The sequence below is a fragment of the Streptopelia decaocto genome (assembly GCF_964273445.1).
Source record: "Streptopelia decaocto genome assembly, chromosome: 14".
NCBI lineage: Eukaryota > Metazoa > Chordata > Aves > Columbiformes > Columbidae > Streptopelia > Streptopelia decaocto.
The window spans coordinates 6,784,970-6,854,579 of record NC_138669.1 but is presented as its reverse complement, the minus strand read 5'-3'; the positions used below and the strand labels follow the sequence as shown (position 1 = coordinate 6,854,579).

Sequence of the window (69,610 nt, the reverse complement as noted above, 5' to 3'; positions counted from 1 at the left end):
TGGCAAAGGAGCAAATACCTTTTATTCTTTTTTTTTCATTCTCCCAGATGCACTTTTAGTTTCTCTAAGGATGTCACATTTTTGGCTCAATATTGTAAATTCACCGTGACTTCGGAGGCATGGTGCTGAGCGCTGGGGCAGCAGAGGTTTGGATTCCAGTTTCTCAAGAGTCGAACGTTTTCAGTCTTTTAATTCATAAAGTGGATTAATGACCTTGGAATCCTTAAGGGGAGAGATGGGTCCCTGAGGTGCTGGGGTGCTGGGGAGGGCAACAGCACCTTAGGGATGGCAGAGAGGTGAGAGCAGCACAGCAACCCCCAGGCCCAAATCCAGGGAGGTTTCTCCCTGCAGAAAAGTCATAATTTCCCCAAATTCATGCTTGCAGTGGACAATCATGCAGAGGCATTTCCCGCTACAGAAAATCTTCAAAAAAATCAGCCTCGTTTGGGGAGGGACCGTCCCCGCATTCCCATGGCCGCAGCAGCCCCCAGAGCCAGTGGTTGTTGCTTTCAGCAGCTCTGCCCGGGAATTGCTGGAAATCACCCCCATGTGTCAAAACACAGGCAGGGAAGAGGGTAATTCAGAGGTTGTTTTTGTGACTTTTGTCCTGTTATTTTTTACAGTGGCCGTGCTCCAAGTATTAAACAATTGGCCGGCCGAGGGATGCTGCTGGGTCAGGAGTTATACTGATGTTTCGGCTTTGCCAGCGGGGCTGGGACTGACTGAGGAAGAGGGATGGATTAGACACCTCTTTCCCAGAGAAGTCCATAAAGGAGCAGAGATATTCCCTATTGCATGGCCAGACCGAATACCCCCTAACGAAGCAGCATCATCTACATGGAAATTAATGCACTGCCCAGATGCTGCAGGAGGGTTTTTCTGATGCTTTATGAATGGTCACAATGGACAGAGAAAGCCAGAAAATCAGCTTGGACTGCAAATTCAGGTGGCCATGCACTAGAAAAAGGTTATTTTTAGCCAAAGAATAGAAGACATTTCCTTCTGCTAAATTGCCCTCTGGTCGGTATTGAAAGCGCTGTGGCCCCTGCAAGCAGAACAGAAGTAGGAGAGCGAAGTCTTTGTCCTGTGACTCGTTGTTACGCTGGACTCAGTAGGAGCCTTCCCTCGGCACCGTGTGGGCTTGGGGGAGCTCTTTTCACACCCACGCAAGAAAAAGTGTATTTTCTAGCACAGGAAAGTCTGTCAGGCCATTGATTTCTTGAGCAACTGCACTGCAGAGTAGACAGAGCTAAACTCAGCAATGCATTCGGCTGTTGGCTGCAAACTCAACACCTAGCAAAAAGTGCTTAAAAAACAATTTTTTTTTTGTTGTTTTCCTGGTGCATTTGGAGAGTAACCTGCCTGCTCTCAGGTCTCCCCTTTTGTCCTGGGCTACCCCGTACCAAATAGAAGGGACGGTGTCACTTGGGCTCTCTTGGCATCACAGAGGGATGCTTCCATTGTAAATCAGGCAAATTGGAGAGAAAAGGCAAAATTATATGACCTGTTGGGAAGAGGTGTTTGCGTCTGGTGGGAAATGAGAAATTATCCCCAGAGGTACAGCCTGGCCTGCCCAACATCCGGCATCGCTGCCGGGGAGACATCAGCATCCCACCTGCACAGAGCCGGAGGGAGCTGGTGCACTGGGACATGTCCTCCTTGCCATGTACCATCACCAGCGGCCCCGTGACTGTCCACGGGCTGACGAGCAACAGCCTGTGCCAAGGAGCTGAGCACAGGAGCAGCCGAAAAGGCTGAGGAAGACAGCAGACAGCTGCTGACACCTTTGTCTGGAAGGATTTCCACACCGGCTCTAAGCAGCCACGCTATGAATATCCAAAGAGGATAACGTCAGCCCTGGGAAGGAGCAGAGGATCGATAGAGAAGCACCGCACTTAATCACCTGCCTTAATCGCTTTGCAGCTGGCAGCAGCGTGCAAGGAAAAGAGCAGCCCTGAACATGGGCAGTTGCTACAAGCCACCAAGCAAACAGGCAGGCCCCATTTCAGGAGCAGCAGAGTCCTGCAACACAGCGGGGACAGCAGTTCACCCTCCACAGGGACTGACGAGGGCTGAACAACACCCTGTCTTTTGTTTTACACAGAATTACTTGGTAAGTGTTCACTGTGTAGCCTCTGACAGTTGCTTTCCTCGCAGGAGCACCAGGCTCAGCAAATATCTGAAGCCACCCCCAGATTTTCCCCCCTTGTGAAGCTCACGATGTCCTGGGATTTTGGATGCTTTTGCTATAAGCATGGCGAGCTTCTCCTTCTGGCCTCCAATCCCTTTCAGTAGGTTTGGCCAGATGGAGACAGACGATGGCAAGAGCAACGGTTGGCACCGTGTCTCCATCCGCTCCGCTTTGGTTTGCAAATGCGGAATAACAAGAAGCAATTGGCTGGCAAGACTTGGCCACCACGGGCTCCATCTGCAAACAGCGGCACCTCAAATGCACCCATCCATCAAAGGAAGGTGGGGGCAGCCCCACCTGCACCCCAACACTTGGCTCTGATGCTCCGTGTACTCAACCAAACTGCACCAAGCAGATTTATGTTGGTCCAGAGATGCGGAGGCTGAAGTCAGACTGGTTTCACCGGGCAAATTTTACAAATCCAACTGAATTCCCTTGGAAATGTTTGTCTATAGGCAAGGTTTGCCTTAGAAATCTCTGCGAAGTGGCCTAGACAGAGATATCAACCCAGACATACGTGCATCTAGCAGGTGCTGGAGGATTTGCCCAACGCCAAACTGGATCCCTGCACGTTGCATGTCAGTCAGATGATGGAAGGATAGATGGATGGATGGATGGATGGATGGATGGGTGGATGGATGGATGGACGGACCACGCACCTTGCCCACACCATCACTGCCCACCCTGAGCTCATGATTCTCGTGGGCTCCTCTCCCAAAATCCCAGCGCATCCCAGCACCACGGGTTTGCTCACACACAGAGAGAAACCCACATAACTGGAAAGGCAAAAGGATGGTTCTCCAGCACCCACAGGCACCACTGGTATAGAGGTTTGAAGACAGTCATCATTTCTTTGGAGAACATTTCCAGGCATGCCTGGATAAATTATTCACAAGGAATAAGAGATGAACCCATCTGGAAAAAAAAAAAAATAAAGGAGAAAAGGCCGTTGGGATCAGGCCAGCAGCTTTTTCCGGTAATGCTATTGCCAGCTCGCAATGTCCGTGTCTACTCGGTGAAAGAATATAGCAATTATTTATATTGGTTTAATGGAAATAAAACATGAGTAGATCGTGAAGCGGAGAGCAATGCCACACTCCGGGATAGGCAGGGCAGTAGGAAGGGGGAACCCATTTCACCCTTACAATAATAAAGAAAAATAATCTCAGAACCAACCCGGCTAATTTTTATGCCATTTCCATGTTAGCACTAAGAACACTAAAATTCTGTTGCCATTTTTAGAGAAGCAAACATATTTTGGTAATGTTTGTTGGAAGTATCATTAGGATAACAGTCACCCCCGCAATGTTTTATTGCAAGCATTTACTTCCACGCTGCCATTCGCAGCGATTACTCCCCAAATTGCTTCTAAACATCCAAACTACAAAGGGAAGGAGTTAGTCTAGCGCTGGGATTGATTGCTGCGGTTTCTCTTGCATGACTAATAACACAATATCTATCACTTTTGCAGCATTTTGCTTATAAAAGAGGTTCTGGATCACTTGGGGAAGCAAAGTAAATGCTTCCCCAAAACAGCAGAGCTGAGAGCAAAGATACGACCTGCCACCCCTTCAATGAAGCCAAGCAAATCAGAAACAAACCCAAAGGTTAACCCACAAATCCCCTGTTAAAAAGACATTTCTCTGGCATGAAAGTACTTAGAATTGGGGGGAAAACCCCTAAAAACTAAAAATTACACAAAGCAGTTGAAGAGTGCATCTCACCATGGTGTTTGACAACAAACAACTGGGATTTCTGCTTCTTTAATCAACATTTAGTGCGGGTTTAATAAAGTGTATGAAGAGCAGACAGGCAAAAGGAATTTGGGAAACAATGGGAAAATAAAGTAGATAAATGCACTAATTGCAGCTTATCTGACAGCTCCACTTTCTCCTCTACAGCTGAGACTCCAGATCTAATATTTATACATTAGGCAGGATTGATTCCTGGGGATAAAGCCCAACTCTGCGCAGGGCAACAGCAGCTGATGGATGGGCATCATATCTCACCGAATCCCAGCAGATCACTTTGGCCAAGTACCACAAACCCAAAGAGAGAGTAACTTGCAGGAGACACCGGCTGCTTACAGCAGGGATGACTTGATCGACCTGATTTCATGACACATTGGAGCAGGGTTGCTTTACACTTGGAAGAAGCAACAGTTTTTTCATGGATTTGTGTGTTTAGGAGGGGGGAGGTTGGCTCCATCCTCTGGGAAGGATAATCTGTGTATAAATAAGAGACTCTAAACTGGAAATCTGTTTCTTGCCCACATCCCACAAAGAAGAAAAGAGCTAAAAATGATGGAGAAGGCAGATAGGGATGGATCCAGAGGTCGGGAAGCTCTGCCTTGCCTCGAGCAAATGGCAAAGTCCTCCCAGCTCAGCCCAGCAAAACCACTGTGTCCCCAAGGGCTGGGGGGGACATCCCGAGGCTTTAATCTGGCAGCTTCATCTTTTCATTCATCCGGAGCTCCCCTTGCCAAGGGTCCAGAGATCACCACCTCTGCAGCTTGGTCTTTTCAATGGCTCCATCAATTCAGACACTATCAAGCCAGGAGAGGTCTGACCCAAGCCCATCTCCCTGCATTAGACACCCAACGTGTATTTTGGCTTTGCTACCCAGTTTCTCACTGAGCAGTGTGTCCAAAGGGTTTGCTAAAATGCTTGCTTCCATTTTGTGCTTCTGCAAAGAAACAGCCAAACCTGGGGTGGCCTCAGCTGGTTGTGCAACATGAAGGGGAGGCCTTGGGGGGGCTTCATCTGAGGCAAATCCCAGGCAGAGCATCTTCCCGGACCGCAGAAACCAGCTCCCTGTTGTTCTGTGTAACCACAGCATCTGCAGAGCCTTTCGCACAATAATCAATCACAGGGAGACCCGGTGGCAGGGCCCTGGCAGGGACCGAGGGTGCCAAAGTCCCTGAGCTCACAAATTTCCGCAGAGGGCAGGATTTAACGAGGAGAAAAGCACAGTCGAAATAACCAGCAGCAGCCAAAGCACTGACCCAGCAAATACAAAGAGAAGTACCTTTTTTTTTTTCATAAAAATATGCAGAAATTATTGTTCCCAGAGCCCACCACTGACAAGTTCATTGTAGGTGCTCCCAGTCCATCACTGATAGAAAGGATATGTAAATGCAGGAATGAAATCACTTTGCTCCTCTGGGCTTTGGGCTGTGCTTGACAGTGGATTTTTTTCCCCTTGAGAAGCCCCATGGAGGACACACACTGGTTAATTCTCCATGCTCCGCTCCTTGTTGTGATGAACACACTCTCCTGAGCAGCCGCCAATAAACAGGAGCTACCTAAACCCAGCAGAAATCTAGAAATAAGCCAGCCTCTCCTCTTGGAGTGATTTCCCCTGCAACTTGTGCCAACATTTCAGAAAGAAATCCTCCTGCCAGCTCCTGAGCCAGCTCCGGAGAGCTCAGCATCCTTCCCACCCTCCTGCATCCCTTCCCCTGCTCGCAGTGCAGTCACACCCAGCTGTACAGCCTGTTCGGTTCGTCCTTCCTAAAGTCTAACCCCTCCTTGCTGCTTCCACCAAAACCAGGAGAAGAGGCAGGTTCTGCCAGGCGGAGATTCAGCTCTTCTCCAGTGCAACCAGCCTTCATTTTCAGGAGCATTAATTTCACAGTGTGTGCAAAACAATTTGAAATGTAATTACAGCCCTGTGTCCACCCACACCTGCAGTGCCACAGGGCAGGGATGCTCCTGATGGAGCTGCCCAAATGGACAGCATGGACACAGTGAGGATGGATGGATGGATGGATGGATGGATGGATGGATGGACGGACGGAGGATTCTCGTGGTTTTCCAGCCAATAAATCACCTCCTTAGTGAACCTGCTCTCACAGTCACGCCGGTGCAAGCTGTGGCTGGGGATGTGGGGATGCAGGGGTGCAGGGATGCAGGGATGGGTAATTAGCAGGCTGGTACCCGTGTTTTGGAGGACCAACAGGCAGCATGTGTGGCACTCATTGATGAAGGCTCTCCAGGAATGTCCCAAGTTCTCCCTAAAATCCTGCAGGTACCTGAGATGCACTAGGACCCCCCATCCATGCTCCACACCATGGTTTGTCCTAGGCAGAGATTTCACTAGAGCATTTCTGGAGGTGGTTGCAGCCTGCTCTGGTGCAAAGGGGATTTCAAGCACTGAGACGCCTGGCATATCCCCTAGCCCATGCTCACGGTTTGCAGGACAGAAAACCTCAGGCTTTGCAGGGGATCTCCTTGTCCCAAAGCTCAGCACCCAGCCCTGCTCCCCATCTCCGCCCGGTGCCCAAAACCAGTTTCCTCCGCTCAAGCTGCCTGGGCTTTCCAGCCAGGTTCCTGGTGAGAAGAGGAGAAACCCAGTCTCCCAGGCTGTGATTTTTCAACCCAGAATGATTTTCATTATATCTGTCCCAAAGGCACAGAGGGGGACAGGCCACACAGGCGCTGAGCAGCCTGGAGGTTGTTGGAATCAGAAGAAAATGAGACAGAACATCGTTTGCAAAGTTAATTTGAACCAATCGGCGCCTGGCGGAGCAGGCAGGAGAGCCTGTCCCACGGCCACAAGCAGCATTTTCCAGGGATACCGCTGAGCTGGGATGCTAGCAGGGAGGGGAGAGCAAAGGACTTAGAGTCGCAACATTTGAGCACAATTATTTAAAGAGTGCTCCAGGCACGGGGAGATGGGCTCTGGCACACACGCCGGGGATGTGCCATGGGCCCTGTGTGGAGCAAAACGCCAGGCAGAGGCACAGGGGGGCTGGGGGACATCGGGAGAGCCCCTCGGGTGGTTTGCAGAAAGATGAGCCTTCACCCCTCCTGAGACCAGCGGCATCTTACCCAGGATGTTGCAGTTGTTCAATGTGCATCCTCTTTCCAGCCTTTGCTGCTCTCATTTTGTGCCTAATTAATGGAGTTTTATTATTTTGCATAATACAATAGCTGCACTAAAGAAGCAATTACTCTGAATAGAACTCGCGCTTAGGGAAAAAATGCATTTCGGGACTAGTGAGACACACCTCACCGTGAGTGAGGAGCATTGAGAGGTGCCAAGAAAGCAGGTAAGTACCAGCAGCATGTTCCATCACCTGCCAACATCCCCCTTCACACCCTGTCCTCCCAGCGCGGCCAGCAACAGAGCAGAGCTTCCCGGTGTTCATTTGCTCCCAAGAAAGGTCTGATGAATTTGTATACAGCACATGCTGTGGCATCTCTCTTGAGCCTGCTTGGTGGAAGGACCCGTCCCCCTGTCCCTGCACCCAGGGCCATGATCCTTCTTAACTGTGGTGGGTCAGCAGAATTCATGAAACTCAGCTCATTCAGCATTTTAATGGCAGCTGGCCTCAATCTCTCCCCTTCTCCTCTCAGGCTTTGTTGGGTTTAATTAAAATTCCTACACACGACTAGTTCTTTCACTCAGGTTATTACCTCCCATGTGCTCTGTTGCCCACCTTGTCCAGCTCATTTCATTAGGAATCCATCTCTTGGTGAATGGACCCATATTTAGAAGGCAATACCAGGCCTGGGTTTGTGTCTGAATGGGTCTATTCATGTGTGCCCACGACATAACAGATGTCGCAAGGACACATTCTCGGTGCTTACAAGGATAAATCAGGTTTCAGATTAGAGATGCACCTGTCATGCATGTATTTCCATCGAAGCAAGGGTTTCCTTTGCTGCAGGAAATTAGAGCTGGGACGGAGGAGGAGATGGAGGTGAGTCTGATCTGCCCTGCATTCAGCACTGTCGGAGCTGCGAGTGACGCTGCTCAGCTCACTGCTGGGACCCCATGTCCCCACCCCAAGGACACCCAGTGCGTGGAGCTCTGTTTTACCCACTCCAGAGCCACCAAACACCTGCAGAGCTTCTCTCATCCTCCCTCCCTGGGAAACCAGACCTCACATAGAAATGGCATTTGATGCTGCCTTCTCTGCTCTCAAACCCCGTGGTGTCTCTGATCTGGCAGGTTGAAAGCAGGACCATGGGATGGAGGATGAACCCTCCAGAAGAGGGGGAGATGGAGAAGAGCAACAACCAGCTTGCAGAGGAACAACCTCTAGAAGAAAAAGCAACAGAGAGGCTGAGCCATGGGCAGCGCTCCCATCAGTCAGGCAGGAGCTGGTGATAGGCACAAGGTCACCCAGCCTTGCAGGCCACCAGCCACGGGCTCCTGGAGGTGTTTAGCTGGTTCATGAAGCTCTTCAGCACACCCAAAGGGAACCCGACCATCGTGTGCTCCTCATCCTTCCAAAGGAGAGCCAAGACATAGCAGTTGACTCCAAGTTTACACAGCAGGAGGTTGTTGCCTCCTGCAGCCTCCCCGATACACTGCAGAAGCCTGGGCTGATGTCCCCAGCCTGGGCTGATGTCCCCAGCCAGCATGGACACCACCAGAGTCTCCAGCTTCCTTTCCAAAATGGCAAAATCCTCTTGTCACTCACGAGGCCACACACCGGGCAGAAACACAGGATCAGAGAATCATTTGGATTGGAAAAGACCTTTAAGATCATTGAGTCCAACCACTAACCCAACAGTGACAAGACCACCTCTAAACTATGTCCCTAAGAACCTCATCTCTGCCGAGACACCCCCAGGCCCCAGTAGCACCCTCCATCCCTGTTCCTCCCTCCACACACTCTCTGCTCACTCCCTTTGGCCATTCGCTGCTGGTTCCCATCCCATACATTCCCTTCCATTTACAGATATTGTCAGTTGAAAATCAGAGCTCAGATGTTTGTTATTTCTAATGTCATTCCGAGCCAAAATTTGAGGCAGCACTGTTTAGTCTTTCTCTCATCGCTGCGGCACGGCAGCTGAGTCAGCGTTCTGCACAGCCCAGCGTGGTGCATTCCCCACGGACAGATGGCAAACTCTTAACTCTTCCAGCAGCTCCTAGATATTTTTACTGCCTATGGCTTTTTCGCCCCTGTTTATTTGTCGAGTTGAAATAAGCAGAGCAATGGGAAAAAGAAATCTCCTGCAGAGCGTTGCATCAGAAAGCAGATTCCCATAAGGATTAATTTCAGTGGAAACAGCAAGAACTTTGTTTTTTTGGCAGGGTGAACTCAGCAAGGGCTGAGCCCTGGATCCCTGGGCACAGCAGAGCTTGTTTCCTGTGCTGAGCACCCCCAGACCCTTCTTTGTTCTGTCCTCCCAGCACCTCTGCCCAAGCCCTATCCCAGTCTTCATGCCTGGTGCAGCTCCTGGCTTTGGAAGATCCTCCTTGTTTCCTCATGAGCCCCAAAACACAAAGACAAGGAGAAGTTCTCCACATCCATTCTCCACATCCTTCCATAGGGACAGGGTCTGGCCAAAACAAATGGTCCTTCAAGCAGCACAGCACAGCTCCAGTTCTGCAGCAAGATGGTTTGTTTCTTTGTGTTGCTTTGCCTTTGTATAAAGCATAAGAGAGCCTGCAGACTGCAGGGCACTTTCCTGGATGATGATGTAATGATTAACCTTGCTTTTATTATTATTATTATATGTGTGATGTGTCAGAAGAGTCAGGTCATCTTTGGCTCACCCTAATACCCAGAGCAGAACAACTGGCTCTTGTGACTGATGAATATTTCTTACTTAGTGCTCAAATCTGTGAACGAGGTGCTAATGCCAAGTAATATCCTGCAGCAAATTGTGCATTAGGAAGTGGGAGAACATTAGCAGAAATTTCCCTACTGTTTTCTCAGGAAAGGGAAGAGCTTTGACAGTCTGGGACAGAGCCCATTAAGCCTATTTCTCCTTTGCCTAAGAGAGCAAAGAGAGATCTGGGGCCCTTTTAGTACAAAAGAGGTAAATGAGTCAAGAAACAATCAGAAGACTTTGTTGGTTCAGATAATCAGTAATGATGCTTCAGGCACCGACCATTAGAAAGCCATGAAAGCCCCATCCAACCTTGAGTTGTCCTGTCCTGGCGGTGTCACCCACAGCATCACCCCAGCCCAGCGCTGTGGGGACATTACGGGGATCTGGGAACATCCAGGGGTTTCCCTGACTTCTGGGGTGGCGTTAACACGGCCCAAAGTCAGGTCTTCTGACACAGGGATTGCGTCACCCAACCGTGTCTCCCAGCAACTGTGTTATGAGCTGCAAAGCAAACTGCCCAGGGCCCAGCAGCTATTTTTAACCCCACAGCCATGGGACCAATTCCCAGGAAAAACAAACACCTGACGCTGCTTTTGCTGTGCCAGAGCTGAAACCCACTGAAAACAAAGCAAAAGTGGAGAAATCCCAGCTGGGAGGATCTGGGGAATGAAGAAAGAGCCCAAATTTGCAGCAGTAAGGCTGTGTTACTGTTTCCGCCCTTAAATCTCAGAGAAATCAATAAGACCTTTCTGAATGGAACCTTTTGCCAGGACAAAACAGGAAGGATCAGAGCAAGAGGCGCAGGCGTGACTCTTCTGCAGCCACATTAAAACCAGATTTTGTCCGGAGAGCTGCCAGGAACGTCGGCACACGGGATGCACATCAGCACTTGCATGGGGGAGCCAGGGATGAGCTGCTTTAGAAATAAGCTCTTCACATCTCACCACAAAAGTCCTGTTGATGCACACCGGCCTCACTCCTGTCAGAAGAGAAAAAAAGGAGCCACTTTCATCCTTCTGTGTGAGTAGAGATGAGGCTGGAGCCCAGCATCAATAAATTAATGGAGAGAGAACTCCCTTTGTCTTTGAACAGAGGCACTGCGGATCTCAGCAGGCCCATCGCAGCTTTCTGTTATTGCCTAAGCGAACACATTCAGCTGGCAGGGAAATGGCAAAGCCAGGCTCTGCCGACACCTTTCTGGGACACGACGGCAGCTCTGCGCCCATTCTGCCGTGTCCCCTTTGCCACAAGCTGCCTTGCGTCTGATCCCGAGCCGTTCTGCAGCACATCACGTTGGTAGAAACAACCACAGGAGCCCAGCCAGCTCCAAGCCCTCCATCATTTCATTAATGCCCATCATTAGTGCAGCAAGCCCCTGCAGACAGCACAGACCCCGGGGCAGAACCCATCTTCCCAGTCCTGCTGCCTTCACAGGAGCTGCTTCCCATTGCCAGGCCTCATTTAGTGGCTTATTTACCCTCTGGGTTGCTTATTCGCACTCAAAATCACATCCCTTTGCAGGTCCACCCCACGCCTGGGCTGGCAGGGATGCAGCAGCAGCCCCTGACAGCCTCACATCTCCCAGTCTGGTGACCAGGTACCACTGGGCAGAGCTGGGCATCCTTTGAGCCAAGTCCCAGACACAGATCTGGGGAAATACTTTGCCTTGTCTTTCCCAGCCCACAAGCAAGATGTTCTTCCATTTGTGTGAGTTAATAGGACCTTAGCTCAAATGCCAGCAGCATGATCATCCAGGGATGGTGAGAAAGAGGAACAAAGAAAGCTGCCTCCATCCCCAGAAGCTTGAAATTAAGAAATAAAATGAGCAATGAACAGAAGGATACACCTGAGTGGCACCAAGACGCAAGCAGGAGAGGTGGGAAAGGGAAGCCTGAAGCAGTATCCGAGTGGATGCAAGCTGGCCCACAGTGAGACTGTTGAGGCAAAAAAATAAAGGGATATTGCAGCAAGTGTAGTGGGATGTGATGAAAGAGCGGGTGGGAGGTTTAGCTTTAGGAAAGGCTGTGTCTTAGCAGGGTTACACAAGCCCTTGAGGTGGCAGGGATATGAAGACATGGGAGGAGGCAAGAGCCAGCGCTCAGAGTCTCGCAGAGGAGCAGCGTCCCAGCCTCACTGAGCTCTGGGAAATGCTGAGCTGAGAAGGAGAGGTTAAAAACACTGGTTTTGTCATGCTGTGCTGGAGCGGGTGGCGAGACATTCATGGGATGTCAGAGAGCTCCTCTGAGATGTGAATTTGGACAGGGAGAGGAGAGCCCGGAGCAGGGACACATGCCTCTGAATCATCACCATAGAGATGGTATTTGAGTGTCGCTGCAACGAGATTACCCAGAGACAGAGCAAAGGAGAAAGGACACGGCTCCATGAACTCCTGTGGCAAATGAGCCCCTGACAACAGCGTGGCCATTAGCCACCGAGGGGGAAAATGGGCCCAAACCAGGGGACACTGTGGGCAAGGCTTGGAGCCAGACCACAGCCACCAGAGCACAACCTGGGCCATCTTCAGATGGTGTCCATCTCTTCTCCGTTGGCCACACGGGAAATTTAGGTCCCCAAACCAGTAGACACGGAACTCAAGCGCTTCAAAGGGGACAGAGCTGAGCTTCAGTCCTCCCTCTGCAGACCAGGGGGAACCTCAGGCTCACACCCCACAAGGGAGACACAGGGACAAGTCTCAGGACAGTGATGTGCCCAGTGAACAGTGTGGGGACAGGCTGAGGGGACAAAAGGGACCTCAGAGCAGTGAGGTGACACAGCAGCTCCATCACCACTTGGTTGGGACCAGAAACCCCCCATGGAGCAGAGCTGGTGGAGAGACCAAGAGCTCTTGGTCTCCTCCTCTACCACATCCTCCCAGGGGTAGAAAGAAGGGTGCCCATGGCACCCTGGGCATAGCACCCAAGCATTTTGCCCCCAGGCTTCGTGCCCCAAGCTGTGGTGAGTCCTGGGGAGCCTGACCAGAAGGTGGCAGGCTCAACTCATCCACAGGCTCTTCTGCAGGAGGGTCTGGCCTTGGGACAAAATTGCTGGCATCACCTCAAAAGGAAGCCAGAGCATCGAAGTGCTGGCGGAAGAGGAAGAAAAGAGACTGTTTGAGCTTCTCTGAAAAGCAACCGTAACCTGGGACAGACACTTCTGCAATCAAGGGCGATGTGTCTCAGGGACACAGTCGCACTCAACAGTGGGGCTGGTGTGGGGACAACGGCCAGGCTGGTGTCGTCAGAATCGCAGGAGACTGTTTCTCTCTGCTTCCGTTTCAGATAAATAACATGAATCAATGGAGAGGAGGAATATGTCTGCGTTTCCAGTCGCCCCTCCCCACCCCCGGCATTCTGGTCCCTGGGAGAGCGTTTGAAAAATCACAATCGCTATAATTAGAAGTAACACTCACTTTCCAAGAGGAAACCGTGCAAAAGGTTGACTTCCTCTTTAATGCCATTTCAACTCGTTAACAGCTACATGTCTGCAGCTCCAATGGTGAGGGGATGTGCTGAGCAGCTGCCTGGATTACTAAAAAGAAATTAAGAGTTTCCTCCCACTTTGATGGGGACAACTCACTCCAGGAGAAAGACGCCAGGTACTAAGATGCAGAGGAGGTTGTGATATTCTGTTCTCTTCCCTTGCAAAGAGCAGAATTCCTTCATTTGCAGTTATCTTGTCATTATTATGCATTGCTCCCCCAAGGCTAATTAACACACAGCAGTGCCTTGGGACCGCCAAAGACATGGGGAACTTCATTGCTGGCGCTTCCAACACAGCCACAAGTCACAAGCGAGCTCCTTGTGATTCCATACAAGGAAATATTCACAACATACAATAAAAATAGCCTCCATCACTACACATTATAATCGCATCAGGGAGTTTCCAATCTCTGCAGTAATAGATGATGCCCTCCTTCCTCGCCAAGGCGTTCACCCCGAGCACTCTGCAAACACCGATTAACCCTCCTGACACCCATGGGTGGGCACAGAGCATGGGCAGCAAAAAAAGCACTGCAGGGAGGCAGCAACAAAGCCTGGACAGTAATGACCATTTTCTCCAGTAATCTCAGCAACAACAGGCATGTTTACAGTGTATCTCACCCTTTCCAACCTTACTGAGACCTTAAGGACAAAAGAAACCACTACATTTTCTCCATGGGTTCCCCCTTCAGTTATTTTTGTGCTGAGTCCAGGAATTTGTGATGGATAAACCACCTCCAGAAAATCAGTCAGCCTTAACTCAGAATTAACAAGAGGTGAAGAAATTCCCCATTCCCCTTGGCAAAGTGCTCCACTGGTTACATCTCTCACTATTCAAAAATTTGCCTTATTTCTTATTTGAACTCATTTGTATTTTGCATCCAGATGTTGGTCCTTACTAACCCCTACACCTTACAGAGCTACTTAACTCCTGCAAAACATTATTCAGGGACCACAATCAAATCTTTTTGATGAGCTAAAGGCAAAGGGCACTTTCATCTCTCCTTGCAGAAAAGACCCCAGAGCAGTCACGGGAAATGCTCCTCTGATCGCAGCGGCTCGCGATGATGGAGTCTTGGAAATTTCTGCATGAAATTTCTCACTCAGACCCCCCAAACCCTCATCAAATTCACCAAAAACCCCTCACGCTCTCCTTCAAACCACCACTGATACAAAGGGCATTTCAGCTGTTTGCCCCAAGCTGGTTTGGTGAAGAAAGAACTGGGCACAGCTTATTCATCTACAAAAATCCCCCAAAAATATTTTTCCCAAACCTTTTCAAACAAGTAAATCCAGCCTCAGAAGTCAGATGTGTCATTCCCGTGTCACTTATTGCCTTTGACCCCCACTGTAATGCCAGAATTAGATGTCTGTGTGTCAGCCCAAGCCACCGATTCCTCCTGCCTCCCCAAAAAAACATCTGCAATGGCACAAGCGGGTTTCTGTGGAAGCTGTGGCTCCCATACAAGGCCAGCAAAGGACAGCTGGAAAGGCTTGACCAAGTAAGAGATTTACTTGGCTGAGCATCACTTAATTCTCTACAACTAGGGGAAGACAAAATGCAATCGGGTCACCTAAAAAAAGCAAAATATCGTCTTGTGTTGCTTGTTTCCAAAGGGCATGTGAGTTTCTGCAAATGTCACACTCACCCCCAGACAAGTAGGGAAGAAACTTTGTCCGGGGGGTAAGTTAAACGTCTTCCCTTCTCCCACTCAGCTGGGAGGGAAGAATGCGTTGGAGGGAGAAGTTCCTGCACCAAACCTGCAGGTGATTCTGGTCCCCAGGGAAGCTCAGGTCACTCCGCACGCGCCTGCACAGACCTGGCCTTGTAGTGTTTGGAAAGAGAAAAGGCAATTGCACATGTCAGGCAGATTAGGAGGTGATAGATAGGCAGGCAGGCGGGCGGGCAGGCTGCCTTTTAAATAGTCTTCATATTTTTCCCATGACATCTGTCTGCAAGAGTTTAAATCATGATTCTTACTTACAGCTTTGAAAGGATTTAAAATGCTTAAATCCCTGTTAAAAACTAAACTACTAAAGCTTGGCTGGATACTGCATTTTTTAATTCACAATGAAAGCAGCGTGCTGGATTTTAAGGGCTGCCGAGCTCTCATGGAAATAGCCTGCAAACACTGAGCTCCTCCTTATGCTCAACCTGCTATAAAAGTGGTTTGATGCCACGTTCGGATCCTGGCTCCATCAGAGAGCTGTGCTGAGGTGAGTCCAACAAAACTCCCCCCTCCTTCCGTTTGCCCCTGAGGGTGGTGAGAGCCTGGCCCAGGTTTCCCAGAGAGGTGGTGGATGTCCCATCCCTGGAGACATCCCAGGCCAGGCTGGACGGGCCTCTGAGCAACCTGAGCTGGTGAAGGATGTCCCTGCTCATGGCAGGGGGGGCACTGGGGGATCTGGGAAGGTCCCCTCAACCCAAACTGTTCAATGATTCTGGGTGAGGGACCTGAGTTTGGATGTGCAGTTTGTCCTGTTTCAAGCCACTACACTAGCATTTAACTTTGGTGGGAAGAGCCCAGACGCCAGCAGGGACACGGGAAAAATCATTTAGCTGCCTCTCAGCCCAGCGGGTGCAGGGAGAGACAAGTCCCAGAGCTAAATGCTTTCAGCAGGACAAGCTCCTGCCCCCCCAAGTGAAACAGCCGTATATCCTGGGTCCAGAGGGTCTCGATCTGGAGGGGCTGGAGAGGGACCCTCAGGCACCCAGACATGAGGGGACATCGCAGGCAAGGTGGGTTCCCAAGAGCATTGCCAGCCCAAGCCTTTGGAAAAGCCCATTTGTAGCATAAACCACAGACGATAAAGTCCCAGGGGAGACCTTCAGTTCCTATTACCCTTTATTTATCCTCCTCATTAAGACAGACTTCCACCTTCTCATTCTGTCTGCAGGAACCACCCTGCTGGCTGGCAAGCCCCAAACTTCTCTGTTTCTGCCCAAAACCTGAAGCATGGCCAGAGCACGAGCAGGCACATCACCCTAGCAGCTCCGAGACCATCACCCACGGTCTGCGCTCCTGCCCTACATGGGCTGCACCCTGCGGGAGGCAGCTCCATTCCGCTTTATGTAAAACCAGGCAATTACAGAGATGGATCTGCCAAGGACGGTGACAAAAGGGACAGGGGTCCACCCTCAGCAGCAGCAGAGCCCTGGGTGACACACGGGGACACCCTTGCCATGGGGACATCACACCATCACTGCCAGATGCGGTGCCTGTTCCCATGCAGCCTGCAGCTGGATCTCATCGCCTGTAAAAAGCTCCTGACTATTCTGTTTATTCTGCTAAAGCCCATAATCATTCTGCTAATTGTTTGGGTTTGGTTTTAGTTTGTTTTTAGCAAGCTCTTTATTTTTGTGAGCCCATGTGCTGCGCTCCCTCTGCTGGCAGGCTCGCTTGGGCTGGAGGAGCTGCTGCGAAGGGAAAAACCAAATCGCCGCTCCGACCACCTGCAAAAAAGTCACATCATAAACCCTTCCCAGGCCCTGGCTTTGCTAAGCATGAGTGTTAAGACCTGAGAGTGGCATTGATCTGCCAGCTTTATTCTTCATGGTCTGTTCTGCTAAGTCATGTCAAGAAAAAGAAATGGGTGGCTTGGTAAAAATAAAAATCTTCGGTTTAGATGGAGCAATTCTTGCACTTGAAAGTCATGGTCGCAGCAAAGCTTGTGTGGCTGACGATGGACTTGAGCTGTGACTCTCAGCAGGAGTAATTACACCCATGACAAATCATGAGCAAAAACGTGAAAGCAGATCATGAAAATCTTGATTACAGAAAACCTCCTGAAGGGCGGGAAGCATCTCCCAAGGAGAAACAAGGGGACGCTTCAGAAAGCCCTTTCCCAAGCCCCGTGCCAGGAAACACGTTCCACAGCAGAATTTCAATGGCATGCTCCATCTCCTTCGACTTCAGGCTGCATTCTTGTTACGTGTGTGTGACAAGCAAGCATTAAACATGCCACGACGCAGCGCAGACGGCTCATCGCCACTGTGAGCTGCGGCTGCGACACCTTCACCCTTCTCCGTCCCATCATGCGGAAACACATAAGGGAAGTATTAAAAACCTGACTGGGGGACTACCCAATATTTGGGAGGTGGAGCAGGACCTGGAGGTCAAACTCCTCCTCTGGAGTAAATCAGCTTTAGACTCTCCTAAAAATTCACCAAATCATTTTGGTTGGAAAAGATCCTCGAGATGATCAAGTCCAACCGTCCCCCCACCCCTGGCACTACCCCATGTCCCTGAGAACCTCATCTCCATGTCTGCTCAACCCCTCCAGGGATGGTGACTCCACCACTGCCCTGGGCAGCCTGTTCCAATGCCCGAATGCCTTTTGGGGAAGGAATTGTTCCCAAGATCCAACCTCAACCTTCACTGGTGCAACTTTAGGCCATTTCTTTGTGCCTCTGTCTCCCCTCAGCTCCTGTTCTCCAGCGGATCCCCTCAGCTCCCTCAGCCGCTCCCATCAATAACCCCACAATATCCTGTTTCCCCATCAGGTTCTTATTTTCTTTGATAACTTAAGCAAAGCCCAGTGCAAGAAAATCCCTTTTGCTTCAGGGAGCGTTTCCCACACACACATCTGCCACCGAGAGCCGCGCAGCCGCCGCTGCGGTCTGGAAAGGCGGTGATGGGATTAATCCCGGGGTCTTGCCGCATTTACTGAGCTACTTTCATCATCAGAGGAGCAGAGAAATCTTTTGATGGCCATTAGTATAAGCCAGCGGTCATTAACCAAAGCGTCGGGGAGTTTTTCATCAACCCTATTCAGCAGGAAAGTCAGGAAATGGTAAAGGGCGCTCTTAAAATCAGCCAAATAAAAGGAAAGCCATCCCTCCAATATAGATACTTTCTTGCTGAAATTATTAATGAACATTGCACATTGTGTCAGCCTCTGAAGGTCAAAGCAATCTTTTTCCCTACTGGAAGCTCTTAAAGAAGTTTTGTTGGTTTGGGGTTTTTTTGAGCTGCATTTTATGCCTAAATGTGCTTCTTTAATGAGTGCAATTTTACAACTGCTCAGGTAAAACGGGTTGTTGTACATTTGCTTCCTCCATGGTTTTATTATACCTATTCGGCTGACGATGCCCAGCCAAAAGAAATTATAGAAGCTGCGAAATAAAAATTGGAGTTCCTAAAAGTATTTGTCTTCAGAATTATATATATATATACATAAAACAAGTATATGAAGCAGTGTGCTTCAGTACCTTTTTACTGAGACTTCACTGTATGCCTTAATAAAACAAAGCACTTAACTAACATTACAAAAAACTCAATTTTTCTGCTAGATAAGCCATCTGCTTCCAACAGGGAAAACCAGGATGGCTGTGAAGTGCCCAAAGGGACACAAAACCTGCTCCACAGCCTCTGAGTAACATCATCTCGTGGTTGGGACACGGAACAGGGCATCAGGAATAATAAAGACAGCCCAGGCCTGCAAGCAGCAGCCGCCAGTGGAAACCTCTCTAAAAAACTCCAGTGCGCAGTAAATTAAATCACACCAAGTGGCTCATATCTCTGCTGGCAATGAAGGGCAGCCGAGAGAGTGATAGATGAGGAAAATTCAAATGAGTTTGCCCGTGAAAATAACGATAATCATTAAATATTATTGCTGCAAAATGCCGAGAGGCCTGACGCTGAGGCCTGCACAGCATGGAGGGGCGGCCTGCCGTGCCCCGGCCCAAAATGTTCGTTATTGTTATTATCAGGAGCACGATAAAGGCTCCAGGGGAGTTCAAGGGACCAGCCCAGGGGGCGCAGGCACCACAGAGGATGAGAGCCAGGGCACGTCTCGCCCCTGCACTGCCGCCATTTTCCCACCCCGCCAGCAACAGCCCCTAGCAACCGCCCCTTAGCAACGCCGGGGCACGCCCCCTCCCTCGGCCACGCCTCTCCCGGATAACCACGCCCCCTCACCCACGCCCCTCCAGTCAGCGTCGCGGAGTCCGTGGGGCCGGCTGCTGTCACGTGGCCGCGTTGCCTAGCAGCGCCGTAGCCATGACAACGCCCGTACACAACGGCGGGCAGCGGAGGCGTGAAGGGGGGCGGATGGTAAGAGTGGCCGCTGGGGACGGGGGGACACACATCCTCAACCGGCCTTGGGGGGTCCGGCTGTCGGGAGAGAGGCCACAGGCAGTGTGGGGAAGAGAGGAGGGAAAACCCTGACAGAAAATAACCCCCTGGGGCCAGGGACAGCCCCACTTCACCCTGCGGAGGGCTGGCCAGGAAGGTGCTAGAGCTGTCACTCTGTCTAGACCTCAAAGGAAACCCCAAATCTGTGTGTGGGGAGCCACGACGGGCCATGCTGTGCCGGCTGCCATGGAGCTGAGTGAGAGCCGCCACCCTGGGGTGCTGAGGAGGGTGTCACTGTTCTGTGGTCTGGGTATGATGCTAACAGGGTGACAGGTCCCATCCCCACAAACGAGCTCCCTTTTTGTCTCTGTTTACGAAACTGTATTGTCTACATAATAGTGAGCAACAGCCTCTGCAGTTGTGCAGCATTTCAGCCCAATGCTGGCAGCACAGAGAGGTCCCCGGGATGCATTTTCCCAAGACACTGAACTGTGGGATACCAGGGTTTAAAAGGTATTTCCCCAAAGTTTGAGCCAGGCTGTGTTCCTTCAGCTGTGATTTCTCCCAGGGCCTCCTGGGGAAAAAAATAATTAAAACATATATACATATATATCATGCCTGTTTCTTCAGTGTCCATGTTTTTTGAACCCAAACATCTGCTCTTCGGCTTGTTCTCAGGCAGAATTTGCGTTGTCTGAGTCAACAAACAGGCCCATGAGGTTGCCTGCACTTGACTCCAGCAGTGTGTTAGTTACAGAGGTTTTCTAAAGAGCTTTGATGGGTTGCTTTGGGTTTTTTTTGAGTCTTATAATGTTTTATTTAGGAGATGTACTTACTATAACAGATTCTTGAGATAGAAGGGGCTTTGTGCTGTCAAGAGCAACACCACAAAAACTGGATTTCTGCAGCTCTCTTCTCATACCCTATTCCCTTTGTATTATTGTAATTACATAATGTTTAAAAAGATGCAGGAAGACACAATCTCTGCTCCCAAAACCTACTGTTCCATGCAGTGAGTGACAGGTGGCAAATGACAGGCCAGGGGGAAGGCTAAAAGAGATCTCTAATTCTATCAGTTTAATGAGTTCTTTCCTTATCAGCTTCAGCCCTTGTCCAGATCTCCTAAGTGGCTTTTCTTAGAGATCGAATGACTACAAATTACAAATTAGCGTGAAGGCAGCTCCTTTTGTTACACAGCTGACCAGATTTTCGATGGTTCAATCTCTCAAGCGCTGAGCTGTTTTCAAAGCCTGGCTGCCGAGCTTTTCTGAGCATCAGAGCCAGATTGTGAGGCCACGGGGCCTCCACCCACCCGGGCAATGCCCAGGGCCTCACAGGGTCCTTCATTTTCATCCTGAGACTTCCCTGGGGTGGGAAACCAGCTGAGAGAGCCGATCCAGCCACGATGCTCCGCCAGGAGATGGTGTTCAGGTCAAACTCTTGTGGTCCCATCCACAGCGAAGCAGCAGCAGCCCAGACTGTCTTGCGAAGTATTTTGCGCTGGCCTAGGAAATGCGATACAGTGTTTTGGGGAAAATCCATCTTTCCTTCATTTTCTAAAGTGTTTTCCACCTGCTCTGAAACAATTTTTCCTCTCCTCTGCCCAGGGAATGGATCTAGCTCAGGAAAGGCATCTGTGGGGGGAGGTTACCCCAAATCTTCCTGCTCCGGGGCTCTTTGATAACTCAGAACGTGGTGTAGAACAAGGTCCTCACCTGTCTCATCTCTACCAGCTTGAAAACCAATGATGTTTTACCCTGGACCACACGAATATCAGGGGCTGACCTCCTCTTGAGAAACTGGATAAGCATTAAACCTCAACGTGCAAACTAAACCTCAACGCGCAATCTTCTATAGACCTTTAAGCCACATGAAGGCTGCTTCCATCAGCAAAGAGAAACCTCGAAACTAAAAAGCCAAACTGCAGGTGGACCTGGTTTATTAGGTAAGGGTACTTTTTCTTTTTTTTTCAGCAGATTTGAAATGGAGTTGTGTTTTATAAACTGCAAATGTAAATTTTTACTATATTGATTCCTAATTGTCCGTAATAATTTCTTAGTTATGCAAAAGCTTTTCCTCTAGAAGTTCTTAAGATGTTTTTTGCTTTGCTACAGAAGACAGAAAATGGAGCCACATTTTGCACAGAAGACAAAGGCACATGGCACATTTCCCATGGGTGAGGATGGGTTGAGCAGGTGCTGCTGGAGCAAGGTGCCTTTGGAGCCACAGGGCTGAGAGGGTGTTTTACCCTCTGAGACTCATCCTTGTGATGTTTAGGAGACATGCAGCAGGAAAATATATTCTGGTTTTGTAGCGGGAGTTGACAGAATTGATGCATTACTGCATTTGGAGAGTTAAGAGACATGAACAGGCAGCGATATCTGCACTGGCTCTGATTAAATTCAGCGTTGTGGAGTCAGTCTCCTGAATTTCTGCTTGCAAGGCATAAATAGCACGGAGGTGAAAGCCTGTATTTTGTTATAGTCTCAGTAATAAAGTGTTTTAATGAACCTTATGAATAATGAGCCTTATGAATAACTATTTTACTCTGAATTCGGATTTAAGGGCACTGACAATAATTTAAGATGTTTCAATTTTCTGTAGCTACTGACCTGAACTTAACTGCTTAAAACTGAAAATAATCAGAGCTGCATTCCCTATACAGTAAAAGAAGCACAGACATGGGCTCCTTGCAGACACACACAGGCACCTTCACTGAAAGTATGCCAAATATATATATATATATGCACACACGAACGTGTACACAAATTCTGTAGGTGCGACCCTATGCATTATTTGTAGGCACGGTTATTTTTAAGTGTATTCAAAACTGTAGAACTGAAACTCCTTTCGTTTGCAGGTAGAGGCGGCGCACACGCTATCGCAGCGATCACGCCAGGCTGGGCACACACCGCCTTAGAAACCGCCTCGTGCAGCTTGTGTTGAGGCAATTATCGTGCTGGAGCCTTTGAACCTGTACACCACATCAAGAGCGAAAGGAAAATAACGCGCCAAGGACCTCAATAAACATGGATTATCTTGTTTACTGTAACCGCTTAAAAATGGCAAAGGCAGCCTTGAGTTCTGCAGAAGTCAAGCGCTTCGCCCTGTTGCTATAATAAGCCCCTCTCATGCGCTGCCGGCTTCCCACATGATAGTCGTGAGTCAAACGGGCCCCAGAGGAGGTGGAACCTTCACCAAACAGCTCCGTAACTCTTCAAAAAGAGTTTCAGTTCCTGAACCGGTTTTGTAACAACAAGCGCCACGAAGAAAGAGATTACGAGACAGTTTGGCTGCCTTCAGTCACGAGCCACAGCAGCTTCCAACGGAGCTCCCCGGCTTGCTCAGCAAGGTGCGTGCGGCTCCTCAGCCGAGAAAGCAGAACCAGTTCATGGTATATTAAACCATATTAAGGAAGACATACGCTGAGACGCGTCTGACATCCCCTCGCAGAGTCCAATGCCGTCCTTCAAACCGCTTCCTCCTCCTCGGCAGCGCCGTCCTGCGTGATTTCCTGTGCCGGCTTGTGAGAGCAGCACAAACAAATGATTCCTCATGTGTAGAAAGACATTTTCTGTCTGTGGCAGCTTTTCTTTTAAATCTACTTACAAAACCCCTCTTTAAAGCAGTTTTCTAACAGGTTTTCCTTTTTTCTTTCCTTTCTTTTTCCCTGGAATTCAAATTCTCTCTACAGTAAAAATCCTTTTCCTGGCTTTTTGTTGTTGGCGTTGTTTGTTGTTTTAATGTAATTGTTAACAAAGAAGTCCCCAAATTCACTATTTCTGTTACAAAATATATTTTCTGAGATACAGCATAGCACTGTTTTCACCACATGCACAAGATCAATTTTTTCTCTTAAATCACTTAGCAATCTTAATAACTACAACCATCTTGGGCTTAATTTCCAAAAGAAATTAATTTTCTTTCCATCCTCATCCAAAATCCACTGTGAAGAGCAAATGTATTCAGAGTAATTTGCATTCATCATCCCTATTATTGTTAGGATACTGCTTCCTCTCACGAGTAAAGCTGCTTACTCAATGCTTAAGGCCAAACTCTAACACTGCTTCGACTGATCCTAAATTGAGATAAGTTGGCAGCTTCTGGCAGCTCCTAAAACTGAGCTTTGGCAGAAATTTAACCTCCTTTACACTCAATTCGACTTTTTTAGTCTCATTTAAACTGCCACCCACCTCCCATTATGTGTTATAAACGCTCCAAACACCCTAAACTTTCTTCTTTTTTATTAATATGTAAATTAAATCAATTTACCTTCCTGCTAGTCATGTTCATCAGGGTACAAATCAGTCTCAGGAGAGCCCAGCTGAGACAAAGGCAGACTGCTCAGGCTCCACCATATCAACATGTTATTCTCCATGTCTTATTGGCTTGTCTGCTTAGAATCAAACCAATTTACTCAATCTCTTGTGTTATTAAGAACATTGTCAATAAATAAACCCGAGGATCTGTGTGGCATAGACACAGTCGAAGGCTTGTCGGTGCCGTGGGGACCAAAAGCGTTTGTTGCTCCTGACCAACAGCATTTCCTGCAATCAGAATAGTTCTGGGTTACCACAGGCTGCCACATATTTATGCACAAATTCCAGCTTCTGAGAACTAAACGGGTCTGCTTGGGGTTGCCCTTCGTGTGAAACGGGACAAGATTGGTTCAAACAGCTCGGTGAAAAACTCGCTCCTGCAGTTCGCCCGTGGAATCGTACCCATTCTCCTTGGCTCTTTCAGCTCCGGCTCTCGCCACACTTCAGCCATAATATCTACGTTTAATCCACCTTTAGTATAATTTTCACCTGCAGCTATCGGCCACCTTGTGTTAATCTGCACGTTTTACACTGAGGGCTGAAAACAGCAGCTAGACTTCAAGTTTTATTCTCGAATACTGGTATGACTCCAAGGAACCTGTTTCAGTAGCAACGAGCTAAACTCAACAGTAGTTTCGATTTTACACAGGCTGTTTTCAGAACTTGTTGACCTCACCCTGCCTGTCTGGGCTTCTGTGCCGTGACAGCATCCTGAACGCCAGACCCCGGTTGGTGCGGCTGGCCTTTCTTCGAGAGCTGTGGTTTCTCGCCATCGGGTTCTGGCCGGCGCTCCCCGGCTGCAGGGACACGTCAGCAGCAGCAAGGGAGGAGTGCGAGAACTCCCCGAGTCCCCGTTTGCAATATTTAGTCAGCTAATTACACTTTGTGGCCTCAGTAAAATGTGGATTGTGCTACTCGGGATCTTCCCAGGCCTCTTATAAGGATCAGTTGGTTAATGTACGTAGAAGGGCTGTTGGGCATTGGAACAGGCTGACCAGGGCAGTGGTGGAGTCACCATCGCTGGAGGGGTTTAAAAGACACTTAGACAAGGTTCTTAGGGACATGGTTTAGTGCTACAGTTAGGTTAGGTTAGGTTATTGTTGGACTCGATGATCCTGAGATCTCTTCCAACAGAAATGATTCTATAAGGTTAGAAACATAAACAGTGCTTTCTGAACAACAGATGCATTGGGATTTCTTGATTCGATGTCCAGTGGCTTGTGCCTTCTCCATCACTTTCGGCCAGCAGTAACTAGCACGTGCAAGGCAGTATCGAGCATCTTTGCGCTTTTTCTACTTGACAAGGTCATGACAGCCTTTTGTGGCTCTGAGTCACGCTGTCCGCTGCTGCGGCAGCTGGGACACGGCCCGGTGACCTCAGCGTTTGGACTGGGACTGAACCGCCGCTCCAGGAACGCTGCCTGGCCCAGCTTCCCCACCAGCGTCTGACCGCCTGGTTCCTCCCTTACATTTCGGTTTTCACTTTGTAGGAAACAATTACCTTGCCAATATAATAGGCCCAGGCAGGCTTTCTCAGCAAAGCATATTTTAATAACCATTTTGCAAGATCAGATGTTCTACCTAAAGGCAGGCACAGGGAATAGGGCAAAAAGCCCCCCAAATCATGGCCGCAGTTCCCCTCCCCTGTTCCCCACTGGTTGGTACTATAGGGTTTGCAGATTACCCGACCCTGCCTCAGTTTACCTGTCTCATTCATCAAATTCTAACAACCCTTTCCCCTCATGGATTTATTTAAAATATGGATTCCTGGCTCTTTGGTTACCCTTCCACCTAGCTTAACTTTTTAAATACAGTAATCAGTTTGCACTTGGGATTAGTTTGAAAACACATTGTTTTACATTAAGGATCCATAGTCTGATGTCTCTCAGTCCTTCCCCCCTGCTGGGGTCAGGGGCCAGATCAGCTGGAAAAAAACAACGTTCCTTCATTAAATGTTCCTTACCACTTTCCCTTTGATCCCTGAACACCTACAATCTTCCTGTAATTTGTGTTTCTGCTGCAGGTTTCTGCTTCCATCCAGAGATGGCTTTTCTTAGAACTCAAAAACGTCGTTCTTTAATCAACTGAATTGGACTTTGGATCTTATGGAGCGGCAGGGACTGAGCGCACCGTGGCTGTAATGCCCCATCTGTCTCATGAAGCTGCACAGGGCCCGGCCAGGGGACCTTTGGGCTCATCCAAACACGTTACACTCCAGTGAAACCTGAACTAAAAATAGTCCTGCTGGAAAACAAAGGGGACAACCTGACCCCACAGTTGGCAGTCTTAGTACAACAGCAGCGATATGTAATTGTCTGCATATTTCTAAACTACTCTCCAGAGCAGCTTCCAGCAGCTTCCAAGTAGAGATGCACACGCGGCTCTTACAGGAGAAAGGGCTCCTTGAGTTGTCCAGGCCCCATCCCAAATACAGACTACGGTTGGCATGTTGCAGCTCAACCACCTGCAAAAGCTCTCGACTGGACCAGACCCAACTCCTTTCCCTGACCAGAGAGGATTTGAACCAAACAGCAAAGCCCTAAAGAACCCTGATAAAATCCGACTGGGTGATGCCCTGCGCAGTGGTAGAAATCCTGGCGCAAGTCATGGCCCTGCATTGTCAGGCAGTGAACAGATGTCCTACAACCAAGGTGACGAACAGAGAAAGTATGAGAAATGACAAAGATTTGAGTTTGCTAGGGTTAAAAGACATTTCAGCATCAAAGCCACAAGCAAGCTGCGTATCTTCTGAGCCTGAAAGCAATACTTGTATTCACCAGCCAGGCTAAAGAAACTATTGGTACCATAAATTAGTACTAATGTCAGTGAGATCTCTTCTAACCACTGTAGAGCCAGGAAGAGTAGCAAATAAAAGTACATTTCTTTTTTCTCGGTGTGTTCAAGTTTCTCCACTGTTTTTCATGGGGACACCCTCTAATCTGTGTAGTCTGTGCTGTGAAATGGCATTAAAGTGAGGGAAAACATTTCAACAGTTACGATAAGCATTTGCATGTGGCAAAATTCTCTTGCCTTACATCAGAGAAGGCATGAAATTCACCGTGGAAGTTTTTACCACAATTCTGTGGTCCTTTATACCAGGTTTGAGCAGTACTGGGTCATTTAACAGGATAAATTCAGTCCAGATCATGCCTGGGCACACAATTACATTTCTGTTGAGTTAGCCAGAGCACATAATACGGCGTTTATGCTGGCTTTATGCCGGCAGCAGGAAGAAAGACAATATCTAATCTGGCACAAAGCCTACCAATACAGACTTAATGTCATAACTTTTTGAGCAATTTTGAATGGGATCCATGCTTTGGGTTGTGTGGTCTAGCACTGTGTGTCCAGGAGCCCTAGAGCCAGATTTCCTGTATCATCGACCTATGACCATTTTTGCAGCATTTAAAGAGTCTGTTTCTCTATAAAATTTCTTCTTATTATGCTTCCTCACATGAGTCCCTTGTCCTGTTTCAGGTTCTTGTTGCAGTCCATTATAGCGCTGTGCTGTATGTGACTTGCATGCAGGATCTCGCTCACAACAGCCTTCCACTGTTGCTCCCAAGGTCCTGCAGAACTGTATGTGCAGGTAATTGTGTGTAAATTCTGCAATACAAATATCACAGTTATTTGTTCGGGTGCCCGCTCGCTGCCGTTCGCTTGCGCGGTTACTATAACGTTGCCGGTGCAGCCATGGGAACTGTCGGCACCCATCTCTCAATCCATCTTTCTAACGCTCATTAGCAACATCTGATTTCCAAAGGGCCCTGTGCTTCTGCGTGTCTCCATAGCACAGAGCTGGGGTTGGAAGAGGCTCTGCTTGCTCTCGTTCACGGAAGGGGCTGTTTTCTAAGAAAACCCAGAGTGCCAGGCTGTCATTCACTGAGGAGCCCAGAAGAATCTGTCCTCTGAGCTGTTTTACCTGCTGACACTTCTCACCCAGTCCGTTTTACCAAAGTAATCCTTCTCATTTACAGCTCCAGGCCGGAGTTTCTGTGGAGGCTTTGGGAGAAAACCCATTCTGGAAAAGTTGCTTATTTTAGAACCCACAGCTTCAAGGAAGATATTTTTCCCTAATCCTAAACTACATGATATCATACTTGGCTAGCACTGTAACCATGGTACTGAAGTTATTTATGACTCTGAAATTAATGCTATAGTTAGGAACACTGGAACAAGATTTCTTCTATGCTACTGTCCAAGGGCCTCCCTCCCCCAGACCAGGGCTGCACTGGAAAGCAAGACCGAGCGTTTCCAGAGGGTCTTTAATTTGCAATAAACAATGTCAGCCTTTGCTGATCTCCAAAACTTGGCAACACCCAAGTGGAGATGCACAAAGATGCATCTCCTAAGCAAAACAAAGCACTTGGCTATGTTTTTATTGATCTTATTGCTGTCAGGAGATTTGTTTGGGTTTTTTGTTTATTTGAGTTCTTAAAGTACATGTGAATTTCCGTGAAAGGCGGCGGAATTCCATCCATCAGAGCCAGGACTGGCAGGAGGGAGAGCTCGGTTCTGTGCTACAGCAGCAGCTCCAGCATCAGGCTCGTGCCACTGCCAGGCTTCCATTTGATATGACAATCTGACTTCATATCCCTTCCGCTACCTGAATTTTCATTTTTATGCTGCCTTCGAACACCAGTTGACACAGCAGTCTGACTCTGCTCACCCAGGAATACTGAGGAGCCAAATCTTTACCCCTGGTTTAGGGCTTTTCAGATACTCTGGCCTTGAGCCCAGTCGGATTTACTGCTCAAGTTGATGGAAGAAAGTCTCAAGGCCTTCCCTGAGAGGCAGATAAGGCATTCTAGGAAAATTTATTGGGGGAGAATGCAGGATTTATTTGGGGTTTCATTTTTATTTTGCTTTACAGTCTAAACTTCTAATTCCCAGAGCCACGATTCTCCCATTGCCTTCATGGGATTTGTACTGGAGTCACTTGACTGGGTTTTGCTGTGTCTAACATGATTGCCTTCTCTGGTTTTTGCCTTTTAAATTTTTTTTCTGCTTTTGACCACAGGCGAAGGAAATAAATAATCTGATATCCTGCCAGCAAACTGCCAGTGGCGCTTTGAGACTGGAGGCGTTTCTCCTGCCCCAAAAGAGCATTTAAAAAAAAAAGGCTGATAACTTGGCCAGAGTTCAGGTATGTTTGTGCACATACCAGCAGTTAAACTGATTTCTTCTACTATCTTATCTGTCCATTTCTGGATTTAAAGGGGAGGAAGCTTGGCAGGCAAAGTTACTCTTGGAATGCACTCAGTAAACCATGGGCAAGAGAAGCGAAGAGCATAAATAGAAATAACCATAGGTGCAGCAGCTGGCTGCTATTCCTGGCTTTACCCATGGCTTGCTTGGTGACCTCAGAAAACCACTTCACCCCTCAGTGCTCCAGCTTCTCATGGGCAAAAATCACCCATTTCCCAGGTCACCGCAGGCAGAGGGACCCACTGTGTGCTGGCTGGTGGCTCTGGAGGAGAAGCCTGGTCCTGTTCCCCTGCCAGCCCCAGGGCCATTCTGCTGCGCAGGATCAGGGCATCACAGCCCTGGCGCCTCCGGCCCCGAGGGGACCTGGCAACTTTAACCCAGTGCATTTTGTGAAGCTTTTTGGGATCTTTCAAGGAAAGGAAAAGCACTACAACAAAATGTTGCTAATTATAGCGTGACAGCACACAACATATTCCTGCCCTGGACAGAGCTCTGCTATAAGCCAACTTAATTATACTTTACCTTTGCCCAGTTCCCTCCTTAATAATTGTGGCCAAAGCGCTGAGCAAAGCCAATTTGCTGCTTGCTCTCCAGTTCTCCTTATTCAAGACCAATTGCTTGACAGCAACAAGCAGACCGTGAGACTGCTCTGCTGGGCTGTGTCTGCTCCCCCCCAGCAATTATAAACACGTCTCTCCACTTTATTCCTGCCTGCCCGGAGCAGATTCTTGGAATGTTAATGCCAGACACAGCCCTGCCCTTGGCAGTCCCGGTGCTGGAGCAGCATGGAGCTGCACTATGGCACCGGGGACTTGCAAACACCCTGGAACGTGCTACTGGAAAAGCAAATGAAATGTTTTTGCAAGAGGCTTTTTTAGAATAACTCAGGACAGCTGATGAATTGGGATGGGGCACCAGGAATAACCAGATGTCTCAGCTTCTGAGTTCAATAAATAGTTTTCCCAACCTGAAAAACAGCTTCACCTGCAGTAGATGGACCGTCAGTGCTTGCAGTGTCGAGGAGAGAGAGGAACAGGCAGGTTGGTTGCATGAATTTACTGATTTGAGGTGTAAATCCTGCTACTTGACTACGTTTGCTCGGGAACTGCACTCATATAAACCAGGTCCTAATCAAAGCTTTACCCATTTCAGTACCACCTGATCAGTTAGAAATAGGGACTGTATGGTGTTAGACCAAAAACCACATACAAAATTGTTGTTCTGCATATAGAAGTTGTTCTCAGGTTGGTATATAAGTGACAAACCTCTAAGTCATGAGCAGCATTTCCTGACAGTAAGTCCTGCACCTTGCTGCGCTGAAAGAGAAATACCAGAATTATGTTTGTTCAGACAGTCATAACCACCATTTTCTTTGTCTGCTGTGTTGTAGCCAGCAGGTCATGTACGCTTTTGTTGAGATGTGTCCACAGAGGAATCCAACCTGCAAATAAAGAACTGCAGCAGAAGTTGTGGTTTTGTTATTACTGCTCAAGACCGAGATCGTGTGAGAAAAACACTTTCCAGTTCAGATGGAGGAAATGGAAAGCACAAAGATTCATTACTTCGCTATTCAACAGAGCAGATTTCTAATGAACTGTCTACCAAACAATTTAGAGATGCGGAAGTGACGGAGAGATGCTTTTCATGCAAGTAGAATAAAAATCAGGGAATATAATTCTCAGGCTACATTATGCAACTAGAAATATCTTTACCTTCCCCTCTTGTGAAAAGTGTTTTCCTTACAGACACTTGATCCTGACTTCTCAAACCTTCCCCTCAAACACACTCTTCTCTAATCATCTCCATCACCTTCACCCTGCAGCCCAAAAGCAGAGACTTTCCACTGGTTCTCCACCATAGCAGGAGCTGTTCCACCCGCCTGTGGAGTTTTTTACAGAGACCAGACCACACTGTGCCTGTTTTTTACAGGTGGAAGGTCTCCAAGGTGGCTTTCAACTCCTTCTGCCTTTTAAAAAGTCAGAGATGCTTTTGAACTATCACAGCAGACATAGGTTGGAACAGACTGGATTTGGTCCAAATTTTTCACTGTCCATCTTGTGAAGAAGGAAAGGGCACAGCTGTCAGATCTCCTTGGCCTGCCTTGATTTCAGCCAAAAGAGCAAATGGAAGAATCGTACCCCTGGCAGCAGAGTGGATCATTTGCCGTGATTCCTTCAAGAAAAACTTCTCTATGATACTAAAGACGGGGTTTGGGGCTGCGCTGCTCTTGGCCCATCTTCAAATAGCAGCACTAGCCCTTTTGGCTCAGATTTCTGCTGAGCTCCTTCTCCCTGCCCGCACCCCCCAGCTTGGCACTGAAAAGCAAACAAACAGCTCTGGGAGCTGCAGAATTTGCAGAGTCCAGTTTTCAACAGGCCGGAGTCTCCTGGGAGAGCGACCTGGGTGCTTGAAGGGGCACAAACTCTGACTGAAGCTTTTCCCACGCTTTCGGCATCCATCAAAAGTCAGATCCATGTGGCTTCTCCAGCGTCTAATAAGGTCCGACAGCATGTGTTGGGTTTTCTCACAGCTGCAGCCCTGGCAGGGTCCTTCTTGACACAGTCATTTGTAAATGCAGGGACTGAGCTCTATACCTCTGCCAGTTTGGGATAAAGGGTTGTGTTGTTCCTGGTAGTGCAAAATCCCCTTTAAACTTTACTCTACAACCTGTGGAGAGCCGCGCTCCAGAACTTCACGTTGTTGCTTTATCTTCAAGCTTGAGTAGAGGAGAGGCAATCTTTGCTGACTCTTGAGTGGGCATGTAAGCAGTCACAGGAGCCAGGGAGACACGCAGGCTTGTGCACACCTGATAGCTGAGGCAGAGATCAGTATGGGAAACATGGCTCTCACGTTCCCTGGGGAGCTCTGGGTCCTTAGGGAAAAAAAAAAGCCTACCCAAGTATTTCTCAAATGGGAATAAATTGGCTGTGCTGGGACTGCACAGCCCAAACCGGGTATTCTGCAGAGACAGCTCTGTGATGGAGGCACACGGGGTGGATTTTGCCCCGGAGCAGCGCTGGTGACCAGGGCAGCTCTGTGAGCATTACCTCACCATGTCACCTCGCTGTGTCCCCGGCAGGCAGGAGGTGCACATTGAGGGACAGGACAAGCATGACTTTTACAATCCCAGCTATGACAAGCAGCTCCTGCGGGGTGACAGCCAAGTTGCTTCTCCCGTAACTCCCACTTGGGCTGGAGTAGCACAAGTACTGTTTCTTCCTCAGAGCTCCAGGTCCCAGTGCATCTTTTTTGGTCAATCCAGTCCATTGCCACTCTGCTGCTTGGGAAGCCTTAAAAGGCCCAGGTGGCTGGTGGGAGAAAAAGGCTTTTTTAAAGCAAAACATCTCAACAGCCTCCATACATCCTGTTTCATGACATCCAGGCTCCCCAGGAGCACACAAACTGGGAACACCCTGGGAGGGATCGCCCCACTGTGCCGCTCCAGTGAGGCTGATGCTGCAGAGCACTTTGGAGGTTGGTTTCAGCAACTGTTGACAGGATTTCTCCATCAAATGGTGCTTTGCAGACCCAGCAGGAGCCTCACTGTATCTCAGCCCTGGCACAGGCTGACTCCTCTCAGATATGCATCAAAAGAGGCTTCCTGCTCCCTGCCATCCTGCCTGGAGTTCTTGGGGAGGAAAACAAGGTTTGCAGGTGCTTTATGCTGTACTCACAGCTCCCCGCTGCCCATGCTCTCCAGGCGGAGGTCACCTCTGCTCACCCAACAACACCATCAGAGAATTAAGAGAAAGTGCCCATGGAAGCCTCTGCTTTCAGGGCAGGTGCTCTCCCTTTGGAAATACCTACTGGGTACCGAACTGACACGGTACCAGCACCCAGCAGGATGGTGCCACAGCTGCCCCAGTGCTCTCTGGCTCAGGCACTCAAACGGGGTTACTTTAACTCTTTAAAAACCTCTTCTTTGCCACTGTCTACAGGAGGAGGAAAAGCAGAGTAAGTCTGCTTTAACGCTAATGCCAGAGGTTTTCCGCATTGATTGGTCTTTGGGTAGAGCAGGTTCTTTTTTTCCCTGTTGAGGATTTGTGTGTTGGCCCACATAATACTGAACAGCCTCCCTGTCAAAGAGCAGAAAGAGGGCTGGAGATTCTTGCATAACTAAATGTATATCTAGCAATGACTGCATTTTTCTATGGATTTCATAAAAGTGGGTAGAGTTTAGGAGAGCCCCATGCATTGCAGTTTATAACACTTTATAATGCAGTGCCTCAGTGGCACTTAGAGCAGGGATGTAAATAGCTTGGTATACAGATAAAATACGATGCAGGTCTTTCTGCAGCTGGATATGTTCATGACTGATCTGGGCACATCAGCTTGGACCCTTTGCTGCAGGGGGAAACCAAGGCGTGTTCATACATATACCCAAACAAAAATATATTGTAGGCTTAACAGTAAAGCAGTTTGAGCCTTACTGTAGTTATTACCTCATAAACTCGATGCCGGAGCTGCTCAGCATCGTGCAGCGGGGTTTCTCTGCGCTCCCTGCCCGGCCCAAGGGCCCTGGTCCCCATCGAGCCGCTGCCCGCGGAGTCGGGCGGCACCTGCGGGCGGGTCCCGCTACTGCAGCCCCGGGCGGGGGGGCTGGAAACCCGCGGGGGTTTCCCACAAAAGGCTGGGAAAGGCTTAGGGTGGGAGAGCCTGGGGGTGCGGTGACAGCTGGGGAGGCTGCTGCGGGGGCGGCACGGGGTGGGGTGTCCCCAAGGCAGCGCTTCAGCCACCCACTGTCACCGTTTGGCACAGAAACGGCTCAAGCGAAGCTGCTGCTTCCTCGCTCGGTGCCTCTGACCGCGGGTGGGATGCTGCCTGTGCTTCCCAGAAGCTTCTGCTTCACAGCCCAGGCTGGCAGTAGGGAACAGCAGCTTCCAAAAGCCAAACGGGAGCAGCGTTCCTGGCTATTTATCGGAGCGTTTGCAATTGCGAGAAAAGATGCGTTTCCCTCCCCACTGTGCGGGTATTTAAAGAGGAGATGTCTAGGCCGAGCTGTCAGCACCTGCTGTGAGTTTGGCTATTCATTGACAGCGCCAATTTGCAGGTGATTCGAGAGCTCCAAACGTTTTCTCCAAATCCACGCTTTCGTTTTAAAAAGGTGACTTCTTTTAAACCAAACATTCACGGTCCTTTCATCAGACAGAATGGCTTGCGAATCACAAAGAACCACAAGCAAAAACGTTCACGGGGATTTCTAAAAATCCCAAACACCCACTACAAAGCATTTCCTGGAAGATGTGGGAGCCTTCCTGGGCATCTGTGAGCTTCCAGTGAACCGAAGCACTAAAGCAGACCAGAGGGAGGGCTGGTGGCCCGGTCACACGGCAGGGGGGAGCAGCCTGGCAGCCGCTGGAGCTGCTCCGGAGCTTTGGAAAAGTTGCAATCGGATGAAGGATCCTCCTTCATCCGCAGAGGTGCTGGGGCAGATCCTCCCTGGGCAAACGCTTTGTAGCTCCCACTGGATTAAGCTGGATGTGGGAGGTGGGGGGAAAGAGAAAAATGTGGATTATTGGACAGAGCGGGTTGAAATGGCAGGAGACGCAAGGGGTGCCGTGCGACTGGGGGCTCAGCTCGGGATGATGCTGCTCGCAGGGACGGAGGTCGGGGTTGGTGTTTTCAGCTGAGCAGTCACATATAGGGGCCTATTTTAAACGCTTTTCCCCATGTAGCAGCATGCATGTCTCGAGGATTGAAATAGGCGGTGGTTTGATCATTGTCTCTCCCAGGGAAATGGTTTTTAATGAGGTTTTAAATAATAAAGTGGGATAATTTCCCTGGCTGGCAAGATCGTGAAATTTTTATACCTCCTTTCTCTCCCAAAGTTTTATCACCCTTTATTTTTAGCAACGCATAATCCCACCTTTTGGGAAAAAGAAAAAAAAAGGGGCAGAGAAACCACTGATTTAGGGAAAGCTGCTCCTCAGCAGGGGCTCTTGGCTGGCAATTGGTCCCAGGGCAGCCCCACAGCAACCCCCCATGCTCCAGGGATGGGTGCAGAACTCACAGGGGCAGAGGGGACTTGCAGTACTGGTGCAGGGTGCTGGTGTTGGGTACTGGGTGCTGATGGAGGGTGCCACTACTGGGTGCAAAGTGCTGGTACTGGGTGCTGGGTGCCAGTACTGGGTGCAAGGTGCTGGTACTTGGGTGCATGTTGCTGGTTGCATGTAGTAGAAGCCAGTGCTGGGTGCCCATACTGGGAGCAAGTGCTGGGTGCCCATAATGGGTGCTGGTGCAGGTGCCAGTATTGGGTGCACGTTACTGGTGCTGGGTGCATGTAGTAGATGCCGGTCCTGGGTGCTCATACCGGGTACCGGCGCAGGGTGCCGGTGCTGGATGCCCATACCAGGTGCCGGTGCGGGTGCTGGGTGCCCATACCGTGTGCCGGTGCGAGGCGCTGGGTGTGTGTCCCTGTGTGTGTGTTTTGACGTGAGGAAGTGCCAAAGCTGCAATTGCTTTAGGAAGTCAATCGCAGGGGCCGGGGGACGCGTGCGCAGTGCAGCCGCTCCGCTCCCGCTGCCTCTCCCTCTCCCTCCGGTGCCGAGCCCGGAGGCAGCGCAGAGGCGGCGGCCGGGGGCGGCGGGGCCGCGGACGGCGCGGATGCCCGGCCCGTGAGTACCCGGTGTCCCGGCCCGGGGATGCCGCAGGGCTGGGGGGCGGCGGGGACACACACACACGGGCCCATATCACCCCCTCCCTCGCCCGGTGCCCTGCCCAGCCTCCCTCCCCGCTTCCCCGGGCGGACCCCGCTTTGCACGCCCCCCCCCCCCCCGCCCGCTTGCCGCGCTCCCTCTGCATGCGCCCCCCGCCCCAGGCATCCTCCCTTTTGCACGCTCCCCCCCCGCCACCCCGCTTCCCGGACACGCACCGAGCACGGCGGAGCGCCGGGGTTGATGGAGAGGTCGGGCTGTGCCTGTGTGTCTGTCCGTGTGTGCGTCTGTGTGTCCGGCTGCTGCCTGTCACCAGCCCCATGTGCGAGGGCTGGCGGGGGGTGGGGGCAGCGGGGTGCTCCGTAGGGACCGGCCGGCAGGGCGGGAGGGACCCCGAGCACCGATCGGGGGGGGGCATCCCCGCCGCATCACCCCGGGGAGGGCAGGGCTCCTGCGAGGAGGAGGAGGATGGAGGGGGAAGGAGGGGGGCACCTTCCAGCCGCAGGGCCGGCTGCACCGGGGTTTGCCCAGCCCGGGGGGGGTACCTTGCAGGGGGGGTCGCCCCCCACGGAGGCCTCCCCAGTCAAGGGCTGCCCCGGCCCCTCCTGAACCCACAGGTGGGTGCCAGGGTGGTGCTGGAGCATCCTCACACCGACTTTGCTAGGCTGGATCCTTCCCTGTGCGGATCCCCTGATGCAAAGGGCTGCGGCTGGGGAGCCCTGACCTGGCCAGCATGGGGAGCACTGTGGCTCAGGGGTTTGACTGAGGTGACAGCGGGCTCCGGTCCCCACTGGCTTCTCCAGCAGCAAAGCGGCCAAAGGGTTGGACAGAGGGACCCAGCTCAGTGGTGTCCGGGACACAGCTCTCTCCCACAGGGATGTTACATCTGAGCATCACCCAACACAAGCCCATCTCGTGGACAGTTTCATGGGATGTCGTGACTTGGAGCTGTGTCCCCATGAGTGAGGGATGGAGAGGCCCTGGTGCAGCTGCCGAAGCTGCTCCGTGTGTGGATCGCGGTGCGTCTCTGGGCACAGAGAGGTTCCCCCGGGAAGCTCCCTCTCCCCGCCGCTTCCATGAGGCTGCTCTGGCGCGGATCCATGGCCTTATTTAAGAAACTAAACAAAAAGTGTTAAGTGAGTGGGAGGGATTTCCCTGCTGCGAGGGGAGTTCATTCCCCTCTGGATGCGTCTCCACCATCCCCGTCAATAGAGACACTCGTCCCGTGTCACACTGGATGAGCGCAGCCCGTGGTGTTTGCTGGCCCGGTGGATATCGTTTTCTTTGGAAAAATGGGTTGCCCCAGTGGGCACATATTTCAGAATAACTCCCAAGGGAGAGCACCACATCAGATTTCCCTACAAGGATTTTAGCTCCTCCGCGTCAGCCCTTCCCCACAAATGACTCAAGCCGCTAATCAAAATACAGTCGTGTTCTTCAGCAATTAAACTAACTCCACCTCATAAGATTATAGTGGAGAAGCATGAATTTAGTGACATGGATATATCTCAGTCAGGGCGCGGGTGCCCATTTTGATATTGTTATTAAAAAAAAAGAAGAAACTGAAGGCAGATAATCAGATAATGCAACTCAAACCCAGAGAGAGTAAGGGAGAAAAATACCTTGGCAGAGTAACTAATGCTGAGTCTGCCTGAGATACGGGAGCAGCACATCTCTGCCACCTCCCAAAATGCATTCTCTCCTGCCTTTGCTTATCTTTGGTTGTAATCTGTTTTAGGCTGGACTTGGGCTACAGCATCTTGAGTTTCAACTGGGCTCCTGCAAAGGGGGCGGGTGACCTGAGTGCTCAGGGCTCTTCCCTCTGAACAACAGGTCCAGAGTGGCAAAGCAACTGCTGTGTTGCTCCTCAGTGTCTGCAGAGCGTGGGCTCAAGCTGCTGTGGCTTTTCTTCCACATTTTTATCCTCTGGGCAGAATCATTTTGCAAAGTCAGCTCAAGAGGAGGTGAGAGTCACTGCTCCTGACCCATCCCGCAAGATGCTCTGCCTTTCCCTTCCAGCTCCTCCTGCTCCTTGGGCTGGTCTCTTGTACCAGACCCCGGCCATGCCTGAGCACCCCAAAAGCGGAGCGGGTCTGGCAGCATTGCTGCCTTTGTGCCGCCTGCCATGCGTTCTTGGGGTTCGGTGCTTCGGGCTCTTGCCTGAAATAACAGCGGGTTCCGGGTGAGCCGATGCCCGCGGCCTCCGCCAAGACTTCCCTCTGCTCAGTTCCTTATTCGCCGCTGCACATCTCTGCCTGCATTTCCATCACACAAGCTGTTCAGGGAGGTGTGGGTCTAAAACCAGTGGTTTATATATGTTATTTCATAGCTATCTCTTAATTTGTGGGAGGAGAAAAGATACTGGACCTTATCACTGGTTATTTTTGTCCCCCAATGTGTTACAACATGTTTTTTGCCCATGCGGAGGACAGGATGGGGGAAGAGTGTCCGACATCTTCTGTGGCGTAAGAGGGGAAGAAACTGAACTCACGGGCTCGTGGGGCCTCCAGCAGTCCCACCACAGACCGGGAAGCTGCTCTGGGTGCCCATCACTGCCCCAGCTCCCGCCGGCTCGGGGAACTGGCATCCAGCCCCACCAGCATTTCCCTCTTATAGCGTCCTGCACCCAGTGCTGCATGAGCCTCCTCCGGCTCGTTTCCACCAGCACTGGGCTCAGCCAGCTCGTTCCTTTCCCCAGCTGCTTCACCGTGGGTTGTCCCACACAGCACGGGGACGGTGACCTGCAGAAAGCCCCGAATCCTTATTACCGCAGCCGTGCGGTGGTAGCGCTGAGCCGCAGCATTGTTTGTGGCAAATAACTCCACTGGCTGTGCCTGTGGGTTTCAGGACACCCGTAACTTTTCACAGGAGTCGGATGGCTTAAATGGTGCTGTGCATGTGCTGCAGGAGCTGCCAGCTCCGTGCCGAGCTGGGGACGAGCTGTGGCCGTGCCAGTCCCCAGGCCATGGGGGGTGTCCCCTGTGCATCCCCCCAGTCTGCCCAGGTGCTGTGTGGGACCTGGGGACATGGGAACCGGTGGCTTTGGGGTAGAACTACAGTGAAGGCAAAATCCCGGCTCTTGCTGGATCCTGAGCACGTGTAAAAGAAGGCAGTAGCCCCTGAGTTTTGATCAACCCTTTACCCTTCTGCAAAAGTGCTCTCTGGGAGTGTGGAGAATGATTTTATTTCTATTCTTTTTGACTTGAAATCCACTGTGTTCCTTTTTTTGGGAGAAACTGGTGACAGAGACCTCCTGCCTGTGACTTGCCCCCTCCCCAGCCACTGGGGTGGGCACGAGGGGCGATGCCCCAGCCCACCCCATCAGCTCCAGCCCACCCTATGGGCTCCAGCCCACGTCCTCAGCTCCTCTGGCCACACAGGAGCTCGGCCATCCCAGCTGAGTTACAGGGACAAGCAGGGAATGTTCTGCCTCTCGCCCATCCTGCAAGCCTCCCGCCTTTGGCCATTTTGTGGGAGCAGAGATTTAACCGGGGTGGGAGGGTGGAGCAGCAACAGCAATGAAAACACCAACAAAGTCCTTTGGGGTTCAGGTTTAACATTCAGCTTAGACATGGAAAAAAGGGGTTTTCCTGACAGCAGGAAAATGTGTGGTAGAGGTTTATAACATGCCGCCCTTCCAGTTCTCTAACCACGTGGAAACAGCCTCGGTTGACCTTTTGAGGGCTCTTTGCTCAGACTGCGAAGATCTGCTGGGTTTGAGGGCCCAGCTTTGCCACAAACCTGACTGGCTTGTCCGCGCTTGCCCGCTCTGGAGGCAGAAAGGCTGCAGAGGCTCCAGGGTAGCAATGGGATGGGAGCGGAACCCCCGGTGTCCCCGTGGCTCTGGGTGCAGGGGACAGGCTGTGGGTGCACTGGCAGCCCGTCCCAGAGCTGGACTTACTGCTGGTTCAGTATAGAGGGGGTCAGGGAGCCAGCAAAGGGAGCTGGGGTTAAGGGTTTGGGTTTTCCCATTGCTCCCCTTCCTGCAGGCATGAACCCACCCGGGACTTTAGTTTCTACCGTCAGACAGCAAATGCCCAAGCAGTGCTTCAGTGCAAAGGGCAGGAGAAGAGCAAACAGGTGCATATTGGCATTAGCAGGCAGGAGCCCTGGAAAATGAAAGGAAAGCCTCCAGCTAGCCTTGGAAAACAAGAAAAACCAAGGAAGGATGCTGCCTGTGAGTCTGGCAGGGGTTTCACCAGGAGGAGAGAGCCCACAGAAGGGATTTGGGGCTGTGGAAGTGCCTTGGCGTGACAGCGGTGGCAGGTGAGCTGCTGTGTCCCCTGACGGTACAGCCACATCCTGCGGCGTCCAGGGACTCGATGAGGGCATCGCCGTGACCTTCACATCAGGGTTCTCACTGAGATCCCCAGCAAGGGAATCTGCCACAATCTGAGCATGGAATGCCTGCTGTGGGCACCCACCCACAGCCAACGGCACTGGGATGCTGCGGGTGCTGGGCACTGCCCGGGGCTGGCAGCCACCTCAGTGGCACAGGGGCCATGCAGGGTGACAGCGTTTCCTTCCTGAACCCCGCCATCTTTCTTCCCCTTTGGTTGGGTTTTAAATAACTGGTGTGACCAGTCTCGGAGGACACGAGTTGCTCCAAAGCTGGCCGTTGTTCGTCACGCCTGGGCCAGGGCAAAGCATTGCTGCTGTCCCAGCACTGGTGAGGCCACGGTCACCGCAGCACAGGGGTCACATACATCCCTTGGGATGCACCACAGACAAGGCATCAGGTCACCAAATCGTCCTTGTCCTGGGTATTTGCCCACATGACGGTCTCCTGGGGGACTCCTGGAGTCCCTCACTGTTGGATCAAAGTCTGACATGGGAGGAGGTTTCTTACTGGTGGAAGCAGAAGCTCGGCTTGGCAAGCTGGGGACCCACAGTGACATTGGGTCTGGGGGATGTCCCAGCCCTGGGTGCTCACCAGCAAGGCACCATGTGAAGCCAGACCCCAAAAGGTGCCTGTGAGGGCTGGCAGTGTGTGGGCAGCGGTCCCCTGTCCCCAGCCCTGGCCTGGCCGGTCGCACCGCTGGCTGAGCTGGCTGCTGGGCTCAGCCCTGCCCTGACCACATCAATGTGGAACAGGGCTGGACCTGTCCTCGGTGCAGCCAGACCCACCTCCTGTGACAGCTCCCAAACCTCCCAGACCTCCTCACTGTGCCCAGCCGGGTCTCCTGATGCAACCAGCAGGGTTTGGTTTTGTGCTGGGGGCGAAAATCGCCCATCGGCTGCATTCGGGAGCACTCGGAGCCGCAGTAAGCGACCCCTTTGATGCAGTGTTCCCTTGCAATGCAGGGTCCCTCCTTTTCATCCCCATCCTGGGTTGATTCTCTGGTTCCTCATTTCCTTGGAAGGGGCAATTCGTCATTGTCCTATCCTTGGTCCTCCTAGCATCCTTATACCCCAAATTACCGCTAACACCCCTTCCTCTCCCCCGTGGTCCTCAGGGGACATGGTGCTGCCTGCACTGGTGTGCACTGGGATGGGGACAAATGGGTCCTGTGCTGGCAGCTCCCCATGAATGAGGAGTACCCCACCACCCACCCGGCTCAGCTCTTCCCTGGCTACACCGATGCCAAATCCCTCCCTTTCCTCTTCCCTCCTGTCAGCTGCCAGGCTCCGTCCATGTGGTTTAGCCCCTGCTGAGTATTGATTACCATGACCATTACCAAATGCTTCATAGGAATCTGCCTTAACAATGCTGCGATACCTCTAGTAATAGAAACATAATTGTCAGGGCTTGCCTTAATAAATCCCCCAGCTGATTGTCACGGGTGCTATTTTTATTCTATGAAATAATTAACTCTGTTTCAGTGCGAGAGCTGGGCTGTCTTGGAGAGGTTCATGCCGTCCTTTCGGGAGGGCTCACAGTGGGATTTGGCTCAGAGGATGCTCAGTGCAGAAATACACCCCGGAGAGGGACAGGGAGCAGAGGAGATGGCCGGTCCAGAGAAGGATGCTGGCATCGTCCCCTTTTCAGCAGGATAGGTGCCCACAGGGCTGTTGGCCCTTGCAGTGTGAAGGACCGGGGAGGTGTTGGGACACGATGCAGCATCTCATGGTTCCCCTGGCCAGGACCTGCCTTTCTAGTCTCGGGGAATGGCAGAAAAATCACTGCTGGGCAGAGGAGCTCCCCAAAGGCATCCGCTCGCTGCCGCCACGTGCGCGGGCACATCTGCCGGTGTTATCAGTAACACGCGCTCAGCGGGGATGCAGCCCAGTGCTGCCACGTGAGTGTCACCACCCCCTCGTCCCAGCGGGACCAGGGGACACCGGCGCTGCCGGTGCCTGGGACCCCTGACACCTCCGTGCCGGTGGCATCAGGGTCAACCCAGGCCCGTCCCTGCAGAGCGGGGGGCTCGTGCCTCCCCTCTGGAGTCTTTTTCTAATAGATTGCTAAAAGGGGGAGGAAAAAAAAGAAAAGCAAGTCTAAAAATAGCTCCTAAAACTTCCTGTGGCGCTGGCAGGTGGCTGGGCCAGGCGGCGGAGGCGGGCGGCAGCTGCGGGGCTCCGCGCTGCCTGCCCAAGGGGTAACCCCAGCACAGAGGGGTTCGGGGGTGCCAGCCCCCCACCACCCGCCGGGGCTGCTGGCAGGGCCGGCCTGCTTCTGGTCACACTCCATGGTTGGTTTCAGCCAAATTTGGCAGAGAATGAGGTGCTGGGTCCCTGAAGGCGGGGGGGGCTGCGGGCTGGGCTGAGCCCTTACGAGACATTGGAGAATCCCGCAGTAGTGTGGGGGTGGCTGGGGCTGCTGGGCTCGGCTTGCACTTATCCAGCATGGCCAGTCTGACTGGTGACGGGTGTTTTGCAGCGTCTCTGAGGCTTGGAGAGGGGCTGATCCCAGTTTGGCTGGGGATGGGGTCTCTGCTGGCACCGGGTGGGGTTTGTGCATCGTCCGCAATCTGTGATGAGCAGCAAAGCTGTCGCCCTCCTGGTTCTGACCCGTAAAATACGAAGGGAAGGTCCCTCCTGGGGCAGAGAACTCGTGCTGTGGCTGGAGAATAGAAATACGCTGGGTGCTGGTGTGTGCCCCAAGGCCGGTGAGCTGGGGGTGCTGGGGCTGCCCGTGGAGTGTGGCCACATCCCAGGAGCTCCCGGCTCTCAGAAGTATCCTGGAAAAGCATCTGGAAAATGAAAGAGGTTCAGGTGAGCAGAGGAACAGAGCGGTGCCCCTGCCGTGGTGGCGGGGAGGGTGCTGGCAGAAAAAGGGGCTGCTGGAGCAGAGGGTGACTTTTGGGTGATGAGGGGTTTTCTGCCCAGCCGGGGTGGCGTTTGGGATGGTGGTGCTGCAACCGCGTTGGTTTTTGGGTGCTGGGCTGTGCAGTGTTGGGAAGAGAGGAGATAACGGCTTGGTGTCCCCCGGGAGGATGAGGGAAGTGGTGGTGCCGAGGAGGACGCTGTGCTGGGCTGATAATGGGCATGTCCCGCTGCTGGGTGCCCGGGGGAGCATGCAGGGGATGCTGGCATCCCCCCTCCCTCTTTTCTCCCTTTTTCTCCCTTTCCCACCTGCGTGAGGCCGTACGAACGAGGGGGCAGAGACCACAAATAGGTTTCAGTGGGTGCAGCGCCAAGGCCAGAGCCCTCTGCCTGCCACGGTGCCGAGGGCAAATTTAATCAAGGAAACGGAGGTTGGGCATCTGATTTCTCTCTCTCTCTCTCTCACTCTTCTTTTTTTTTTTTTTTTTTTTTTTTTCCTGAAGAGGTAAAAAAACCCAAACAACTTTGTTTGTGAGTCACTCATGGGTGAGGGAGCCGGGCTTCGTGGCGGGCAGGATGGACATCCCCGCATCGCAGGGACGATGCTGCCGGGTGGCTCTGACTCAGCCCACCCTGGGCACCGACCCCTTCCCTCGCTGCCACATCCTCGCCCTGCGGGCAGCACTGGAGCCTCGGGGACACCCGGGGCACAGCGTGGCAGAAGGCACCGTTGCTTTGAAGCCACTTCAGCTGGGTGCTGGGGACCAGCCTATGCCCACCCTGGGAACATGTCCTGCATGTCACTGCTCGGGGAAGCCACACTCGCCAGTTTCTCAGCTGTGGGGCTGTTCCAGTGCCCCTGTGCCCAGGCAATCTCCAAGATGCCCGGGAGCAGCCGGTGCTGCGGTCGGTGCCCGTCGCGGCTGGGGGAACCCAGCTCAGGCAGCTGTGGGACCCGGCTGAGGGGTGTGGAGCGGGGAGGCCACCTGGCTCTGCCGTCACCAGGGCTCGCTCTGCCCCGCTCCTGCCCCGCAGGGACAGCCAGCCCCATGGCACAGCAGCCGGGCCCTGCGGGGCTTTCCCAAAAAAGGTCTGAACTCTTCGGTTGAGTTTGCCACTTCCCTTACCACTCCCTTTCCTGTGAGAGGATGTGTTCGGCCGCTTTTCTTTTCTCTTTCTCTCTTCTTTTCTCTCCCGTCTCCCCGCCCGCAGACCCGGCGATGCCGCGCACCCCCTGAACTCGCTGGGGTCACCCTGGCAGGCACCCGATGCCACCGCCGTGCGATGGCCAGGCTGCAGGTACGGACGTGCCACCGGGTCCCCCCGGCAGCCACGGCACAGGGTCGGGGGGCACACGGGGGCACGGCAGCGGCCATGCCGGGGGTGCCGTGCACCGCGTTGGTTTGTGCTGGTTTGCACCCGCTCTGCAAAGCCGGGGGTGGCCGAAGAGGGATGTCACACTGCTCAGGGCATCGTCCCCGGGCAGGATGCTCAGGGAAAGTGGGGTTCGTGGGGGGGTGTCATCCCCATGGCTGGTGTCTGCCATTGCCCCAGCTGTGCCCACGCAGGCACCCCAATGCCACGACCCTGCTGTAGCTGGCCCAGGGTGACTTTGGTGACAGGGTGCTTTGTGTGCAGCCACGCAGGACAGGGCTGACCTGGTGTAAGGGGAGATTTCGCTTCGAAAGTGATTTTGGCGAGCGCTCGTCTTGTCTGGTTGCGTGGGGGGTCCCCTCTATGTTCGGGGGGAGGACGGGGCGGTGCCACCCTTGTTGGGGACGTTACGGGCACATGAGCTGGGGACACCCAGCACATGGGAACTCCCAGGCCGGGTTCTGCAGCCACCAGGCAGTGATGGCAAAGGCTCGTGAGGGGCTTGGGGAGCTCGTGGGGTTTGGGCCAGGGCAGATTTTGGGGTGTGTCTCCTCTCTGCTGGCGAAACGTCCCCTTTTTGTCAGCCTTCCTCTTTTTGCAGCCTCGCACGCACGCTCGCCTTCCCTCCGCTTCTCGTCGGCTCCGTCACCCGCCGGCACTTCCTTATCCACCAGCACCGGTGCTGGGGCTGCCGGAAACAGCCCCGTGGCACGTGGGCCCCGCCGGCACGGCGGGTGGGCAGTGTGGGGTTGTTAGGGGATGCACGGGGCTGGGAAACCGGCCGTGCAAACAAAGAGCACACCAGCATTGTCTTTTGGTGCAAACCCAGAGCACACCAGCGTTGCCTTGTGGTGCCATGGACCAGGGGGGCCTTTGCAGCCCTCTTCTCCTTCCCTGTCCCCCTTGGTGCAGCCTACGCAGCCGAGTTGGCCCCGGGTGTGTGTCACAGCACCCAGGATGGGCAGTGATCTGGTTCTGCCTCCCAGCTGGGTGCTGAATGCAACCGGTGGGTGCAGGGGTGGGATGCTCCTTGCTGAGGGATGCTGCTCCATCCTGATGCTTCTCCAGGGCATTTCAACTCAAACCCTTGCAGGTTTGCTCTGGCCAAGGCCAAGCACCAGCTGCAGAAGCTAAGTGCCTGGGAGCCCCCCTGGAGCAATGCCACATGCTGTCCCCATGTCCCTGTCCCTTGGCCACCCCCCATCCGCCTGCTCTGCACCCTGGGGCCGCGGTGGAGCCTTTGCTTCGGGGTGGGCTGCGAAGGAGCAGGGTTTGCCCAGCCATCAGGTTTTCCTGCTGCTCGCCCCGTTCCCACAACCTCATCTGTAATTAGTGCCGCAGCCCCGCTGGGAGCCGTGCCCGGAGCCGTGGGGTGAGCGGGGTCGGCAGCGGGACGGTGTGGGGCGGGCAGGGGGAGAGCGGGCACAGGACTGGAACAGGGTTGGTCTGGGGGAGGAAAAGGAAAGAGGAATAACTGGGGGGTTAAAGGGACCTGAGTGCAGCACGGTGGGAGAGGGAGCAGAGCCTGGTGACAAGGTCATAGCCATCCTGCCAGCGCTCAGGGCTATAAATAGGGACAATTGGGAGTGAAACACAGACTCTCTCCTTTTTCGTTCCTGCAGGAGTGATGGGAGCCAGAGAGAGGGTTTGTGAGGGCCCGGGCAAGGAGCTCATGGAGCGCACTGCTGGCGATGGCCGGGCTGGGGACAGGGGGACTGGATTGTAGCCATGGGCTCACGGGGACATTCTGGGGACAGCTCTGTCCCCAGCTGGGACCTGCACCCTGGCTCCATCCCCTTCAGCAAGTCTGCGCAGGACTCGGATCCAATGGCATAGGCAGGGACAGGCAGGAATGGACAGGGACAGGCAGGGACAGTCAGGCCAGTGCAGAGCGCTGGACTCGGACACGGGGCAAGTTTTAGTTTAGCACTGGGAGCTGTGAAAACTCACCCCCGCACATTTCCTTCCACTCACATGATGCTGTGAAGTGGCTCTGACTTCCCCATCCTGGCCCAAACACACCAGGGGGGTCCAGCAATGCTTCCCCATGGCACAGGGCACGGCTGGGGGTGCACAAGTCCGGTGCTGAGCCCCCAGCCCTGCCTGCACCAGCAGCACCACTGGAGCGTGGGAGGGGTCCCAGGCAATGCACGGGGCTGGCAGAGCATCTGCTGCTGTGTCTCACCCCCCTTTCCTTCTCACTTCTTTTTCTTGCACCCTGTTTGCCCCATGACCAGCCCGCTGCCTGTAAAGCGCGTTCCTCAGCATGGAGCATCCCCCCAGAGCCACTCGAAGCCAGGGGGTCCCTCTGCAGAGGTGACACGTGCTGCTCCTCTTCCTCTCCACAGGCTCCACCCAGGAGGCGGCAGGGACATTAGCCGGGGGGTGACACGGCTCACCCGGGCGCTCAGAGGAGCGGAGAGCAGTAGAAGAGCCCCTGAAGCACGACCCACCCCCGTGCACCGTGTATGAGGCTGGGACGCAGGTGAGCCGGGGACCATCTCGGTGGTCAGGATGGCAAGCGGGAGCCAGAAAGAAATCACAGCACAGGGTCCCTCATTTATCTCTGGGTGCTTGCACATAGGGGGGGATAATCAGCAGCAACAGCTCACCTGCTCCCTGCCCTCCTGCTTTTCAGTACGCAGGACCCGCGTCCGCAGAGACACCCCTTCCGATGTCCCGGCATGAGACTTCTCCAGCAACGGTGCAACCGGCCAGCAACCACCGTCCCAACGCCTGCTGCTTCTGCTGGTGCTGCTGCTGCAGCTGCTCCTGGTACGTCCATCCCCCTGCCCGCCCCGGCCTGAGCATCCCAGAGAGGCCAAGGACCTCATCAGCCACTTGCCCGTGGCTGCATCTCAGGCCAGACATGAGGAAGGAATTTTTGATGCTGAGGGTGGTGAGAGCCTGGCCCAGGTTGCCCAGAGAGGTGGTGGATGCCCCATCCCTGGAGACATCCCAGGCCAGGCTGGATGGGGCTCCGAGCAACCTGAGCTGGTGAAGATGTCCCTGCTCATGGCAGGGGTTGGATGAGATGAGCTCTGAAGGTCCCTTCAACCCAAACTCTTCTGTGATTCTATGATCTCCCAGCCTCTCTGTGTATCCCCAGCTCCTCCTTCTCTGGGTAGCCCAGAGTCTGAAGAGCCCATCTGCTCTTCTCCATCCTCAGATATCCCTCCTGTACCCCAGTTCTGGAGGAGACAGTGACCAGTACTGACCATTTTGGGGCTCAGATGATCCTAGGGTGGTGTGGGCAGGAACGTGCCCGCAGCTTCGCCCACCCACCCGCTGGGGAGAAGTTTGCACGTTTAGTGTTGTGTGGGCGGCTCGGGACGATGTCGCAAGCAGGAAGCGCTGCGGGCGGCGCCGGGCGCCGAAATTCGAAGAGCCAAGGGAAGTTGGCTGGAGGCCACTCTCTCCTTGTTCCACCGGCACCCCTGGGGGCAAGGGACAAGGGGACAGTGACACCCCAGATCTGGCACTGCTATCCCATGCCTGGCTTCTGGGCTGGACCAATATTGGGGATGCTGGTTCCAATGGAGGCAATTTGGTGGCCACGGCTGGTTGGGGGGGTTGAGGTGGGGGTCTGGGTGCGTCCCCAATGCCCCTGACTACCTTTCCATCTCCCCGTTAGGAACGAGGACCGGGAGCGAGCATGGAGGGCGTCCCGGGAGACCAAACTGGAGACCATCCCAAACTGTGAAGCGTGGTGAGCGCAGGGGCAGCGCCGTGGGGTGGGCACGGGGGAGAGTGGGGTCGGGGTGGCGGGACTGGGGGGTTCCTGGACAAGAGGAAACGGCCTCAAGTTGCACCAGGGGAGGTTGGGGTTGGATCTTGGGAACAATTTCTTCCTGGAAAGGGCTGTTGGGCATTGGAACAGGCTGCCCAGGGCAGTGGTGGAGTCACCATCCCTGGAGGGGTTGAACAGACAGGGAGATGAGGTGCTCAGGGACGTGGGTAGTGCCAGGGGTGGGTGAGCAGTTGAACTTGATGATCCTGAGGGTCTATTCCAACCGAAAAGATTCTTTGATCTATGATGCTTCCAGCAGCATGTCTCTGGTTCCCACTGGGAAATGGGGAGCCCAGAGCCGTGGGCTGCAGCCCTGCACAGTTTTGCCCCTTGGACCCCTTGCAAAGGGAAACTGAGACACGCAGGGACCTCAGCAGCTTGCAGGCTGTGTCGCAAGGGCAGAGCCTCATCCTGTTGGCAGCCAGCCCCAGGAGTGCCCCACACCGAGCACCCGTTCCCTGGGGGACGAGTACAAGTCCCTGCATCAGCCTGGCCATGGGTGCTCTTTGCAGTGCCTGCTGCAGCAGGGTCAGGGGTCAGATGTGTTAATTAGCCACTGATAATTACTGATCCTGCACCACCTTAGTAAGTATTGAGTGTTTGCTGGGGAGTAGCCTCCCTCCCTCCCCAGCTGTGAAGGATGATGGACCCATGTTGGTCTCTCTCTGGCTGGGGGCTCAGCAAGGGAAGAGTTTTTTAGCTTCCTTCCGTGTTTGTGCAAAGCCAGCACTAAAATACATCTCAGCTTGTGAAATTCAGCCGAAATCAAGCCCACGCTCCAGCCTGGCTGAGCGGAACTGGGACAGACCCTGTGAGCGACCTCCAAAAGCCTCTGAAATAAGATGAGCCTGAGCAGGAGCGACCTCAGTGGGAGCACAGGGGATGCGTTTGGGCACGGTCCCCCCGGGATGGGACGAGAGATGATGTCCCTGCTCATTGCAGGGGGTTGGATTAGACTGGAAGGTCCATCCAACCCAAACTATTCCATGATTCTATGAGCATGGCTGAGCTGTGCAGGGAGGGACGCAGTGGGGAACCCCAGCTGGCCCTAATGCTGTCCCCTTGCCATCCCGTGGGACCTGACAGCACCAAACCCACGCCAGAGGAGGTGCGGGGCTGGGCACAGTCCTTCGACAAGCTGATGAAGAGCCCGGCGGGTCGCAACGTCTTCCGGGAGTTCTTGCGGACTGAGTACAGCGAGGAGAACATGCTCTTCTGGCTGGCGTGTGAGGAGCTCAAAACCGAGTGCAACAAGCACACTATTGACGAGAAGGCCAGGATGATCTACGAGGACTATATCTCCATCCTCTCGCCCAAGGAGGTGCGGGGCTGAGCCCCTCTTGGGGCTGTTGGTGGGGGTGGCTCAGGCTAAAATGGGGCTGGGGGTGTTTTTGCCGCTGCAGTCCTGCAGCAATATGGGGAGGGGGCATGTTGGAGATGAGTCTGGCACGGTGGGCAGCGGTGGAGGGAGCAACCCTGCCCCGCAAAACAGCCAGAACACAGGCGGCAGTGGGATCACGGGTTGTGCTGTGGGGCTGAAACCTCCGGAGGGCACCAGCGGGCTGAGGAGATGCTGCTGCATCCCAGCAAAGAGCATCCCCAGCGTGGGGACACCCCAACCCACCTCCATGTGCCCAGCAAGGGGACTCGGGGAGCACCTGGAGACCCCCTTGCCTCTCACTGCAACTCTCTCCATAACACTGGTGTGGTACTGGAGTGAGTTCAGAGGAGGGAACGGAGCTGGGGAAGGGGCTGGAGCACAAGTGTGATGGGAGCAGCTGAGGGACCTGGGGGGTTCAGCTGGAGAACAGGAGCTGAGGGGAGACAGAGGCACAAAGAATTGCCTAAAGTTGTGCCAGGGAAGGTTGAGGTTGGATCTCGGGAACAATTTCTTCCCGGAAAGGGCTGTCGGGTATTGGAACAGGCTGCCCAGGGCAGTGGTGGAGTCACCATCCCTGGAGGGGTTGAACAGACATGGAGATGAGGTTCTCAGGGACATGGGTAGTGCCAGGGGTGGGGGAACGGTTGGACTTGAGAGCTTGACCCAGGGGTACAGGAGTGGGTACCAGGGCTTGTCACTGGGGATCCCTCACCCCGTTTCTGTCCCTGCCACCCAGGTGAGCCTGGACTCGCGGGTGCGGGAGGTCATCAACCGCAAGATGCAGGAGCCGTCCTCGCACACCTTTGACGACGCGCAGCTCCAGATCTACACGCTCATGCACAGAGACTCCTACCCTCGCTTCCTGAACTCTGCCATCTACAAATCGCTGCTCCAGAGCGTCTCTCGCTCGTCCTCGGAGTCCTGAGGGTGCCCATCAGCTGTGGGGACACCGGTGGGGGTCACAGCGGCTGGGGGGACCCGGTGCCTCCTCCCTGTCAGCTCCCGCCGAGGTTTTTAGCTTTTTACCTATGAACCGTCACCCTGGTGTCTGGGCCACCCTTCAGGACTGTCCCCAGGGCTGGTGCCACCGTGGCGGCGCAGCCCAGGCTGGCTCGTACTACTGAACCCATCCCCGCCGCTGGCCGGAGCGAGCCGGGGGTCTGGCGGGAGCGTGTGGGGTCCCGGCTCCCCCTGCACCCCCTTTTGAAGAGGTCACTTTATCCCCCCTCCGCCACACCTGGGGACATGGCACGTCCCCGTTTCCCACCTGAGACCCAGTTGGGGACTGGGTCGGGGGTTTTTTTGGGGAGGTGGGAGGGAGGTTGATTGTTGTTGTTTTCCTTTTTTTTTTTTTTTAACTTTTTATTTTAAATGCTTTTTTTGTTGGCTTTTACTGGGGGACTTGAGGGGTGGGAGGGGAGGTTTGAGAAGTGTCTCTGTACATATAAAAACTTGCCAGATTTACGTCGCTCCATCTGTTTGAAGTGGCCCAAGGGGTGGGGGGGTCACCCTGGAGCCCCGTTTGTGTTCCCAGACGGGGACAAATGGGGTCAGATGGAGCACAGGGCAGGCAGCACCCCCAGGGCCTTGGTCCCCCATCTCCAAAGTTGCCCAAGGAGCTCTGGAGGGGACAGAAGGGTCTGTGGGACCATGAGGACGTGCATGGGGGGGCGAGGGGCTACCCTGCAGCTGCCACCCCACCAGTCCCCATCACAGCCGTCACCATCGGTCCAGCCCTTGGACACAACACATCACCCCAAACCCGGAGCATCCCGCATCCTCAGTTCCTGGACCTGAGCGAAGGGGAAAACGCACCCAGCAGCAGGAGAACCCTGGGCTGGTCCCCAGCTGGGCATCCACATGGGATGGGAAACGTCACAGGGAAGATATACAATATCTGTGTATTTTTGTACAGCATGAGGAATGGTCACTGGAGCCTGGGCACCCAGAATTAAAACATTTCTGCCGGCAGCCTCTGCCCCCAGCGCTGAAACGAAGCCAAGGCCAGGTCCTGCTGCAAACCAGTGCTGGCCTTTGCTTTTCCTGCCCCAGAACAGCCTGTGGTTTCCTATTTATCTGCCCCTTTCCCTCTTTCTCTCTCCATCCCTTTCCAAGAAAATAGAAGGGACTCTAGTTCTTTTTATTGAAGATATTGTTTAAGCAAACAAAAAAAAAAAGTTCTCTCAGCTTTTTTTGTTTGTTTGTCTCCTTCCTAGTGGCACGACTGCGTGGAAATTCATGTCAGGAAATTTAGTTTTGTTTGCCAAGCTGGAGATACAGTTCAAGAAAATGTATTTTTGAAAGAGCCCAGAGATAGCTCCTTTGTTCAGGAATGTCAGTATTGTTATGATTTGGTTATTATTGGCAGGTTTTCCCCTGCTCCACCACAGCCCCCCCAGCTTCTCCCCTGTGCACTGGAGAGGTTTGAGTTCTTGGTTTGCTCTGTGAGTATCTCAGGTGGCCTTAGCTGGGGGGTTGGAGGTTGAGCATCCCTGGAGGCAGGTCAGAGCTTCTGCACACCACAAAGCACTCAGCCCAGGGCAGACCCCACTGCCACCAGTTAATCCAGTCTCTTGTTCCCCATCATAGCACTTCTAAACACCTTAGAAGTGACTCTTGGCTTCTGAGACACCTGGTTATCCAGCAGCGTTTCCCTCACTGGCAGTTCTTGGTGTTATCCCAGAAAATGGCCCAGAAAAATGCCAAGATGTGGTGTTTGCCCCTAGGACTGAGGGGCCCTGCTCAGGACTCCCGAATTCAGGATTAGCAGCAAACCCAGCCCAAGCCCAACTCCCCTCTTTCCAGTACCACAAGAAGAAAAACAACAGCAAGTGGTAATTTGCTGGCTCCTGGTCACAGAAGCACCGTGGCCAGCCTGAGGTTCAGATCCTGAAGCTCTTTTTAAGCGCTGCTGTGAGGACACAGAGTAATCCCATTTGCCACGAGATTCGTGAGGCTTAAAGGAGTTGTCAGCATCTTTGAATCTGTTCCTTCTCAGGAGTGTTGGCTTCGCCCCACCAAGTGAAAGCCCCGAGCGAAGGATGGTGCCTGCAGCGAGCGCAGCCCACCCGGGGCTGCCAGCACGTTCTCCACGGCTTTCATGTGGCTGCTCGCTCCTCGAAACATCTCCAAGAGCTCTGGTGAATGTTTGCTGTCTGGCATGCTGAAAAAACACTGGAAATACTTGGGGTTTTTTGCTCTGGAATAGGGGAGCAATGCTGGAAGAGATGTGACTGCCAATGTTGCTGCGCTGCTTGTCAGAGGACTTCAAAGTCAGGGCTCCCCTGCATTGCTGCATCACCCCAGTTAAAGGCTAGGAAGAAAAGAGGGATTTTAAGCCTCAGACTTAAAGCTGTTGTGAAGACAGACATAATTTCTCCACCAGGTTCTAGTTACCTCCCAGAAAGCCTGATCCTGCAGGTCCCCCTCACAGGGCCCTGTTTGCAGATGGGGCAGCCCAGGGTCGCTTTGCTGCCGGGTCCTCTCTTCATCTCTCCCCTTCCAAGCACTAACTGAGCTCACTTCAAACCTCATCCATTTAGAGCTAAGCACTAACAGTTCCCTCCGCTATCTGTAATCCTTACCTCCAAGTCCAAATGTCTGGAAGATTTCCTGGATTTGCAGCATTTCCCATCACCTTTTTTTGTGGCTGATGTCACTCTGTGTTCACGCTGTTGCAACCTGAGCAGCACGTTGATCTTTGCAGCAGCCTGTGCTGTTGGCATTTGAAGGCCTGAGATCACAAGGTATAGATCACCACACAAAATCAAATGAATGCTGCTCTGTGCCTCAAAAAGCTGTGTTTCATCAACAGCGCCGCTGCTCAGCCAGGCGAGGAATCCCAGTTCTGCCCAACCAGCCAGCCCAAGACTTGGCTCAGTGGTTTATTTTTCATGAGCTGACCAGGAACAAGGTTGCCCAGAGCGGTGGTGGATGAACAATCCCTGGAGACATCCCAGGCCAGGCTGGATGGGGCTCTGAGCAACCTGAGCTGGTGAAGATGTCCCTGCTCATGGCAGGGGTGGCACTGGGGGAGCTGGGAAGGGCCCTTTCAACCCAAAGTGTTCTGTGACTCTATGATTCACAGTCTGAGGGTGCCCTAGAAGCAACTCCTCGCTCTCTGGTGCTCCCGGCTGCGTTCAGCCCTCACCCAGCTGGACACTCACTGTCTGTAGAGCTCCCACACCACAAAAGCAAAACTCTGCACACACACAGTTCAAATAAAAGTCAGAAACTGACAAAAATGTTTAATATTAGTTTTGAAGAAAAAGTGACCATATTTGCTTAGATGAGAGAAAATAACGGTTAAGAGTGTTGAGTGAGTTCTTGTGCCGACCCCTCAGCCCACAGCTGCTCTCCCCATGCGTTTCAGAGCAAACTCACGTGGGACAGGAACATGACAGTGGCGGGAGCTGGAGTGGGGGATCAGGCTCTGACTGGCCTTTGGCCATGGCACATCTCAGCAGAACTGCAAGAGAAGGGAGTGTAAACCCCGATTAGAAAACCTCGCTGCCAAGGGGAGCTGCGGGTCATGCGTGGGTTGCCTAGAAATGGAGATCAAGGTGAGGGGCTTGTTTCTGAAGCTCGTGAGGGCTGGGGGATTCAGCAGGGGCCAAACTAACAAAGCTCCTGTTTGAATCTCTCAGCTGTGGCTCTTTGGCACTTGGTGGTGGCACTGTTTCTGCTCACCATTGACCAGGAGATTTCTGCTCCCCCCGAGCTCCCTGCACAGTATAAAAGAGCAGTTTTAAAATCCCCAAATGGCATCACCACCATCCCTCGGGGGCAGAGGGAGCAAGGAAAGCACCATCAAGTTGGTCACAGCAGAAAATGGGATGTGAGGAAGGAGGCAGAGAATGAGCAAGTGAGACCCAGCTGGTCTGCAGAGGTGGGATGAACCCAGAAGCTGTTGCCTCTGTGCTGGGAGGAAAAATAAAAATAAAAGAAAAAAAAAAAAAAAAAGAAAAATCACTTGCTAGAGCTAGTCAGCATTTGTGCAGCACCTCTGAGGGGAGCAGCTGCCCCTAGTGCCCCCCCCAGCCCCAGCAATACCCTTGGTGCATTACCTTCCAGCGGTTCCCACACTCGTTGCACACGACAAAGGTGGTCATGGGCTCGTCGGAGCTGCGGGTCTGCACCTGGGGGGACAGAAGGGCAATGAGAGCCCAGTGTCACACATGGCCCCGCGGGGAGGTCACAGGGAGCTCCTTGTCCCTCTGGCCACCAGGGATTCAGGCTGCGGTCACAGTGTCAGAAATTAACGAGAGACTGAGGCCGGGGAGGGCAAAAGGAGCTTCCCTGTAAAATGAGCCTAGCTATTGTTTTACACACAGAAATAAACCTCTACACACATTTCGTGACATGTTTTGGGGCAGCAGATTTCCTTCCTCACTGTTTTCTCCTGCCCATTCCTTGCAGTTGGTTGGCTCTGGAGATGGACAATATCTCAGGCTGGACACAAGGAAGATGTTTTTTCCTCTGAGGGTGGTGAGAGCCTGGCCCAGGTTGCCCAGAGCAGTGGTGGATGAACCATCCCTGGAGACATCCCAGGCCAGGCTGGATGGGGCTCTGAGCAACCTGAGCTGGTGAAGATGTCCCTGCTCATGGCAGGGGGGGCACTGGGGGAGCTGGGAAGTTCCCTTCAACCCAAACTGTTCCATAATTCTATACACAGCCAGTCCCTCTCCGTACTGTCCCCGGGGAAGGGATGCAGGTGGCAGTGAGATGACAACACCCTCAGCCTCACCAAGCACATGTTCCAGTCACACATAAAAAACCACTCAAGCCATTTACAGACCAGTCCTGGCCTCACAAGAACATGCTCTGGGTTACCAGGTTCTGCACATTTCCAGCCTGTTTTGTATTTGAGCCATTGAGGAAATTCTGAATATTTAACCCAGATGTGACTGCTGCCTCTGACTGGCTCTTGCCAGAAACACATACTTTGCTAATAGTCATATTTTCATGGCATTTGAATGCAAGGCAGATCTACGCTGAAAATACTGGCAGTCCCTGCACAAGTCAGACAGTAGAACTATGTCGAGAGCTAATTATGGTGATCTACATGTGTAATTACCCAATATGCAAGAGTCACAGTATTTGCATGATGTAAAATAAGCACATTTTGCAAGTATGCTGGATAGTTGAATTCTGCAATTCTCATTTGACATTACTGCCTGGCTTCCAACTCTTTCAAAAATGGCAGTTCATCTACCTGGAACTTACAACATCTCAGTCACCAAAAAGTGATTTCACTGAAAAAAACTAACTAAAACTACAGAAAATCTTCTGATATTTCTATTCACAAGCCACTGTCATCACCTGCCGCAGTTCCAGGCAGTCGGACTCCAATCTGACAGGTGCAGACAGAGTCCCCCGCGCTGCCGGGGCGAGCGAGACGGCACCCTCGGTGCTTCCAGCTGCCTTACTGGGATGGGGGCTCTGGGCCGAGCCAGCCGGCGGCATGCAGGATGCTGCCGAGCCACAGGAAAATCCCCGGCCGGGCTCTCAGCTGTGTCTGCACGTCACGGCCGAGCGCTCGGAGGAGACTCGCTCACTCGCACACGCAGTCTGTGCGCACCCACTCGGTAGCAATCATGTGGTTGCTGGTGCATTTTTGGGTATCTGCACATTCTAAACCACTGACTCACAGCAAAGGCACATTTATCTCCAGACGCCTGGCACAAACATGGGAACTAAAAAGCGCTGGTAATGCAGAAGGCTTCCAGCAGCTGCCCATCGAGGAGAAAAATCCCCTCTGCCTGCTCACATCACTGCTTTGTTATTCCTTGTTTCACCTGTTTCATGTTGTTTGATTTGAAATAAGTTGGGATTTGTCCAGCTGCAGCTTATCTACATTCTTAATTTGCATTTTTAATACCATCAACGTGACTGCCTCAGTTTCTGCTGTCTCTCTCCTCTACACTACTCACTCCTTTCTTGTCTGAATCTCCACATTCCCAGCACCTGCTTTCAACGTGCAGCTCTCCCGAGCTGGGCAGCAAGCAGCACTGTTCTGCTTTGAAAACTTCCTCGGTGCTGCACAGCCCCTGCTCTGGTGTAAATGAGCCACAAAAAGTCACAAAAGCTCCAAGGAAACGTGTGCAAAATCACTGTGCAAAAGCAGCACATTTCAGTGAGCCCTGAATATAGGTAAAGGTTCTCTCCACCAGTGGCAAAATTTGTGCTGTGCTGCAGGATGTGTCACCAAGCAAGAAGAGTTTGTGATCATGACAGATCGTGTCCTGTGTAGAGGTGAAGGGTGTGGAGGCCACGGGAGCAGCAAGACTGACCTGGGTGTAGGTGCAGTTCTTCTTCTTGCACTTTCCACAGGTGAAGAGGTCAGTCTGAGTCCCTCCAGTCTTGGCCATCTGATGCTCCCGGATTGCTTCTTTCGTCATGGCTTTCCTGATCTCCTTCAGCTCATTACTGGCCATTTCCTTTCAAAAAAGAAGAGCAATAAAATCACATTTATCCAGTTTTACTATCACACTCACTAGTGTAGAGTCAACAGATAGGGTGGTCAAACAGATGGGTGTCAAGACAGAAAACCTTTCATTCCACGTTGCTGGTTGATAACTAGGCCCCCGTGATGATCTGAAGTCCCAGACTACTCTCCACATTGCAGACCCTATTGCTAACTCGCTCCCTGTGCACTCTGGCAGCGGCTGCTGAGACATCTGCAACCCTGGCAGCGAATCAGCCTCTTGTTTCAAGCCAAACCACAGGACACGTCTCCTGTAAGAAGCAAACCCTGCTCCTCAGGCTTCCTCACCTCCGAGGTCATCACTGCGATCTGCTCGGGGGTGATCGCCCCACACAGCACGTTCTTTTTCAGCTCGGGATTTTTGGAGTCCTTCAGGTTCGAGATGCGGCTCCTCACTCGGTTTTTGTACTTCATGTCGGTGTTCTTGACATCTTGGTATATGCGTACAGGGCAGTCAAGGACTCTGCGGTCAACCCAGAGCCCTCCAAACACTTTTCTACACCACTCATGCTCTTTCTCTCAAAGTAACCACAAAACCCTCCACTGAGAGAGCCCAGCTGCATCTCCTACCCCACAGCCCCCAAAGCAAGCAAACTCCTCTCAAGTCCACATCGCTTCTGTGTCAATCAGCACACTCTCCCCAGTAGGGAGGCACAGGGAAGCTGCATGTATTTGGAAGCAGAGCTGAGAGCAGGAAACAGTATTTTGACAGGAAGGATAGGCTGGGGATTACAGGTGTGACCAGGAGGACATAACCGTGTCCATCACACCAGCACACATCTGCCCTGAGCTCCCAGCACCGCACTGGGGGTTTGTTAGTGACCCAGAACTTAGCCAGAGCTGGAACCGGAGCCCTGACAAGCAGAGATGCTGCAGAACATTTATGCAAAGAAAGACTGTCCCATTTTTCCTCCGAGCACATGAATTTTGTGGCCTGGAGGCACACAGGCTCTCGAGGAAGCCCCGTTGGTAAGGATATATTCTTCAATCTGGGCTGCTATGTGCTCACAGTCGGCGCCAATGGCAACGTAGTCATCTGTAAGACAAAAGAAACACAAGATCAATGACTTCCAACGAGGGGTGGGGTCCCTAGGCTCAGTATTTCTGAGATACAAATCTAGATAGTTTGCTATTTTGATTTACATGCTCTTCCCATCAAAGGGCATCTTGGCCTTTGCTCTAGCCACCCTTTGGAAAAGGATAGTGATGCAAACAGACTGAACAGCCAGCCTGTGCCCTCTTCCTCTCCAGATGGACTGCACTAGACAAAGCCAACAAGAACCCAGTCCCCAAAACATAGTTTTCTCATATATTCTTGGTATAGTTGAAATCAAACGTATACAGGCAGGGAACAAGTCTCATCAGATGCTGGTGTCAATGAGAAGTAGCTCAACTCAGGGCCCAAAAGCAGCAGCATCGGGATCAAGCTTTCAATTCTCCTCTCAGCTCAGGACTCTGCTCCTTCCCTCTTCTTTCACATACTTCTTCTTCCCAATTAAATAGCGTCACATAGAGTGCAATAATTGCTACGAGTTTGGGCAAGGGGCATGGCAACCAATGCCATAAAGTAGGGAACATGGGGCAGAGCAGGGCTGAGCTTAGCAAAGGACTCAAGGGGACTGTTGCCCAGACTTCATATGGAAAGGGTTTTTCTAAGAGTTAGACAAAGTATTTAGTGCAGCATATATATATATAAACACATGCACACACACAGGAAGGCTAGAAATAAAGACTTTGTGAACTTCTCCATCTGCTGTCTACATTCCTTGGCTCCAAATTAATAAAACTCTGCAGTGCTTAGACCCCTATTTTCCAAAGGGATCTGCAATTTGGACACAAGCATGTGTTCAGCTTGAGGTATTTAAAAATCTGATTTTCAGAGATGCTGAGCACCTGCAGTTGCCTCTCATTTCAGATGGCACAGCCTGAGTGTAGGAGAGACTCATTCCACCCCAAATCCTCAGGGAATCACAGTATTCCTGGGGCTCCCGTCTGCACAGGAGTCTAAGAGCAGATGGTGACCGCACAAGCACCATTACCAACAAATTCCATGGACTGTTACGGATTCATTTTGTGCCCCAGGAGTAAGCAGAGATGACGGCTGGTGTCTCCCCCAGCACTCACCATCAGCCTGGAGAGCTGCTGTCAGCATTTCTCTGCATTTGTTGCGGACAGCATCGCAGGTGACGGGTGCTGGAGGGAAGGTGGTGATTTTGGGGGTGGTCGGGGTCTTCGGAGGCTCCTGCCTTTTGTTGGAGCTGAAAGAGAAACTTCACCTGTCAGAATGTCTCGGTTCGGGTCACTGAGAGAAGAGGAGGGATCAGTAGGTGTGTGGCAAAGCATCCTGTTAATTATAATACAAAACCAGTCAGAGGAAATCAGCACAAAGACACATGCCCTGAACTAAAATATAGGACAATACAGCAACCAACACCATCAACCCAGACTCAAGCTCTCCTGTGAGCTCTTCTGGCTGTAAATGGAGGGTTTAACCCATGAAGCTATTGGGCTATTATGACTCCTAGATGATTTTATAGAGCTTTTCCCCCTCCCCTTAAAGTTAGGCAGCAGAAGAGCAACTTCTTCAGCAGAGATCGCTCTGACTTCGGTGTCTGGGCTATAAAATGCTCTGTATTTACACCCAATGCCTGGTAACATTAATACAGTAAGAAAGAAAGAAACCCTGATATTTCATCCATGCCGTACGGACAACATCTCCTTGAAGATCCAAGTGGTTTAACTTCTCAGCCATTCCAAAGACTGCACAAAAAGTTATTTTATTAAGCTTTAGAAGTTAGTTTATAATTAGAAGAGTTGAGAAATAGACCTCAAACACACCTAGCAGACTTATTTCAGGAAATCCTTGTGGTTCACACTGTTCCTGTTAAACAGGAGAAAGAACTTGTAAATCTATCCAGGCAGCAAAAGTTTATACATTAAAAAAAAGTCTATACTGGAACAAAATGGTGGCAAAGCAACAGGCAGGGACTGCAAGCAGAACTTGGGGCTGCACTGGAAGAAAATCCCATGGAAAAGCTGAATTTGGGCCACGGATCCAAATCCTCCTAATAAAGACAGTTTAGAGAATCCTGGAAAATAAAAAGCTCGTGCTGCCAGAGCCAGAGAAACATTAGACACAGCCCATTAAAATGTACTACACTAATGGTCTAAAATACTCCAGCACTGCAGAATATGCTTTGGATCACAGTAATGCAGCGGGTGAGCTCCCAGGTGCCAGCTCCAGGCCGGCTGGCTCGGAGCCTTCAGGTCTCAGCACAAACTCTCCAGTCGCTACAGAGGGATTTCTACATCTGCGTTCCAGAAAGCAAGACAAGTTCCACGCCAAGAGCTATTGAAGTGTTTCTCCCTGACAGGAGAGGAAGGCCCAGCCAAAATCCAGCAGACTAAGTGGCTGAAATATCGGAATACAAGCTGATCTCTTTGGTGTCTCGCTAGCAGCCTCATCTGAACCAGCTATCACACACTGCGTAACGAGCTTGACTCCCTTCATCACAGCCTGTGCTCTAAAGAACAAAGAATCTTCACTGCTAATAAATTCTATTTTTTTTTCGTCGAGGCAGATTAGCAGTTAATTTTGCAGCACTGAAGAATAAGCATTCCCATCTCTGCAAAGAGCTCGGCTCACAGACTGAGACCAGGAGCTAACCTCGGTCTGTGCTACGCTAATCCCTTCGCTTCTGTTTATCCTGCACCACCAAGGGGATGCTCTGCCGTTCAGAAGATGGAGACTGAGCACACGTAGAAAGCATCACGGGGAAAAAAACCTGCAGTAGCTGCAGCAGATCGTCAAGGCACAGGGGAGGGCTTGCAGCACAAGCTCCACTCCACACACCCCGTGATAACTGTCTGCAAAGCAAGGAGACAGCGGGGTTTGGCCGCTCTACCTACAGCCGGGATCATATTCCGAGTGAAATCACCACAAGCCTCAGCCTTCAAACCAGATCCCCCAGCATGCCCAGCTCGATTTGCTCATGAAACATCTACTGCCACTGTGCCGAGGGAACATCTCACACTTCCTTCCCTTCAGGCTCTGCGTTCCCCAGGGTCAATTTTCCAAAGGTTAAATCAGAAGTTTCCCTTTCTCTTTGAACTGCAACACCACTTCTGGCTTGAGCCAAGCTGGTAATACCTGTCTTCTGCTCTCCCCATCAGGAACAGCCACCAAGTATTTCTACAAAGGCTTCTGTCCTCACCCTGGATGGAAATCCGCATCCCCTCACCAGCAATGGCATGCACAGAGGCTCTTCACACCCTCAGGAGCCCTACAACGGATCCTCCCCATGTCCTCCCCTTGGGGCAGGCAGCACCAATCTGCACTTCAAGGTTTCTGACCAGGAATTTGACTACACAAAATTCCCAATTCATACACTTTAAACAAATTAAGGTAGGGTATCAGAAGCACATTCAAACTCTGTAACAGTATCGCCTGTGGTTCAAGGGAAACATTACCTTTGGTCTCGCGAGTTACCAGTCTCCTTCGAGGAAGATGTTGGCAAGGACATGCTCTTCTTTTTCTCCTCACTTTTTTCCTCAGAAGCATCTATATTCAAAAGAAGATAAACAGGATGCTAAAGGATTCAGGACTGGTCTTTATGCTACAACCCTGCATACACTAATCAAGGTCTTAATACCACACAGTGTTGGCCTAAGGTAACTTATTATCCTCCAAAAAGAAGCAAGAGAAAAAAACAACACACCTTTATGGCCCTCCAGCTTTCTAACAGACCTTTTAATTGCCTCTAAGTACAAACTAATTCAAACAAAAGCTTTCCTCACCAAACTCAAGAGCAATCACCTTCCCTGCCCAGGAGATAAGCTTCCTCACAAGACATGCCTCATCACAAAAGTTTCTTTCAGAGACACCCTGGCTGCTGAGCACAGACTGGATCAAGTTCTCTAAAGCAGCATTTCCAGCCAAGGGCCAGCACGGACTAGTCCTTCTGGGAATCCAACTTCTCGTGTTGCCCAAGTGCTGCTGAAAGCCAAGAGCACAACCCTGGCGAGGACTTTCATTGCACTAGAGAAGAAGTTTGACCCGAACTGCCCCAGCCCAGCCAATACACATCAGCCCTAAGCTGGAGGTAACATCCCAGCCGGGAGAGGAAAACAGCATTTCTATCACCCATTTAGCCTGTCAAGAAACAGGAGCCCTGGGATGCAGGCTAGAGCCAGCTCCACATCTCTCTTTGCCTCACACACCACATCACTCTTGTTCTTTGCTACACACAGCTGCCCAAAGGATGTGTTTGAAAAATAAGGAGTGTGTGCCACTAGCAGAGAGTGGGAGACACACGGCCCTTCCAACCTCAGCACTGCCTCATTCTTTTATCAAAGGTAACCACTAAGACTATGTTTGTATTCCCTCCATCTGCAATTTTGTGCAATCTCAGCATTAAGGTTTCTCAGACAGAATTACAAGCTTCTGCTAATCACCATGAAAGCCTCCCCAGCAGGAAACAGTCCATGTGAATTCATCTACAAGGTGTTAAACTAAGGTCTTCCTATAACTCATCACCCAAAACGCATTCCAGCATTTCTCTTTCCAAGCCGCTGCACAAGGTTGACAGCACACGCTGTATTAATGCCACACAGCACATAGGCGGGGACGGAGGGTTCAGAGTGCAGATATCGTTTCTACAAATAATGTTGCTAATTATTATAAGGACAGGTATGTGGTAAGAATAGTCCTGAAGCTTTCAATGCTCTTTCAAGAATGAGCTGGCTAAACAGGAGATAAGTTTAGAAGAATACATGGTAGCAGAAAAACACTTGAAAGACAGAAGGTGCAACTGTAAAGGCTGATTTTCTGGAATATTCTATTTCTCTCCTGAGAAACCCAGCCTCCTGCTGAAGGCAGCTTCTTCATAAATTGAATCTGACAGGAACATGCTGATTTTCTTACCTAGAAGTTTTTTCCAGGATTTGATGAGGGATTTGGCAAGTGATATCACTTCTTCATCTGTGCTCTGCTTTCTCAGTGCATTCACTGACATCCCAATGCGGGTGGACTGTGAGTGAACATTCAAATGAATCATTCCAGAACAGATTTGTTACTTGTTACTAACCAAAATCAGAAATAAGCATGATGAAGTCAAAGCAATGACCAAGATATGAAGTGTCCAAGGACTTGCAGAATTATTTTCTCCTTGAAAAAGTGATTTGACACTATCCAGTTTACCCAAGCCCGTCAGGAGCTGGACATCTCATCACCCACAAACACCTTCTCCACACACCTGTACCTGACACTCAAGCTTAGAGTGAAATAATCCAAGATGCATACCTTGATCTCCAAATTGTAATTTTGTTCACACCTCCCCAGCGTCTGGAATATCACCATTACAAAGACTTAAAGTTCTCCCAGACTGCCCTCTGTGTTTGCTATTTTCTGGCCTTTCCTCTTTTTGAAGCCCAAGAAAGGATTTGAGCAGTTACCCACATTTGCCTCCTCAGCTCTGCACAGGTTTCAGACAGCACATGGTGTCCCAGAGCTATTTAATTGCCAGTCCAAAACCCAGGTTCAGTACTACTTTCTGAATTTGATGTTTATTTTGATGCTTTGAGTGAGGCAAGAAGCAAGAGGAAATAATTAAGTCCATTTAAACAATTTTTGAACTCATCCAGATGCAGACTTCAGCTTTTTATCCTAACTGTGAAACTCACCTGCAGTAAGTCCAAAGTCATAGGCATACTTTTCAGTTCTTTCAGTAAATCCATTGCACCATCCTAGAAAGGAAAAGAGAAACAGAATAATAAATGTGTAAATAAATGCAACAGCTTGGCAATAAATTCAAAAAGTTAAATTCAAAGGGAAAAGCACCAACAAGCCTTCCCTAAAACATCAGCTCGGGTTGCTGCTACAGACAGACAGCAGATCCTACAGTCTGGAGGCACGTGGGATATTGGAATGGGCAAAACAGAAGAGCACTGGAATGCTACAGACCTTTGCTGGTGCGTGGTACAACTGCAGCATTCGCTTATTATCCTTACCTGGCAAGCTCAACATTTTTGACGCCTGAAAAATACCCTGTGAACCACTACTGTCCCCTCAGCACACCACTTGGCTTGCAGGAGTGATCCTACTATCAAACTCACAATTTTGGGGGCCCTGATTAGTGACATTAGCTCACAAGAACAATTTAACACAGTTGCAAGAACTTTAGTCACGCACCTAAAGCTCAGAATCACTGCACAGAGCCAGAGCTGGAAATATCCTCTTTCTACATGAAACTTAATGTAGCTCTTTCATAGAATTCTATTAATACCCTACTCTGCTCAGGACAAGAGTTAATACCAGGAGTAAAACCATCAAGCAGTGATGCTGAAGAGCTGGGCGCTTGAAACCCGTTATATGAAGTTTCCTTGCATCGGCTCTAAATGCCAGAAGCCAAATCCAGAAAAAACTCTGACTAGACAGTCTGTGGGTACTTCAAACTGGTAGTCACCCAGCGCAACGGCAGGGACAGAAGCACTGGCCAAGTCTCCCTCCAGCAGCACTCAGCAGATCCAGCCTGTGGTACGTCTGTCTGCACTCAGCCGGCTTTCTCCTCTCATCCCCCTTATCCAACAAGGCCTTCTAGTGTTCGCATTGAACAGCTCATTTAAAACACCAGCCACTCCAAACTCATTTGCAGCATAAGATCAACAGAGCCTGCGATTGTCGAGCAGCGAAGCAGCCAGACCCTGTCCTCAGATCCTATCCTCCCTACGCAGAAGGGCCGTTTCCGACAGAACAGATGCTGCAAAAGCCAAATCAAAGCAGAGTCAAAGCTTTCAGTGCGCACACAAGCAACTCACACCAGTGTAAATCACACGTTACCGTACCCAGAATGAGTGGCTTCCCACTCAGGCAGTTTCACACCTTTCTGTTCCTCCAACAGCCAAATGGACTCCATTAAATCCAGCCCTTAACATACAAAATGACCGGGTGATTCCTGTCTCCATTATCAGAAATGGAGCCACTTGGCACAGTGGCAGCAAATGGGGATCCACGCAAAAACTAGAGCAACAAACAGGTGTTCCGAGCAACCATCCTGCGGGAAGAGTTCTCAAGTTAGCCGATATACAATAAACATGCCACCGTTCAGTACCATATAAAACACCATCCAAGAGGAAACATTGCATACCACTCATTTAAGTAGCTGTCTCTTTCTCAGTGAAGCTTGGAAGCAAATTCTGCAAAGTTGGTCCTTCCCTATTTCAACAATGGTGTTGAAAACCTGCCATCAACAGGAACAGACATCACAGGCTGCAGTTTAGCCCAAACACACTTTCCTGGGCTGTTAAAACAGCAACACAAGTGCCAGTGCTCACCTCCATCCGCAGCTGGTAGAGCCAGTCCAGCACCCAAAAATTCATGTGACAACTGCACCCAGCATCCCATCACCTAAATACCTCGTTCCCAAAACCTTCCCAGCCACAAAATCCCTCTCCCCCACCCCAAACACAGATGTACAGCCTTCCTCTGTCACAAACCTGTGTCACCAAGCTTGCTGCCTTGGCACTTATACAATCACAGAACAGTCTGGGTTGAAGGGATCTTCAAAACTCATCCAGTGCCACCCCTGCCATGAGCAGGGACATCTTCATCAGCTCAGGCTGTTCAGAGCCTCATCCGGCCTGGCCTGAGATGTCTCCAGGGATGGTTCATCCACCACCTCTCTGGGCAACCTGGGCCAAGCTCTCACCACCCTCATCATAAAAACACTGTTTGTACTTGTGCATCACCAACTGATGTAACCGACCAGGCAGGGAAATACTTGCTGCTGTCCCCCTGGACAGTCCCACCGGTGACAACACCCAGACAGCAGCAAGGCCAGGGCTCCACAGCCCATAAGGGTGAGCACAAGTGTCTGCATGGGGTGGCGATGCAGGAGGCAAATCCAGGAGCACTTGGGGTTCTCCCTGAGGGTCCGGCAGAGCCCCAGGCTGGGGCTGGGGGATGCACAAGGATCCCCCTTCCAAAGGCTCCCAACGGGGCAGGGGGAGGCCGAGGATGCTCCCCAAGAGGGGACCACCCGACACAGGGAGAGCCCCGGGGTGCTGGGCTGCGGGGGGCACAGTGTGGGGAGGAGGGGTCCGCATCCCACCATAGAGAACACAGACCCCCTGCCCAGTAACGGTGGGATGGAATGGAGTGGATCCCAAACCACTGCAAGGGTTGGGGAATGGAGAGGGAACGCCCTGCAGCCGGGGCTGGGGACGGAACCCCCCTCCATGGGGGGTGTCTGCTCCACCATAACGGCCGCATAGAGGGGGGCCCCAAAATGGGGGCTGGGGAAGGGGCGGCCCCCTCACAACGGGCACCGAGGGACAAGCGGGGGGTCCCACAGCCCGCAGCGAGGAAGGGGTCCCGGCGGGGAGGGAGGCCCCGGCTGACAGACCAAGAACCGGGGCCGGGGGCGGCCCCCGCACCCCAACCACCGCCACTCACCGCGCTCTTCTTGGCCACCATCTTGTCCAGCCGCCTGGCGATGCGCACGATCTCTTCCTCCCCGCCCATCGCGGCTGCCGGTCCCGGGGGCAGGACGGGGGGGCTGGCGGCGGTTGCCCGGTACCCACCACAGCCCCCGGTACCGCAGTCCGGCGGGCGGCGCGCGGGGCACGATGGGACTCGTAGTCCTCCGGGCGCCCGCCCGCCTCTTCTCGGCGCGCAGCCGAGCGGCGGGACTACAACTCCCAGTGTGCCCCGCGCCCGCCCTGCCCCGCCGCGGGGCACGCTGGGAGCTGTAGTCCGGAGCCGGGAGCCGCGGCCATGGCGGCCCCGCAACGGGTCAGCGCCGTGACCGCCCGTTCTCGCTGAAACGGAGAAATAAACTTAACAGCAGAGTCAGTTATACTGTTAAACGGTATTCTTTATTTCATCAGCGCTGGGGAACACTGGGGATCACCCTCCATAAGTGCTCCGAAGACTGGATGCTCTTGCATTGCTTATATTCACATGATTATTACATATGCATTACAATTTATGAAAATTCTGACATACATCTATACTAAGAAATAACTGATGATGTTAGTTATAATTGTTTCGTTTCTTACTTACATTACATCTATTAATTATTAGTTAAATATAAACTAAGCACTCTGCTTCTAAACAATGTATCACTTAATCTTCCATCTCCCTCTTGTCATGCAGAAGGATCTAAAACTTGAAAAATATCCCCTCGTTTTTCAGGTGGTCAGAAACCATTGATCACGTCAATTGGTTAATGATGGGTACGTGTTTTTTAACTTAATCACAATATACATTAATTTAGCAGCTTCTCTTCAGGGGCCCCGGCAGCTTTTGGGGTGCCCCGGAGCGGAGCCCCCCTGTAGATGGCACTCGTACGCTGTGCGCGGCTGGCGCGTCCCCGGGGAGCTGCAATGGGACTCGCCGCTGAATATTGTCGCTCTCTGCAGCTGGTCCCTGGCAGGGAAAGAACTTCGATGCCTCCTCCTGCGCAGCCGGTTTCGCAGCCCTTGCCAAGAGCGGATGTTTCGGAGAGGGCCATGGCTGTGCTGGTAGAGAGCGGCCGTGTCCTGCCCCGGCAGGGCCACAGATGGAGCCACGTGTGGCCTCAGGCTGCAGGATTAGGTGTTGGGAACCAGGGCTCAGCTCTAACCCTGCTCCGACTGAGTCACTGAGGGCAGAGTTTAGCTCTACCAGCGTACAAAGCTGGAGAGTATTGAACTAAATCTCCCCTGGGTGGCTGTCCCCCAAAACTGCCCGTTAGGTACCTCAAGCTGCCAGCTTGCTGTTCTAAATGGCAGCTTGCACAGAGTTGGACAGACCTCTGGGATCCCCTTGAGCAAGAGCTGCTCCCCAGGTGTGTGAGACACATCTCGATTCATTCCCAAACAAGCAGAGGTGGCCCCAGACCAAACCTGAGATCCAGACCCTCTCCCTGGCATTGCACTTGGAGCTACCTTGAAACTTCTTGGCTTGACCCCATGTTCGTGAAGGCGAGTTCCCCCCAGCCCGCCGTCTGGAGCCTCTTCAGCATCTGGAAACCCTCCAGCCCTTGGCAGGGTCTGGCTGCGGAGCGAGAGGGTGCCATTTTGGGGAGGCCCACCTCTGTGAGGGAGGAGGAGACAAGTCCCAACAAGGGCACCTTCTGGAGGTCCCTGGACCAGGGCAGCTGCCTGTCCTGTGTGTGGGGTCGGGTCACTCCAGTCCTTGGCGTCAGAGACGCGCTCGAGCGGCACTGCTGCCACTGTGAATGTGGTTTGTGTCACTGCAACGCGAAGATGGTTCCTGACCACAAGTATGGCCGGGGACGTGTCTCAGATTCCAGAGCGCACAGTCACCAATGTTGAGCGCCGTCACCCCGTCGCTTTCTGCCTCCGAGCGAGAAACCCGTCACCCCACCAACGCCGACCTCCCGCCGCGGCGGAACGTCCTCGCCCAGGCCCCATGACTGCATGGTCGGCAGTGGGTCCCCGAGGATCGTAACGGCATGAAATCCTCACACCCTTAAACCCTCACACTTGCAGCCCCATCCCATCTGCTGGGTCGGAGAAGAAAATCCCCACAGCCCCTGCAACATCCACGGGCACAAGCTCTGCAGCCTCACACTGCCAGCCCGCAGCTCCACTCGACCCAAGGGTTAACAGAACAGGACAGGCGTTTGCCGGGCAGCGGGGAGGGCTCCTGCCTGACCTTGGCTGGGAAGCGGCGCTGGCGTCGCTCAGCCCGGCCCCCCGAGCGCGGAGCCGGTGGCCCGAGCGCTCCCCAAGCCTGGGTGGAGGTAGATCCAGAGGAAACTCCACCTCCGCGGGAGCCAACCTGCTATTGCAGGAATTCCCAGAGAAATTCCCGCTTGGGCTGATCTGTCAACGGATCCGTGAACTTTCTTTTACCTCTTGTGAAAGCAGCTACTTGAATGTGCTAAAAACAGAGTGAGGGCGAGTCTGTTGCTGGCGCTGGGCTCAGGGGAGAGGTTGGGAGGGGGCTTAGCTGAGCCCCGTGGACTGAGAGGCACCATGAAAGTCTCTGTACATGGTGCCTTGCTGGCAGATCCCTGAAGAGTTTGCTGCAAAATAAAAACCCACAAAATCTCACCTGGTTTTCCCACTGGGCTACAGTGTTTCCCAAGTGACTCTCAGCTTGTTTGAACCTTGTGGATGGGCTGGATCAAGGCAGATGAACTTTCCTTGCTTCCAGCATCCCCAGCAGATTCAAGTCACCATAATTCGTTTGGAGATTAGCCACCAAACCTCACCCTTTGTCTTGCTCCCAATGACCAAAGGCTCAGCCTGGTGCACTTTTGGAGAAGGCAGAGAGAAGGAACCCTCCTGGGCCCAGCCTTGCCCACTGGGAGACCCTCGCAGAAGCTCTGTCCTGAGACACCCCCAAACTTCAGGGTCTCAGCCTTGGGGTCACAGCTTGTAAGTACAAGAAGGGCAGCTCAAATTTGGGAGAGGAGGGAGAGACAGGAGGAACTGATCTCCCAGACATGAGCTCAAGCCAGCCCCAGAACAGAGTTCTGCCTTTTGTCCCGCTTCTTGCTGCAGTTGCCCGATGTCCGTGGGCCCCTAGCCCTGGCACTAGGGACATTTGATCCCAGAGGCCAAATGCTCCATCAAACCCTTAAGAAACCTGGAAAATTTGGCCCAAATGGTGACTTGCATTTCTGTCTTGCAGACCATCCTGTTTTCTCCTCTGAGGAACCAAAGAACCTCTCTACACCACATCTTGTGGCACAGGCTCTCCTAATGCAACAGAAACAAGCACGGCTCCAGGAGATACCACAGGTTCCATCCCTGCTGCTCCGGCAGACCAACTCACCAAGATTCCGTGTCTCCTGCTCCCCACAACCTCCCACCACATCTGTCCCAGAGCTGCTGGTGAGCAGCCCATGTCTGGGGACATT

The 69,610-nt window shown here is 52.1% G+C and overlaps 2 protein-coding genes across 4 annotated transcripts; one reads left to right on the top strand and one right to left on the bottom strand.

Moving 5' to 3' along the window:
• Positions 1–35,322: 35,322 nt before the first annotated feature.
• On the top strand, positions 35,323–51,437 carry RGS19 (regulator of G protein signaling 19). 2 transcript variants are annotated; one of them, XM_082065183.1, is made up of 6 exons: positions 35,323–35,462; positions 46,430–46,566; positions 46,720–46,856; positions 47,716–47,790; positions 48,958–49,192; positions 49,989–51,437. In XM_082065183.1, exons 3-6 carry the CDS (start codon positions 46,756–46,758, stop codon positions 50,175–50,177), a joined length of 600 nt encoding a protein of 199 aa, XP_081921309.1. In that variant the 5' UTR covers positions 35,323–35,462; positions 46,430–46,566; positions 46,720–46,755; the 3' UTR covers positions 50,178–51,437. The 2 variants fall into 2 exon arrangements, with proteins under 2 accessions (XP_081921309.1, XP_081921308.1); XM_082065182.1 differs by lacking the exon at positions 35,323–35,462 and adding an exon at positions 43,853–44,006.
• A 2,030-nt stretch (positions 51,438–53,467) lies between these two features.
• Positions 53,468–66,381, bottom strand: TCEA2 (transcription elongation factor A2). 2 transcript variants are annotated; one of them, XM_082065181.1, is made up of 11 exons: positions 66,190–66,302; positions 64,581–64,662; positions 63,420–63,482; positions 62,662–62,767; positions 61,209–61,299; positions 58,863–58,996; positions 57,718–57,774; positions 57,027–57,181; positions 56,545–56,691; positions 54,319–54,390; positions 53,468–53,720 (listed from the first exon to the last, which is right to left on the bottom strand). In XM_082065181.1, exons 3-11 carry the CDS (start codon positions 63,471–63,473, stop codon positions 53,712–53,714), a joined length of 825 nt encoding a protein of 274 aa, XP_081921307.1. In that variant the 5' UTR covers positions 63,474–63,482; positions 64,581–64,662; positions 66,190–66,302; the 3' UTR covers positions 53,468–53,711. The 2 variants fall into 2 exon arrangements, with proteins under 2 accessions (XP_081921307.1, XP_081921306.1); XM_082065180.1 differs by lacking the exon at positions 64,581–64,662 and having other exon boundaries at positions 66,190–66,381.
• Positions 66,382–69,610: the final 3,229 nt, after the last annotated feature.

What these genes read in the sequence shown, in the direction of transcription:
- RGS19 (XM_082065183.1), top strand. Translation starts at nt 46,756, where the DNA reads ATGTCCCGGCATGAGACTTCTCCAGCAACGGTGCAACCGGCCAGCAAC. An exon ending in TGCTGCTGCAGCTGCTCCTG is followed by an intron (nt 46,857 to 47,715) that starts GTACGTCCATCC and finishes TCTCCCCGTTAG; the next exon opens with GAACGAGGACCGGGAGCGAG. An exon ending in ATCCCAAACTGTGAAGCGTG is followed by an intron (nt 47,791 to 48,957) that starts GTGAGCGCAGGG and finishes GGGACCTGACAG; the next exon opens with CACCAAACCCACGCCAGAGG.
- TCEA2 (XM_082065180.1), bottom strand. Translation starts at nt 66,258, where the DNA reads ATGGGCGGGGAGGAAGAGATCGTGCGCATCGCCAGGCGGCTGGACAAG. An exon ending in ATCCTGGAAAAAACTTCTAG is followed by an intron (nt 61,300 to 62,661) that starts GTAAGAAAATCA and finishes TTTTGAATATAG; the next exon opens with ATGCTTCTGAGGAAAAAAGT. An exon ending in AGCAGCCCAGATTGAAGAAT is followed by an intron (nt 57,182 to 57,717) that starts ATATCCTTACCA and finishes ACTGCCCTGTAC; the next exon opens with GCATATACCAAGATGTCAAG.